The following is a 71283-nucleotide window of genomic DNA, read 5'->3' as shown; positions in this document are numbered from 1 at the left end:
CACCAAAGAGATTTCTGCTGATGTTGGCCATCAGACGTAAAAACTTAATTGGAGTCACACTGAAAAACAACGATCTACATTTACTAAGCACTTACTGTGTTTTAGGTTTTGTGCTAGACATTGGGATCCAAGTGACAAAATGGTCATGGTCCTTGCGTTGGGTAGAACCATAGGATGTTGCCCATTTTGTAAGTCAAATGGTCAAAGATTCGACATTTCATGTCTCAGTTTAATACCTGAGATACTCAGAGGTAGGTGGGAAAGATAGATCAATAAAGGGGCAATTGTTGTATATTGTGAGAAGCTTTGAGGGGACTTTGGTGGAACTAAGCCAGGAGTTACAAAAACCCTGAGGAGAGGAGTGAACCAGAGCCAGGGCTTCCCGGAGGAAGTGGCATTAGCAAGAGCTGAAAGATGGGTAGAGGCAGCTAGGTAGGGATGGGGAATGAGGAGACAAGGGAATTTCTAGGGAATAAAATGGTCTACCCAGAAAGGCTCAGAGATGCAAGAGAACATGGCGCATTTGAGGACCTGATGAAGCCAATGTCCCGAATTCAAAAAAGGGTCTGGTTTTGAGATGGAGCTTGAAATGTAAGCAGGGTAGGACAATAAAGGGCCTCCTAAGCCATTAAGAAGGTTGTGTTGGACTTTATTTTGAAGGTAATGGGGAGCCATTGAAAGTTCTAAATAGGAGAGTGATGTGCTCAGATTTGTGCTTTAGAAAGATCCTTCTAGTTTCCAGAGTGGAGGCAATAGATGAAAAAGGAAGATATTGGAGGTGGGGGGACAGTTGGGAGGCTCTCAGGGTAAGAGAGGGTGGTGGATTGGATGTGGGCAGTGATGGTCACTATGGAGAGAAAGAGAAAGAACATCTGAGCGTGAGAATGCCTGAAAGTCTTCCCTTATTTTGTGGCTGGAGGATAAGCCAATCCAGAGTAGAGGTCATGCTTTCTCTTCCAGCAGAGATCCTCAATGTAACTCCCACATTTTTCCATGTTCTGTAGTCTGTTTTCAGAGGGAAAGACATCAGAGATAATGGACTGTGTTGAGCTGGAGCTGGGAAGAAAAGCCCATACCACTAATTGATTGGGTCTTGGGTCAACAGAACTTAGCCCTCTAGGAAGCAGGATGTTAGTCATTCTCCTTGGCCTTGCCTTGTGACTTCATCATGGCTTGCCTTTTCTCATCTGAGTCGCCTTCTTGCCTACCAGCCTCGGAAGCTAGGGGTCCTTCTTTCTTCCAGTTGAATAAACCCAACCACACCCTATGCTTCTGCTGACTCAGTAGGGGACCTAGTTCATCCTGAACTTCCCCATGGTCCCTCTCATGTCACACTCCCACCTTTAACACAGCCCTGTCTTCTATGCTTCTGAGCATCTGTTGGCTCTGAAAGTCTTCTGTTTGAGAAGAGCTGATGGAGCTGATGTCTCCTGGTGGAGACAAAAGGGTTAAGTCATACCTTGTGCTTTTTTGACCTGGGAGTGAGTTGAGCTCTCCACCCCAGACAAACCCATCCCAGACCCGAGCTCTGAGAGAAAGTGTCAGGGCCCAGGCCTGACTCTGTACTCTCAAGGAGCTGGGTCTTAACCCTCAGCTGTTCCCAAGCACATACCCCAACAACCACAAAATTCCTTCTCCCATTCTGGGTCCAAAGTCAGAATAAACATTTCCCCTGAAATGTCTGACCGAACATTTATGAACACTAAATGAAAGAGGCATGCCAATGGCACAGAGCTTCTTTAGGTCTGAGGGTGGAGAGACAGGGCTCCACTCTTACAGCCAGGCCCCCTATCCCAACATTTTGCCCCCAAGGGTTAATTAAAGATGAGTGTAGATCTGGGGAGCATATGGCTTGTCAGGTTTCTTTTCAGATGAAGCCCTGAAATGAATATGAGGGGGGTTCTGGGTAGAGGAGAGGTGGCTGCCAATGAGTATCCAGTGCCTGGTCACCTCCTTATGAGTGGTGATCACCAGTGAGGACACTTTTGACTGTAAGGAAGAGAAAGCTCTGGCCCAACTAACTCAAACCACAGTAGCCCAGTATCTCACAAAACAGGTAGCCCAAGGATGGGGTGGGCTCCAGGGGCTCCAGGAGCATCTCTGACTCTGCTTTTCCACTATGGGCTTCACTCCATTATTCTGAGAGACATCAACTCTTCCTGTGTGTTTTAAAACATTTTTTATTACAAATTTTTTTTATGTTTATTTATTTTTGAGGACAGAGAGACAGAATGTGGGGGGGGGGAGGGGCAGAGAGCAAGAGAGAGACACAGGATCTGAAGCAGGATCCAGGCTCTGAGCTGTTAGCACAGAGTCCGACATGGGGCTTGAACCCATGAACTGTGAGATCATGACCTGAGCCAAAGTCAGATGCTCAACCGAGCCATCCAGGCGCCCCTCTTTAAAAATTTTTTGAATCGGGGGAGCCTGGGTGGCTCAGTCCGTTAAGCATACAACTTGGTTTCACCTCAGGTCATGATTTCACGGTTGTGAGATCAAGCCCCAATGTTGCGTTCCGTGCTGAGTGTGGAGACTGGTTAGGATCTTCTCCCTCTGCCCCTCTCCCCTCCTTGCATACACTCTCTCTTTTTATAAAAACGAAAAACAGGGCTCCTGGGTGGCTCAGTCAGTTAAGCGTCTGACTTTGGCTCATGTCATGATCTCACGGTTCGTGAGTTGAGCCCTGAGTCAGGCTCTGTGCTAACAGCTCAGAGCCTGGAGCCTGTTACAGGCTCTGTGTCTCCCTCTCTCTCTGCACCTCCCCCAGTCTCTCTCTCTCTCTCTCTCTCTCTCTCAAAAATAAACATTTAAAAATTTAAAAAATTTTAATCAACGTGAGCACATTATCCATACCTCTTTCTCTCACATCTCATTGGCCAAATATCAATTCCTAAAACAATTGGCAAAGGAAATGGGACAACTGTAACTGCCTTTGTGAAACCCACACCTTCTAGAGCAGGTCACCCCCTGAACACAGCCTAAGTGCTGTTACAGGAGAAATGACTGGTAAGTAGGAAGGATGTTGGGTGCATGACCAACGATGCCTGCTACAGGCAGTAAACTAGTTTTGACATTTCTCTGCATTGCTTGGAAAGGAAAGGCTTTCTTTCTTTCTCTTTTTTCTCTTTTTTTAACACTAAAAAAAGAAAAGGATGAGAGAGAATCATGGCAGGTCAGAGGCTGGACTTTTGGATGGAGTTTCTCCCATCCATACTTTCTGCTGCTCACAGCATTTTCCTGTCCACTGTCTCATCTGATAATCATAATGACCCTGTGAGCAAAGCCGGGATGTGATTATTATCTCCATTTGACAGGTGAGGAAGAGGAGACACCAAGAGCTAAAGTGACTTTCAGAGATCCCTTCCAGGCACTGCTTTCATTCACACCACCTAGATATACCAGCATGAAATTGTGGCTTATTTTTAGATCTTTTAGGAAAAAGATTCATTCTCACTGATTATATAGTCCTAGGGGTCGGCTTGTGGAGTTAAGCACCCAGGTTCTCAGGACACCTTTCGGGATATCCAGATCATTTTAAAATAAAAAAAAAATTTAATTTTAATTAATTTATTTATTTTTGCCTCTTCCACCTCAGGAAGGGCCCTGATCACAGGCCTTTTCTATGAACATGGAAACAGGATGCTTCCCAAACTAACCTTGCGGGCCAAGGAGTGGCGCTGTCTTTGGTACTGCCCACTGCTTCCCACCATTTGCTGCCCTTGAAGCCTCTTTTCAACTTCAAGGCTGGACTCTTAAACCAAGATTTAGAGGGGTTATGGGAATTTCAGTCCACCCTAGCATCACTCTTGCTACCCCACTGACGAATTCCTCTATGGCAAGCAAGTCAGGTATTAATTGAAGAATGATTTGCAAGTTGCAGACACATGCTGTCACGTGGCTCTGTCTACAGCACTAAATAGCCTACATTGTAGTTCAAGGGTCAGCAAACCATGACTCACAAACAAATATGGCCTGCTACCTTTTTTAGTAAATAAGTTTTATTGGAACATAGCTAATTTCATTTGTTTACTTATTGTCTATGACCGCTTTTGCTCTACAACAGCAGAGTTAAGTAACTGAGGCAAAGACTGTATGACCTGCAAAACCTAAATAATTACTAACTGGCCCTTTACAGGAAGTGAGTTGCCAACTGTCTTTCTAGTTTGCTTCCTTTGGGACAGAAGATTTTTGTTTTGAGCACAGTCCTGTATTATTGATAATTCCCTTTACGTCTACCTTTTCCCCCAACTCAAGATGGGGTCTTCCTCCAGTTTCCTCTGTTCTTGGATAAATACTTCCCTACTTGTGTGGGTCCTAGGTCCATCTCATCTCTTCAAATCCAAACCACTCTCCTCAGATACTAATTCAGTTGTGCTCTCTGGCCCCTTCCCACAGATGTGTCCCAAACCCAACATTTCAGGCACACAACATTCTGCTCATCTTCCTTGAGCCAAGCCTCTAATCCAGGCCAGCAACTAACCAACTACTCACCCCTACGAGTCTCAATACAACCTTTACAGCCTTTATCAGTGCGTTAGGACGTTTTCAGTTGTGAATAACAGAAACCTGATTCAAATTAGCTTAATTAAAAAAAATTCCGCTAGAAAGCCCAGAAGCTGATCTTACTGCTCTTAGCACTCAGAGCTCAGCCGCATGCCACCTCCAGGCTCTGGGCTCCTCAATACCAGCCTCATCCAGGCAGGCCTGAACCACGTGGTGAGCAGAGGGCTGCAGACAGCTCTGGCTTCTCAACACCCCAGTAGAAGAGGCATCCCCTTCTCTCTAACAAAAGAGCCCAGAACTGAGTGTCAGTGGCTTGGTGGGATCACATGATCATCTCTGAGCCAATCACTGGCCAGGGGAGTGGAACACTGTGATTGGCCAGGCCTGGGCTAGTGGCGGGGTGGGTGCAGGGCAGGTAACCTTCTGGATAAGCGAGAGGGCTGTTCCCCAGAGGAAAATACTCCTACTTGATAGGAAAAGATGCTGACCAAGCAAGAACTATAGATACACGTCTCACCCCAGCTGCGGGGTTTGTATTACTGCTCCCACAGGGATTCTCATTTTCTCCTTCTCCACTGTCTTCTCACTGTAGTAATGCCCGAGTCTCGCCAAGCTTACGTGATGAAGCCTGTGCTTCTTAGTTACAATTCACCCTCCCTCTTGCCTGCCCATGCAGACTTGCCTCCTTTGTCTCTTCTCCTTTGTCTCTTAAACTCTGGCGGTATCAAGCTTCCACCAGCAATTCCCCAAATGTCCCAGGTCTTCACTGTGTCTCTGTACATTTCATTTCCTCTACCTTTCTTTTTTCGCCCGCATGGCACACTTTGGACTCACTGCCCAGATCAAGAATCCCCTGCTCTGAGAAGACAGTCCCCAATCTTCAGGATGGAAGAAAGCATTTTCTCATCTGCGTGTGCTATCACTGGCCAGCACCAATGTCTTGCTGTCCCTCCCATCGTCACTTGCCCACCTACCATATGGTAGAGAAATGAAGATGTCTAAGCTGCTTGTCTTTTCATTGCTCTCTCTCCAATACCTAGCCTTGTGCCTCACACATAATCCATGTTTACTGAACAGTTGCTGAACACAGAAATGAGTACATGAGTAAGAGAAGAAATGAATGCTCCAGAAGGTCAATGTATGGCTCCGTATGAGTGTGGGATAAGAAAAGAGAGCCAGGGAGGTATCATTTCATTATCTCTTATTTGCTGAGGATGCCAGGCACTGCGCTGGTTGCTGGGGCTTCTCCCTGAAGGAAGAAGGGGCATTTGTACCCTGTGCTCAATGATCCCACAGCCCAGGGGCTGAGGCCATATAGGAAAATCAATGCTTACAAGACAGGGGTGTGAATTACTGAGCAGCGGCACACTGAGAGCTGTGATAAGACAATGTGGTGGAGGAGCACAGGGAGGGGAAGCCACTGAAGTAATTGATGGAGCAATCAGTGTCTTTCATCATGAGATCTGTATGTTCTCAGACCTTTCCTGGGTTTTCTGTGGGAGTGCCAAGAAAATCCTAATCCATTTCCTCAAGGAGATTATAATTGATAGGGGGAGGGGGAAAATCACTCATGGGACACTAATGAAAGAGTCAAAATACTGGATGGTGCCTAGTTATGTGCTAAACTCACAGAAAGACACAGAAAGTCAAAGTGGAGAACTTAGGTTCACAGGGAGCTCAGGTGGTTGGGAAGGGCTTCGTGGAGGAGGAACATTCTAGAAGGGAAGCTCTGGGGACAGGAGATCTCTGAGGGTCTCCAATGCCAGGCTGGGACCTTTTAAACTTTTGTAGTTCACTTTGTAGGCAGCATAGAGTATGGACCTGGGGGAGGGACATGATTAGATATGGATTTTAGAAAAATTACTCAGGGATTTAATATAGAGAATGGAGGATGGAGATGGGGATACCAGATGGAATACGGAGGGGGAGGAGTGAAGAGGCTTTGCCACAACACCAGTGAAAGGTCATGATGGCTCTCAGCAGTTGACTGGCCTTTCCCTCAGCTCATGGGCAACAGAAGGTTTCTTGGGGGTTCTAATTCACTCATTCATTCAACAAATATTTATTGTTCTAAACACAGATCTAGGCACTAAGGATAGAACTGTGATAAAAACAACAAAAGCCTCTGCCTTTGTGGGGTTTACATCCTACTAGTTAGTCAACTATTGCTGTAGATTGCTTCCAGGGAGAGAAAGAAGCGGGTCCAGAGTTGCCTTTCAGGGCAGTACATCTGGGAGGTTCTCCTGGCAAGCAGTCAGCTTCCCCCGCCCCAACTCTCTCCTACAGCCCCCTTGGCTAATAAGCCATGTGCTTCTTCCATTTTATTCCATTTAATCCTGATCCCCAGCAGAGCCTAATGAGGTGGATGGTGGTGCCCATTATGCAATGAGAATGTGCTGGCAAGGACTCCCTGGGACGCCGCAGGCGATGGCTTTCCTTAGAGGGTACTGAGGCAGGGGGCAGCTGTGGGAAGATGCTGTGGTGCATCAGGCAAGGAGTTTGTGGGGAGGCCCTGTCTCAGGCAGGGGGAGGCCTCATTGATGCCTGAGTTGGTCCATGGATACCTGGGGTGGGCCGCATATCTCACCACAAACAACACTGGTAGCCCAGAATTCTAATCAGACTCAGACATCAGGATCTAAGACGATAACTGTGTTGCAGAAAACATGCAAAATAACCAGGCAGCCTTTGTAATTAACTTCCGCTCCCTTCCAGCAGTCATTTGGAGTTAATGGTTTCTTAATTCAGTGCTCATTTGGTGACTTTAATTTCCAATTAATTTTGCCAATTTTCCTTCGAGGTGCTCATGGTGTGATAGAAATTCCTGCATGGTTAAGTCCCCACCACAGGGACCTGAGGGTGGGGGTAGGTGGGTCAAGCTGTCACCAGAAGGCTGGACCCTTCCTGAATGCCAGGAGCCAGAGCCTCCTGAGTTCAGGAGTCCTTAGGAGATCCCTCCCCTAGGAGGGGGCTGGTAAGAGCTGATAATGTGGTGCAGGGGTTGGGGATGCCCTTGAATTTCTCTAGCTCTTGAATAAGAATTTCGATTTATTGCAGGGGAGTGGGGTAGGGAAGGAAGCCCAGCCCTGCCGGAGATAGAAAGGAAGAGTCAAGACCAAGGACAATGCTCTCCCTTCTATCAAGCAAAGGGGGATTTGAGAGGCTTTAGTGCTCTGAGCCAGCGCCATTGGTGCCCCGCTCGGATCCCCTGTACTGGGCCAATGGGCCCACTGCCCAACTGCAGCTAGTGTCAGCTGCTAATGGCTCACAGCCTCTCTCTTCACTAGAATTGCCTTTGGCAAATGGAATTCACCTCTTCTGTGACGTTCCACTCTCCTGCTGCTCAGGGAAAACTATAGACAAGGACTGAATGGTATAAGCAAAAGGCTGCTCCCTGCTTCCTAACTCCTGCCCCTTGCCTTAGGATGAGACTGCCTCTGTGGTGCAGTTGGTATTCCTGAGTTGTACAGTCAGACCCCAGCTAAGACCACATCCTTAGCTAAGTTGTACTCATGTTCTGTCTTCCTTCCCTTTCTTCTTTCTTTTCTCCTTTAAGGATCCCTTAATAAATCTTGTGCACCCGAATCTGTCTTGGGTTTGGTTTCTAGGGAACCCAGACTACAACAGTGCTTTGTATATTAAACTTTTGTCTAGCTCTTACAGTGTGTCAGACACTGTTCTAAGTCCTTTACAAAAGAAGTTCATTTCATCCTCATAGCAACGCTACGAGGTAAGTATTGTTAGCATCCTTATTTTGAAATGAGAAAACAGAGACACAGAGAGGTTGAGAGACTTTCCCAAGATCACCATAGGTAGCAAGTGCAGAGCAGGAACACAAACTCAGCCAGTCTGGTTTCAGACTCTGTGGCCTTAACTATTATGCTGCCCAAGATGTGACCACTAACCCCAGTAATTGCTCTGAAGTCATGGGCAATATAATTTAAGAGCCTGACCATCCAGAGGGATGAGGGATAGCTTTTCCTGAAGTCCTTTTTCAGGGGATTAAAGAACAGGGAGATCTGAAACCCTAGAGTTCTGTTGCCATGATGTCAGGCCACTCTCATAGGGAAACACTTCCCCTTCCCCTCTGGGGATGGTACTGAAGACTCAGTGGAATAAGTGCCAATGTGAAATCAGGCAAGCCAGACTCTAATGCTGTGTCCCTGACTCCTTTCATAACTTGTGATGAGTAATTTCCCACCAGTGGGTCAATTTCTCCATCTCTACTATGTGGATGAGAGTTAGTTAAAAGTCTTGAAAAGTTCTGCCTCTAACATTTAGACTTTAGGAGTAGAAACATGGTGCTCCCTTGGGGATCCTCCATCAGAGGGTGAAACCAGATGTCTGTGGAAACCAAAGGAGATACATCCCATGATTTGCAAACATCAAACATCAATAGCTGTGTCCCAAAGCGGTTATGGGGAGGGATCCACAAGTCCACAAAAGGACCTGGGTCTCGATGACTACTCAATGCCCATTTATGAAACACTGTTCAGCTAGCATTTATCAAGTGCCTACATTATGCCAGGGACTGTGCACATGTAATTCATGGCTCTCCAACCTAGAGCACAATGGAAGGACTTTCCCATAAATTGCTGTCAATTATTGACCCTTATTCAACTCACCATCAAAGGACCAGCCCTATGTAAAGATCCCTCCTCCTCAACACACAGAGAGTCATATTTGGAGTCTCCATAGGGTATCTCCATTGTACTTAGAGATACATATTTTCTCCTATAAAATGGAGCCATGATCTTGCTTTCCTGCCAGAATCCCTCTCAGCAATTCCTACTACCTATGGATCCATAGGAGGGGACCCCACTGTTGCCTCCATGGCCAACGCCTTTTATGAGAAAGCCACATCTGGCTATACTCCCCAAACTGCCAATCTAAAGGGGCTGTGGAGCATGATGTTCTTTTTGATGCTCCTCAAAAGAAAAGGAGAGACTCCTTTCGTCCCCTGAGTCAGGGCTGGGGCAAGGTGAAGGTGGCAAGGGAAGGTGAACAGGAGTGGCATAAACATTCCTTCTTTCCTTCTCTCTCACTCCACAACCCCCATCCTCACCCCAGACTCCTTCTCCAGACCTTAACAAGACTATATCCTAGGGCATCCTCCTCCCCACAGGCCTGGGAGGAAGGGAAGTGGCAGGTCAAGATCCCATCTGCCATCATGCCCTCCATGGGTCCCAGTTCCCATACCACTCCCCCAAGCCAACCCCCATAAGTGTCCATGGCAATAGTTGCTCCTGGGAAACAGACCCAAGGCCTGTTGGAGGGTGCTGGAGCTGTTATAGTTATTGCTGTCACAGATCCCAAAATCCCCAGCTGGCAAGAGCTGCAAAATCTAACCGGCAGGGCTGGTTTTTCACTTTTTTAATGCTGTGGGTAAAAAAAAAATACACCTTTGCAGAGGACACCAATTCTACTCTTGGAGCCGCAAGGTAACATACTGTGCAACATGGAGCGAGGGCCTATCCTTGTGGCTGTTTGTGTCAGCCCTGATGGATGCCTCCTTCTGTACTCCCAACTTCTTTTCTCCCCATCTCCATCCTACAGAAGAACAGCTCTGACCATGTGCTTCTCCTGTCAAAAACCTTCAGAGCCCTTCAAAACACAAATGGATAAGATCTGAATGGGTCCCATGGCATCCAAAGGTAGCTGCGCTCTGGCTATAAACCATCTTGACTGAAACCACAGATTCCAGTTAAATCTGGAAATCCATTCTCTCCCAAACTTGCCCCTTACCACCTAGTCTCAGGGCCTTTCCATGTGGCATTTCCTCTGCTTCGAGTGCTCTGCTCTCCCCCATCCCACATGTGGAAATTCATGTTTTCCCTGGGGAGACTATGAGTACAAGGAGGGTCCCTGGCCATGAGGGCTTGATACCAAGTCAATATTATCCCCTCCTTTGGTACCCATGCTCTTTCCCTGACCCCGCTATCCCCTGTCTTCCTAGATCCTGGTGAATGCACTAGAATTATAATTGGGGATTAGAATTATAAGGATTAGAATTATGGTAGAATTAAATTACAATTATAGAATTGTAGCATAGAGATTGGAATTATAGTAGAATTATAGTATGGGAATTAGAATTATGGTAGAATTATAGATAGGGATTAGAATTATGGTAAAATTATACTATAGGCATTACAATTACTATAGTTACAGTATAAGGATCAGAATTATGGTAGAATTCTAGTACAGGATTGGAATTATGGTATAATTGTAGTATGGGATGGGAATTATGGTAGAATTATAGTATGGGGATTAGAAACATGTTAGAATTATAACCAACACCACACAAATACAAAGGAGGATAAGAGAATATTATGAAAAATTATATGCCAGCAAATTGGACAACCTAGAAGAAATGGATAAATTCCTGGAAACATATAACCTCCCAAAACTGAATCAGGAAGAAACAGAAAATTTGGACAGACTGATTACTAGCAATGAAATTGAATCAATAATAATAAAAAAAAATCCTAACAAACAAAAGTCTAAGACCAGATGGCTTCACCAGTGAATTCTACCAAACACTTATGAGTTCATACCTATTCTTCTCAAACTATCCAAAATATAGAAGAGGAAAGAAAGCTTCCAAATTCATTCTATGAGGCCAGCATTACCCTGATAACAAAACAAGATAAAGACACCACACACAAAAAAGGGAACTATAGGCCAATATCTCTGATGAATATATATGTAAAAATCCTCAACAAATTATTAGCAAACTGAATCCAACAATACATTAAAAAGTCATTCACCACAATCAAGTGGGATTTATTCCTGGGATGCAAGGGTGGTTCAATGTTCTTAAATCAATCAAAATGACACATCACTTCAATAAGATAAAAGATAAAAACCATATGAGCATTTCAACAGATGCAGAAAAAGCATTCAACAAAGTATAACATCAATCCATGGTAAAGACTCTCAACAAAGTAAGATTAGAAAGAACATACCTCAACATAATAAAGGCCACTTATGGAAAAACCCACAGCTCACATCATATTTAACGATGAAAAATTGAGAGCTTTTCCCTTAAGATCAGGAATAAGACAAAGATGTCCACTGTCACCACTTTTATTCAACATAGTACTGGAAGTCCTAGCCACAGCAGTCAGACAAGAAAAAGAAATAGAAGTCATCCCAAATGGTAAGGAAGAAGTAAAACTTTCACTATTTGCAGATGACATGATAGTTTATATAGAAAACCCAAAAGACCCCACCAAAAAACTACTGGAACTGATAAATGAATTCAGTAAGGTCACAGGATACAAAATCTATATATAGATTTGCATTTATATACACTAATAAGTAGCAGAAAGAGAAATTAAGGAAACAATCCTATTTACAATGGCACCAAAAACAATAAAATACCTAAGAATAAACTTAACCAAAGAGGTTAGATACCTGTACTCTGAAAACTATAAAACACTGATAAAAGAAACCAAAGACAACACAAGAAAATGTAAAGATATTCCGTGTTCATGGAGTGGAAAAACAAATATTGTTAAAATGTCCATACTCCCCAAAGCAAGCTACAGATTCAATATGATCCCTATCAAAATACCAACAGCATTTCTCTGAACAAATATTCCTATTTTGTATGGAACAAGAACTAGAACAAATATTCCTATTTTGTATGGAACACAGAAGACCCTGAATAGCCAAAGCAAGCTTGAAAAAGAAGAACAAAACTAGAGGTGTCACAATCTCAGATATCATGATATACTACAAAGCTATAATAATCAAAACAGTATGTTAATTGGCACAAAAATAGGCATAGTTTAATAGACCAGAATACAGAACCCAGAAAAGAAAATCCACAATTATATGGTCAATTAATCTTCAACAAAGGAGGCAAGAATATACAAAGAGAAAACCATTTGTCTTTAACAAATGGTGTTGTAGAAACTGGACAGCTACATACAAAAGAATGAAACTGATTCATGTTCTTATACCATACACAAAAATAAATTCAAAATGGATTAATAGTCTAAATGTGAGACCTGAAGCCATTAAAATCCTAGAAGAGAGCACAGGCAGTAATTTCTCTAACATTTGCCATAGGAACATTTTTCTAGATACGTCTCCTGAGGCAAGAGAAATAAAAGCAAACATAAACTGTTGGGACTACATCAAAATGAAAAGTTTCTGCATAGCAAAAGAAATAATCAACCAAACTAAAAGGTAACCTATTGAATGAGAAAAGATGTTTGCAAATGGTAAAGGGTTAGTATACAAAATATAAAGAAGTTATCCAACTCAACATCAAATACCCAAATAATATAATTAAAAATAGGCAGAAGACATGTACAGACATTTCTCCAAAGAAGGCATACAGATGACCAACAGACACATCAAAGGATGTTCATTACCAAGGAAATGCAAATCAAAACCACAATGAAATATCACCTCACATCTGTCAGAACGGCTAAAATCAAAAACACAAGAAACAACAAATGTTGACAAAGATGTGGAGAAAATGGAACCCTCATGCACTGTTGGTGGGAATGTAAACTGGTGCAGCCGCTGTGGAAAACCGTACCTCCAAAAGTTAAAAATCAAATTACCATATGATCCAGTAACTGCTCTACGGGGTATTTACCCAACAAATATGAAAGCCCTAATTTGAAAAGATACACGCACCCCTATGTTTATAGCAGTGCTATCAACAATAGCCAAACTATGGAAAGAGCCCAAATGTCCATTGACTGATGAGTGGATAAAGAAGATGTGGTGTATATATACAATGGAATATTACTCAGCCATAAAAAATGAAATCTCACCATTTGCAACAACATGGATGGAGCTAGAGAGTATAATGCTAAGTGAAGTCAGTCAGTCAGTCAAAGAAAGACAAATACCATAGGATTTCACTCATATGTGGGATTTAAGAAACAAAACAAATGAGCAAAGGGAAAAAGAGACAAAGCCAAAACCAGGCACTTAACTATAGAGAACAAAGTTATGATTGCCAGAGGGGAGGTGGGTGAGGGGATGGGTGAAATACGTAATGGGGATTAAAGAGTACACTTACCACAATGAGCACTGAGTAATAAATGGAAATGTTGAATCACTGTATCGTACACCTGAAACTAATGTAACACTGTATGCTAATTATACTGGAATTAAAATCAATACAAACATACAAACATACATACATACAAATACCCCTGGTGGGAGGGTAAATCGGAGAAAGAGAGGCCAGGGTATTTCCCCCCTGAGGGAAAAGGAATAAGTATGGTAGAATTACAGTATGGGGATTAGGATTATGGTAGCATTACGGTGCAGGGATTAGAACTATGGTACAATTACAGTATGAGGATTAAATTTGTGGTAGACTTATAATGTGGAGATTAGAGTTATGGTAGAATTATAGAACAGGGATGGAAGGTTCCTGAGAGCTCCAAGTCCTCTCACATCCACCTAGATCAGTATTCTCACATTTAGGGTGCGTTAAATCGCCCGTAAAATCCCTCAGACTTTCTGATTCAGGAGGTCTGGAGTGGAGTTCAAGAATTTGCATTTTTAACAGTCTTCCAGGTGATGCCAGTGCTTCTGGTCCAAGGTTCACACTCTGGAACCACTGACCTAGATTTTGACTCAGAAAATAATCTTCTATCTCTGTTTCCCCCAAAGGATCCGGTGCCAGCACACACACTCTGTCGGTTTGGTATTCATTGATGACTACGGTTACTGAGAGAGAGGCAGGGCTTTCAAGCACTTGCTATTCAGAGCCCTGGGGGAAGGTTTCGGGTATCAGTACTATAATGAAGTCCCTGACAAGAACATAACATTCTCTGCAGGAAAAATAATCACACTGATCCATAAAGTAGCATACTGTAACAATATCAATAGTGGCAATAATAATAGTAATAACATGATTATAATATAATGTCATTTGCCCTAATGTGCTACATCCAGATTGATCTGAGCAATAGAAAAGAATTACCGACATACACAAATGCTCACAAAGTGCAGCTTTGACATATTTGGGGCCATTTGGATGACGGCAAGGGTGATGATGACTATAATATCAAACCACATTTGTACACAGCTTTTACATTTCTAAAGCACTTTCACTGGGTTGCTTTTAGCAGCAACACTGAAAAGTAAGCAGGCAAGCTCCCTTGGTTTATAGAAGAGGCTCACATTCTCTTGTATTTTAAGCCTTCACACAGCAAACATAGATTTGAATATGTGTACAGGTCAAGTACTGAGCGGGACAGGGATCAGGTTGCAGATAAAATGCTGGACACCCAATTAAGTTCAAATTTCAGATAAACAAAGAATTGCTTTGTGCGTTACTATGCCCCAAATGTTGCATGGGACATCCTTATACTAAAACGATTATTCACTGTTTGTCTGAAATTCAAAGTTAACTGGTGTCCTGTATTTTTATTTGCCAAGTCTGGTAACCCTAGTGGAAAAGGAAGGAGGGGAGAAAAAGAATAAGAAATGTTTACGGCTCTCAGAACAAAGTCACAGTTTGGAAGGAGACCCCAGAGAGATGATCCCAACCCGTGTAATCAGCGGGTGGGAGAAGCACTTCTCAAACTTGAATGTGCGTGGGAATCACCCAGGGATGTTGTTAAACTGCATGTTCTGATTCAGGAGGTATGGGGTGGGGCCGGAGACTACATTTCCCACAAGCTCCCAGCAGATGCTGATGCCATTCATTGCTTCCTGGCCACACTCTGAGTAGTAATAGTGGAGAGGGAAGCTTAGAGGCTGTGAAGCTTAGAGGAGGCATTTGGTCCACCTTTAGGCATCAGGGAAAAGCTTCCTGGAGGAGGTGGAACCTGGTGGGTTTGGGCTGGTGAGAATCAGAGGAGAAAAGTGACAAAGACATGCCAGGAGAAGGAACATCCTTTGCAAAGTCCCAGAGGCGAGAGAAAGCACTGCAAATTTGGGAAGGGTAGGGTGTTGAACGTGGATGGTGGATAGGATTTGGGCAGGCAGTGCTGGGCCCTAGGAGTCCAGAAATGAATCAGACAAGGCCCCTGCTACCCCAGACCCCACCCCTGTCTGTGGGAGTGGCAGAGTCCTGGACAGACAGTAATGAGTGGGAGGTAAGCACTGGAATGGTGGGAAGTCAGGGAAGGCGAGGCTCACTCTACCTAAGGCTTGTTAAATGAATGAGTCAAGGTGACCTGAGTGTAGGGCAAAAAGGCAGGCCCAGCAGAAGGCCCAGTGGACACAGTAGCCCAGAGCCTGTGACCCCAGGCCTTCATTCATTCACTGCATCTCCACACTGTGGTCCAAACATGAGTGGCAGAGAAACTGGTTATATCAGTAGACTTGGGCTCATGGATGGAGCTCTGGAGTCTGTAGTCGTTATGTGGTCTTGGGGCCCTTTAAAGTTAACAGTGCTGGGTTAATAGCACTCATGAGGCCTGTCCTAGCTTCTTTGGGTTTATCATAGCAGCCGAGGCAGAGTGCTAGGTTTCCTCCACGTCCATTCTTTCTCTCTTCCTTCTGTAATAGGCCGCCTGCCTTGGAGCTGGCGACATGGCCCCCTAGGACAAAAGCTACACTTCCCAGCGTCCCTGGATGTGGTCTGGCCAGTAGGGTGTGGTGGACACAATCTGAAAATCTGTCTGGCTACAGTACAGGAAACAGAAACTGTTCTTGGGTTCTAAGCAAAATGGGGCTTAATGATGGAATTGGGGCTTACAAAGTCATTGGCAAGCTGGAAGCATGCAGGCTGTGGGGTGCTGCTAGGATTTGTGGTCACATCATGGCAGGCAGCTACAAAACAGAGGTCAGGAAGTTCCAGGAAACCGCTCTAGTGTCACAGCCACCCACAGACACAAGGTGACCAGACAGCAACTGGAGATCCAGCCACAGTCAAGACTCTCTTGGGCCAGAGGCATCCACTGCCTAAGGAAGAACGGTCACAGCCTTCTTTCCACCTTCCAAATCGCACGTGAATGAAGCTCATTGGTTGCAAATAGTCTTATCCAGAATCCTAGCAGCAAGGGAGTCTGAGAAATGTACTGGCGAGGCTTCCAGGCTGTGATTAAGTGAAAGGACAGCAGTGCAGGGGGAGAGAATGCTGAACACCACCGCACCCTTCCTGCCAACTAGGATAAGGGCATGTTGCTGCAGGTGACTTCTTAGGATCACTCCAGAGGCCTCAGAAATGCCAAGGGAACTGGGACCTTTGCATGGGTCAGAAATAAACTTCTATCTTGTTTTATTCACTGTTTCAGCCACAGAGCCGGTGTCCTGAACCAGCACCGTCAAGTGTCAGATGAGGCCTCAGCGGTATTCCTTCCAGAATGTGTAGTGTTGATGTTCCTGGGGTGTCAAATCAGCCTGATTATCAGGAGTGTGACAATACATACTTCATCTACAGACAAAGCACCCGGGACTGTGGCGGCTGGTGCCAAATGCAGTCTATTGAGTTTGAAGGAAGTTGGAGAGGGCTCAGAGGGGATGGGGTGTTGGGGAAGACTTCTTGGAGGAGACAGAGCTGGAGATGGAGAGAAAAAGAAAGGCTTTGCAGTGGAGGCCACTTTTCTCTCCCTTCCCCACAGTTGTGCCAACCAGGGAGCGGCCCTCTGAGCTCAAGGAGCAAGAGGAGAGAGGCGAGATGCCCACTCCGCCAGGAGAGCTGACTTTCATCCTGGAGCAGGATGGAGATCAGGAAGGAGGGAGGCCTCGGGGGTAGAGGGGCTATGCATTATTCCAAAGGGAGGGACTGGTGTCTCTAAGACCTTAGTTTCAAGACTCTAAGGACAGGGATGGGGACGGACACACTCAAGACATGGCCTCGAGGTCACGAAGTGGCACCTGGTTCTGGCCTGCCCTTCCCCGCTGCAGCTTCTCCCCGGGAAGGCACACTGCATTCAGCCTTCACACAGGGATGCCTATAGTCAGCCTACAGCCCAGGCACAAGGATGGATACAGGAACTTGCAAGCCCAGCACTGGGGTCGGGCCACTCCTGGTCAGCCATTCTCTCCTCACCCACCTTTGTGAAGAGTGTGTGTTTGGGGTGTGGGGACCGGCCAGGGTCAAGGCATCTTTAGAACCCAGGCCAGGACAGTTCAGGGTGGAGGAATAGTTCAGGGCCAGCATGAGAAATTAGACTGGGGAAGGGGCTGATCTGTGACAGGGGTTGGGCTCAGCCTGGAGCCAGCTCACAACTTAGTTTATGCCAAGGACCACAGCCCAGTCTTAGGCCGGTGGTAGGGCTCAGTCTGGGACTGGAGTCTAGACTCAGTTTTTGATGGGGAAAGAGTGTGGAGCTACCTGACCCCCTGCGTATGAGCTCAATTTCCTTAGTTCCCTGGAAAATAAACCATAATGAAAGGCTATCAGAATATAAGCATAATTTCTTCATTGATATCACACTTAGCCTTCAAAACCATTTCACTCCTGGGTCCTCTGTTTACTTTTCCTCCAAACTTGTATAGACTCTTTTATTCCCTCTGGGAGAAGAAGGTATACAGGTACGGGGGTAAAATGAGCTGCCTCGATTCCCGGCAAGTTCAGAAAGAGATGGAATCAGGCAACAGGCCAGTTGAGCAGGTGCCCAGCCCAGGGCATCCTGGTGGACTCTCAGCTTCCTGCGGTGCTTTGGAGACAAGCCCCAGGTCACCCTGAAACCCACGGGCAGGCGGCAGGCAGGCGAGCAGGCAGCTGGCTGGAGGAGTTGGCAGCAGGGACGTCCTGGATCAGAGCCTTGGGCCACAGCCAAGGCTGTTTAGTTGGGGTGGAGGGTGAGGGCAGCGATTTTATTCAGCCTGCTCTGCAGCGAGCCCCGGGGCAGGTGCCAGCAATTTGCCCGTCCTGAGTGACGGAGCCGGGAACTGCTGAGTGGCTGGGAAGGCAGGGACACCGCCCCCGCCCCCCCCCCCGACCCCTGCCAGGTCCTCGTGGGCACGCTCAGCCACTGAAGGAAATACGAAGTGACGGTAAGTGACAAAATCGAAAATGTAATTAAGACAGATGGAACCAACCGGCGGGGATGATAAAAGCCGTTCCCCAGGCCCTGAGATTTAAAGCGAGGTCACAGGATGACCCCATCCTGGCTGCACAGCCGGCAGAGAGGAAGTGAGGGAATGAGCTCAAGGATAGGAGCCAAGCTCTGTGGAGGACAGTGAGCAAACTGGGCTTCGGTTGCACTGAAAGAGATTTGGGTCAGATACAAGGATGAACTTCCTGGAGAGGAGGGTGCTTCAACACTGGCCTACATGTGACATCATCTCCTTGGCCCAAGGACACATGTATGCCTCCTGGGCAGGCTTGGATACACCTGACCTCCCTCTCCAAGATCTATAGGAATAAGAACGGCCTCATTATCACATGAGAAGTCTGTGAAGGTGGAGGGGAATGGCATTTGGGAAGAAGACAAAGGGAAGAGGGCTCAGGGTTTCCCACAGGCCAGAGCTGGGAGGGTGGAATCAGCCCACCTCCGTGGAAGTGCATGTCACAATGCTTGAACCTGACATCTCCAGGTGACCTCTTTTTCTCCTTCTGTGCTGTTGCCCCTTGGCCAAACCAGGAGTAGAGGGGGCATGGTGGCCACTCCTTGAAAGCCTACAGAGGAAGCAGCAGTCCACCTGGTCCCCAGCTCTGTGGATGCAGTGATAGAAGGAAGCCCAAAGGCCCTATGGGGAGAGCCTGTCTGAGCCTTTGTGGAAGGTGGGATGCTTGGGACCTATGGGGAGATTCACGTGAGAAGAATGAGGGGGGTCAGCACCAACATCTGGTGTAGGCTTGCTCTACAACCAGCCTTCGCTTGGAGGGGCTGAACTGACCAGCTTTATTGGCCTCCGTTCTCCGTACGTCTTACACCGGTACTCTGCGCTGGGCAACAGGGTGGTTAGAGAAGGTGGCTTCTTTATGCCTGATGAGCTACTAGATTGGAGAGAGAGAAGAGACTCATCCTCCAATTCAAGATAGTCAGTCATTCGGTTCCCATTTATTGAGCATCTACTCTGTGCTAGGTATCGGTGGGGCAGGGACCCACGGTGAAGTTAATAAAAGTATTTTATTGGGAATTGAAACATATGAAGCAATCAGATATAAGTGAAATTATTCAGGCATTAACTGGAGGTGATGGGTGGTTCATGTGGTAAGTGCACACGAGCAAGAGGAAGGAAGAATTTGGTGCAGGCCAGAGTTGTCAGCGCAGGCTTCTTAGATGAGTCAGAGCTTGAACCTGACCTTTGCAAGACGAGAAGGGATGGCTTGGAAGATTGGAGGAAGGGCTGCATCCTGGGTGGGCTCAGTGTGGTGGGAGAGGAGGCCTGTGCCCGGAGCACTCTCCGTCCTCCAGGAGCCAGACCATGATCTCCTCTGACTCCAAGGCAGACATGGCTGTACTCCATTGTCAGAAAAGATGTAATGGAGACAGGTTGGTCCTGTCATTCCTGGGCCATCTTTCATTCCAGGACACATCCTTGTTATTGGTACTGAGCATGAAACAGGGCCAGCATCATGGAAGGGATTGGAGAGAGGCTGGAGTGCTCCATCATTTCAAGCACACCATCCATCCCTCCGTCACATGCCCGGCATTTACGCCTGCAGCTAGAACACTGAAATATCAGGTCAGGATTTACTGGGGTGTTAACTCATCATTTATGCTACTCTTCTTCCCTTTTAGGGACAGTCTTCCTGAAACATCTCTATCTCCCTGACTTGCCAACCAAATGGCCCCAGACGAGTGTGTCTGCCCACCTGTAGCTCTTTCTAAGTGTTTTTTCCCCATTATCTCCCCCATCCCATGGGCCAGCCTCTCACTTTGGGGCAGCCCCTGTCTGTGACCTGAGAATAAAGACCCCCAGAGTCTAAACTGTTTGATGAGGAGGAGAAAGGTCTCCTTTCCTGATTTGCTGGCTGGATTCCTGGGGCTGTGAACATTCCAGGAAAGCCCCAGTCCTTCACCCCTGATTGTAATTCTAGGTCCCAGCTGTGTGGCCTTGGAGAAGTCACTCTCCATGCTTGGAACTTGGACCTTCTCCGTAAAATGAAGGGGCCAGACTGGATGAGCTCTATGCTTCTCCTCACTCTAAAACAGTGTGAGCACAGTCCTGGAGACCTCAGCTCATTCAAGGCAAAGCCTGGCAAAGGGTGGGCATTCTACCCAGAGTTCCAGAGAGAAGTTGGAGCCAAGGACAAAGCCTGGAGCCATGAAGATAATGCTCAGCCATCCCTCAATATGGGGGATCCCAAAGGGAGTCGTTCTTTCGGGGACAGGGTGCTGGGGACGTACTGCCATCCCCCCCTTCCCCAGTCTTGTCTTCAGATCACAAATTCTCTCTCCCTTTTCCTTCTCATCTGATGTGGTCTACTTCCCACAACCTACTTCTTTCAAACCACATCTTGCCAAACCAGTAATAGTCCCAAGTGTCGACCCAGACCCAAGGCAAGGTCAGAATCCGAAGCCTCCATTCCCAAACTCTGATTGGTCTTATGATATTTAATGGCATCGGAGCCTGTCTGAGTAAGAGATCCCCTTGGACAGGCAAAAATGATGGCAGAACATTCCTGAACCTGGACACTGAACATTAAATGCTCTTAGAATTGGGGGAGCATTTTCACTCTCCTTTGCTCAACCCATTTTCTACTCTTCTGAGGGTGTAGCCAGCTCTGTCCAAAGCTGTGAGTCCCAGGGACCCCTTCCCAGGGAAGCTGACCTGGGATGCTGTTGTGTGAGGTTCACAGAGGAAACTCTGTGGCTCCAAATGTCTGTCTTAATGAAACAGGTAACATGGTTGTGAGAGAGCAGTGTCTTTTGAGCAGAGATACATATAATTCAAATTTTTTGAATCTAAATATCTTCACATGGTTCAAAAAGGGAAAAATGTTAAAGCTATATAGTGAAAGGTTTCCTTTCATTCCTATCTAAGACCCCAGTTCCCACCAGCTCCTCTCTGCAACTGTTACTAATTTCTGACAAAGCCTTCCAGAGTCCCCTTACGTTTATATGAGCAAAACAAATATGCATTCATATTTCCCCCTATTGATCACAAAAGTTAGTATCCTAGGGGTGCCTGGGTGGCTAGGTCGGTTAAGCATCCGACTCTTGATTTCGGCTCAGGTCATGATCTCATGGTTTCGTGAGTTCAAGCCCTGAGTGCGACTCTGCTTTGACAGCACAGCACCTGCTTGAGATTCTCTCTCTCTCTCTCTCTCTCTCTCTCTCTCTCTCTGCCCTTCCCCTGCTCACACTCTCTCTGAAAATAAATAAACTTACAAAAAAAAGTTAGTATTCTATCCATGCTGTTGTGTTCCTTTCTTTTTTCACCTGATGGAATATCTTTTTATTTCTTAATAAGTTCCCTCATTCATTTTCATAGCTGCTTAGTATTCCAGGACAGGCTTTATTTATTATTCAAATTCCTCCCACATCCAAGAACATTTTGAGGTGGTTTTTGGGAGAGCCTGCCTTCAGTAGACAGTGTTTGAGATAAAGCTTAATAGGATTCATTGCAGTGGGTTTCCGTCTTTGGCTTCTCTAAGAACTGACTTGGGATGCATCAGACGTTCCTCCCAACCCTACCGCACCTGCCAGGACTCCGGTCCTGTGGGGCTGAACCTGCTAGGACTCCGGTCCTGTGGGGCTGAGATTGGGCTGTAAGGTGCACTTCAGCAAGCTGATTCTGTCCCAGGCATCTATAGATCTCCCCCTTGAGAAATTCTAGTGAATGGAAAAGGAAGCAAGAACTACATCCTACACTGAAAATATTGAGGTGTTGCAATTAATCATTAAATTTAGCTCTGAGGTTCCTGGCAGCTCAGACCAAAGTGGAACCACAAGGATATAGTGTTCTCCCTGCCAGAACAAAAGGCCAGTTTTTTCAGGAGACATAAACATGTCCCCGGCATTAAATTCGAAGTGGAATTTATCACAGGAGCCATTACTTTAGGGACATTGAGCTGCACAACAGGCAGCATCTTCCCCAACAGCCATGGAAAATGCGGGAGGCATGTTCTTCACTGTTGCCCTGCAGAAGTCAAGGTCTGGCACCAAGCCCGGCTCAGGACAGTGTTTCTGCAGGAGGCTCAGCCAACACGGCCATCTGAGAAAGTCCAGAACACCCATGACACCATCAGAAAATCTGAACCGAGGGGCTCAATGTAACGAAGGAAGAGAGAACAACGAAACACATCCACTTGGCTTCTGAACCCGTGGAGGAGGCCGATTCTCCCTCCCTGGGGCCATGCCCAGTATGAAGAAGGAGGCCTCTCACCTTACTCTAAGAAGCTCCCAGAACAATGTGCAGGGAGAGAGGGTAGAATGGACAGTTATTTCCCCATTTTTCCCACCTGAAGCTTTGAGTATTTCCTGAATCTTCAGCAGTTGATGCCACTTTCTCATTAAGCATACAGCTCAGGGAGCAGAACAAAGCGAATACTCAAAAAATGTTGGTGTTTGGGTGCCTGGGAGGCTCAGTTGGTTGGGCATCTAACTTCAGCTCAGGTCATGATCTCACGGCTTGTGAGTTTGAGCCCCTCTGCTGTCAGCTTGGAGCCCACTTCACATTCTCTGTCTCCCTCACTCTGTCCCTCTCCCACTCATGCTCTCTCTCTCTCTGTCTCTCAAAAATAAATAAACATTAAATAAAAATTTTTTAATGTTGGTGCTGATGATATTGATGGAGGGGGAGGGGTGGTAACAAGTGTGTTCTCCATCCTGCTGAACCTAGGATATCTTGAAAACCTCCAGCATTTTATGGGGCAGATCTGATATCCTAAACATGGCCTCTCCACTCCCACCTTTGCCTACTTAAGCTTAGGTAGGCCCAGGCTTTGTAGAGCCAGTCCTTCCCTTCTCCCACTCTCTTTCCAAATTGGAGAATGACCTTGGTCTCACAACCACCATCAGGATGCCTAGGAAACTGTGGCAATTGAGGCTAGAGCTGAGTTGAAATGTATGAGGACACCCCTCTGGGTGCATTCAGCTTCTCAGATGAGGCCTGTGATTTAGGACAGATGCAAGAAATCATTGTTCTTATGAAACAGAGGACCAAAATCTTTCCTCCTCCTCTTCCACAGTGGTAGAACTGTAGTTAGCCATGTGGCAGCTCAGCTAGAGCTTACATTTCTCAACACCCCCTTGCAACTAAGTTTGGTCATGGGACCAAATTCTCACCAATGGTGGATTTAAAGCCTGGCCCACAAAGCCTTAGGGGTGTGCTCCACCATGCTTCCTTCTCATGAACCCAAACTCAGACATGTCCGTGACCCAGCTGCACCCAAGCAGGTAAGTATAATTCTCTAGCACAGTGGTTCTTAATCTTCAGTGTGCATCAGAATTACCTATAGGTATTTTTGGATTGTGGATTGCTACCCACCTCCCAAGAGTTTCTGATTCACTAAGTCCGGGGATGGGAATTTGTATTTTTAAAGAGCTCCAAGGTAAATGCTGATGCTGTTGGTTCAATAAGCACACTTTGTTTTTGTTTGCTTTTTAAAAAAATTTTTTTTCAATGTTTATTTTTGCTTTTGAGGGAGAGGCAGGGGAGAGGCAGAGAGAGAGAGAGACACAGAATTTGAAGCAGACTCCAGACTCCGAGCTGTCAGCACAGAGCCAGACGCAGGACTCAAATCCACAGACCACGAGATCATGACCTGAGCTGGAGTCAGACGCTTAACCGACTGAGCCACCCAGGAGCCCCCAGAAGCACACTTTGAATATCAAGGCCCCAAGGCAAGACAGAGAAAGAATCCCAATCCCTAAATCACCACATGAAGCAGAGCCCTCATACACCTGGGATGTTCATCCTGGATTGATATATGTGGCTGTCTTTCTTAAAGCCACTGAAATACTGCTGGGTGTCTATGTTTCAGAGCCCAACTTTACAGTAGTTAGTACAGCCATCATATAGTTCATACTCCTTGAATATAGAAGGGTATACTGAGGCCTGAGAGGGGAAGGGCCTGTCCAAAGCCAAACACCAGGCAGTGGGCAAGCCAGAATGAGAACCCAGGTCTCCAGCTCCCAAAGGGATCCTGAGACCTCTCCACGTCCCTATGTGTACTACACTCTCTATAAATTGGTGTGATGGGCAGTATAATCCCATCAGCTCCCCCTGCCTCTCAAAGATGTGCATGTCTTAATCCCTGGAACCTGTGAATGTAGTATGTTAATATGGCAAAGGGGGATTAAATTTGCAGATGGAATTAAGGTTGCTAATCAGCTGATCTTAAAATAGAGAGAGTGTCCTGGATTCTCCAAGTTATCAGTGTCATCACAATGGTCCTTAACAGTGGAAGTGGGAGTCAGATGAGTCAATATACCAGCCAGATATATTAGAAACACACAACCAGCATTGCTGGCCTTGAAAATGGAGGCAAGGCCATGAGCCAAAGATAAGAGGCGGCCTCCAGAAATTGGATAAGGCAAGGAAACAGATACTCCCCTAAGGCCTCCAGAAGGGACTACAGCCCTGTCAACACTTTAATTTTAGCCCTGTGAGACTTCTGATCTCCAGAAATGTAAGAAAATAAATTTGTGTTGTTTTAAGCCACCAAACTCACCACAATTTGGTATGGCAGCCATAAGAAACTAATGTCCTTGGAAAGTGTTGCTGATGTGACACTGATCTCGTCCCCTGAGCCTGGAGCCCCTTGAGAGAGGGATCTTTGCCTCTTCTACCTCCCACTGCACTGGGCTGGGGACCGGGTCCCCAGGGAGTGTGGAGAAAGAGAAGCACTCACCATAAAGCCATGTGGATTTGGCTGTATGTCTTTTCCTGCTTTTCAAGACCAAAGAGACCAGATTTGTGTCACTGTTTGGGACACTCTCTAACCCCTAACTCCTATAACTAAGCCCTGACTCTGTCCAGAGATTGAATTTCATTTTAGGACTAGCCTGAGCCTTCACCCCATACACATTTTAGGAAAAATGTTGACCCCTAGGGGCAAGAACAGAGTGGTTGACACAAACTGACCCTGTTCTTGTCCAGCTTGTCATGTCTTATCAAGGCCCTTGGGGACTTTGAGAGTCTTTGGGGCAAGATGCTACTGTTAGAATGTGCTCCAGTACACAGGCAGGGCCTGAGTTGTGGTGCTGGGGAAGGGGGTCGGAGAATGTGAGGATGGGATCCAGGCTCCCTCTGGAGACCTGACTTTAGAAGTGGATGTGGGGGCAGCTGGTAGACCTGGCCTCTGGCGATAGAAGCACTGAGCTTGACTAGGGGCACTGGATGTCTGGAGGACTCTGTTGAGTGAGGGGCTATGGAATGGAAAGAGCAAATGTCTGCCAGAGGGGTAGACGGACATGGAATCCTTGCTGGCTCTCATAGGCCCCATCCCCAAGGAACCCATTGTCTCACTGACACTCCTCCGTGGGAGCTGGTCTCCATGCTCCAAGCCCCTTAAGACCTGCCTTGCTGCCTCTCCTTGCTCCCTCATGCACAGTCATGTCTGCCCACCCTAACGTGAGCTTCCTGAGAACAAAGCCCTGTATCTTCCTGAAAACAGACACCCATGTCCAAGCTGGAAGAACTGGAGGCAGAGAATAGGGCTGAGAAAGCCACTGCAGCTGGTGTTCACTGGCAGACTGTGGAGAGTTGGCAAGGGCAGGAACAGAAATTAGGAGCCCCGGGATTTACATTCAGTCTTGCCAACTGTCTCGCTGTGTGACCTTAGGCAAGTCACTTTACTATCACCTGCAATTTCCTCATCTTTAAAATGGAACCATTGGGTGCCTGGATGGCTCAGTTGGTTAAGCCTCTGACTCTTGATTTCAGCTCAGGTTTTGATCTCAGAGTTGTGAGTTCAAGCCCCACTTTGGGCTCTGCGCTGGGTGTGAAGCCTACTTAAAAACATTTTTTAATATGGGACTATTAATCCATACGTGTTCAACCACAGGGGAGGATTTATGGGAAGGGCCTTAAAAGTGTAAAGCATTCTTTTCAGCCTTGAAATTAGGAGTGAGCAGGGGCGGGGTGAAGCCTGTACAACTAGTTGAATTTCCCATCCCTGCTGGGCCAGGATGGGGGGGATTATGTCAAACCAAGGGCATGTGGATTAAATCCAATAGCCTATACTTAAGTGGACTCCTGGGGCTAGAAAGGGGGTGGGAAGTTGGAACCTAGGGGAGAGAGAGCATAAGGGATGTACTGCCCATCCACCTGATCAAACAGCTCTGGAGGCAAGAACTGCAGAACAACCTCTCAGAGGTCTGTATTTGGAGTCAGTAGGCCAGTCATTGTTCAGACAAGGAAGAACTTAGCTTGTCAATAATTTACACCTTAGTATGAACTCTGTGGCCAATTTACTCTTCTCCAAGGTTTTACCTATCAGCCTGAACTCTTCAAAATGCAAGATTTTATCCTAGGCATCAGCATGAAAACAATTGGCCATGGAACCTTCAGTTATGAAGCTACGACCTCACTGCTCTTTTGGCTTGACTCAGGCAAGCCTGGTTTCCAGAAGTGCTGGAATGGCCTGTTTTGCCCTTCCCAGCAGGACAAGCAGTGAATGATCATACCAGGGAAGTAGTAAGTCTCCTGTGCCCTGGGGAGGGGGGCGGCGGTTCAAGCCTTGGACCCGTCCTTACCTGGAGAGGAATCAGCCTTTTGAAGCTGTATTAATGACAGTCAGGGTTTCTCACATCCCTGACAGATTTGGATTCTAGGATTCTGCGTGAGGGATAGGCACACAGGGGCTATAAATCCCTATTGCCTTTTCTCCAAAGGTGGGTGTCCCACAGCCCTCCCTGGATCCCCTGACATCTTCATGTGAGGTTACTTTGTAGGAGAACAGTGGGGTTCCAGGCCCAGCCCTTAGAGTCCACTTTTTGACACCCTGAAAAAGGGTCCCTGAGTGGCCCCCGCCCAGGCTGCTGGTTTGCACAGTCTTCCCTCGGCCCTGCCTGGCCACAGGCCTGAGGATGAGTTCAGGGGCAGAGGGATCCCCATGCCTCCTGCCATGCTCAAACTCTGCAAATTGAAAAGGACACATTTTCTTTCCTTTGGAACCAGAAGGGACTGGCAGATTTTCCACTGTCCTGGCATTGTTCAGATGGCAATTCATGCCAGAAAAGCCTGGGCTGGAATGAAGAGGAAAGTAGGGAGGAACTAACATTTACAGAGTTCCATCCTGTGCTCAGAACTGAGAGGGCACTTTGCAAGCATTTGTTTATTCTTTCAACCATTAATTTGTTTATTGATTATTTCAACAAACACAAAGTGAATATCCCAGGCCTGGTCCTACCTTTGAGGAAGCTGCAGAATAGCAAACACTATGAAAGTTATTTCATTACCTCTCACAAAAGCTCTGTGATGATGGTATTATTCTTCCCATTTTACAGATGAGTAAACTGAAGATCAGAGAGGTTAAGCAACGGGCAAAGCTGGGAAACAGAACTATGTTTGCAATTCTGTTACTTATCTCTTGCTACTTATCTCTTGCTCATGTCTGTTCCCATGTGTAAAATGGGGGTGCAGCTCCCTGTTTGCAGGGTTGTAAAGATGTTAAGTGTTATTATCATGTGGATATTCACTAAGTGGTAGCCATGGTGCATGGCTCCCAATCTTCAAGTCCAATGTTCTCCCACTTCCTCACATGATTGTTGGAGACAGACTGCCACAGAGCTGGACTTAATAGGAGCTCCGGAATGAAGGAGGCAATTCAGGGCTTGAAAAAGTCTGGGTCCTGAGGGAAACAGATATTTATCAGTCCGTCACCAAGTAATAGTTGAGCACTGGTTGTGTATCCTTAGGATCCAAGAAGGAAGTAGAAGACCCAGAAGATAAAACCCTACCCTCAGAGAACTCTCAGTATCATTGGGGAGGCAAAAGAAATACATGAAACCATATAGGAGAGACACATGGCTATGTGTTCACATTGTAAGTGCTGTAGAAACCAAGAAGTGGGCATGGGTGTTCATGAAGCTTCCTGGGGAAGAAAAAACTTGAGTTGGGCCCCCAAAGGATATACATGGGGTAAAGAAGAGACAGCTGATAAGAGGTTTTTAAGCAGGACCAGCCACTAGGTACAATGTTTTTTTTTTTTTTAGTTAAAAATTTTTTGAAATAACTATAGGTTCCAAGAAATTGCAAAATTAGTACAAAAATGTCCCAAGTACTCATCACCCAGCTTCCCCCAGTGATATGAAGGAATGCGGGGATAACTATAGCAATTTCAAAACTAGGAACTTGACATTAGCACGTGTATTGTGGTAATTAACTAGACTACAGACTTTACTCAACTTTAATCAGTTTTGCATACACTCATTTTTGTATGCATATATGTATGGCTCTATATGTTTATCACATGTATAAATCAGTATTACCACCACTACAATCAAGACACAGACTGGTTCATTATCAAAAATGAGCTCCCTTGAAGGCCCACCTTTAAACTGCTCATATTATGCTCTGCTCATAAACATGAATCAAGTGGTAGCCCTTGGGCTCTATTTATGACAGGAAAGGTGGGTTTATCCTGTCCTGCTCTGCCCAGTGAAGCTAAGGTAGGGCCTGAGTGTCCAGGGGCAGATCTCCTGGCACTGGCTGAAGCCTCCGTGCATAAACCCTACATGACAAGGCTCATCTTGCCACTTTCTTGCAGAAGGAGAAACTGAAATTCTGCAGACTTAGTCCTCCCAAGGCGAGGCATGGAAAAGCACTCTGGGGTTCAGAACCATGGACAGATCCAGGGTGCCTGAGATGACAGAGTATTTACAAAGGGAAGAATAGAGAGACTGGGTGCTTCTCTGGGTCACCTCTTAATCTGGAGATAAACCAACCTTGGGTGGGTAATGACTCCCTTCCCCCATGGTCACAGAGCAGGGTAGTGAGAGGACATTTCAGAAGGGCAGATCCTTGTTTTGCCTGACTCCTCTCCATTATTCAAGGCTTATCCTAAGTCTCTTCTGTTCTGAGGATCTCTCTTTGACTTTCCCACCTTGCTGGCTTCCTTCTCTGAATTAATTTACCCTAAGAGCTGGCAGAACCATCCAAGACAGCCTGGGAGCACACCATGTGCTACTCTCTTCCTGCTCCCACATATGAAGCTGCACCCCCAGCCAGAACGTGAATGCCTTGAGACAGGTCCAACTTGTCCTTTACTTGTCCTTCCATTCTCTCCCTCTTTTCCTGCCACCCAGTGTAGCTCCACTCAGGGCTAGGCATGCAGGGTCTTTCTGGAGGACATGTTAGCCAAGGGGTGACTCTGTCCTCAGCTTTGATTTCCTGGGCACCTTTTCTGTCTGGCATTGTTGGCACAGGAGGCAGAGGCAAACTTCAAGGTGTTTTCCAGAACTCTTCAGCCCAGCTTCATTCCCTTTTTCTCAAGGGGACCCTTGCCCCTAGGGAATCCTCATCCCTGGTCTATATTATGTCTGATGTTTCTGTCTATCCTGGAGTTGGCCTTCCCCAGCCATGTGTCTTACTGTTGTCACAGAGAAACTTTGTCAGGAATGCTGTGCTGAACACCCAGATGGCCCCTACAGGTTATTCTCCCAGCTGCTGGGAAGTGGCTGTTTGACAGCTCTCATCTGTCCACTCTCTATGGGAATTGTCTGTACTGAAGCAAGCATCCTTGTCCAAGGTCAGACCCACTTCCCAGGGCAGTCAACACCCAATGGCCAATGATAGAGAGTGAAGGTCCAGCTTCCTCACCCCAACTCATGACAGCTCTGAAGGATCATCCCAGCTTCCAGGACCCTGCAGAATCAGCTAAGTCTTGGTCTTTGCTGAGACTGTACTGGCAGGTCACTGTCTCCCACTGCCTAATCCTGTCCCTTTCCTCCCCCACAAGCATCAGCCCTGAGACTGCTCCCCAGTAAATTTTCTGCAAACTAATCATCTCAGAGTCTGCTTCCAGGTGAACCCAACCTATGATAGCTCTAAAGTCTTGGCCCCTTGGGTTAGGCATCCTGATGACATCTGACCACCATCTGACTACATGGAAGAAGGCCAACCAAGAGTAGAGCTGCCTTGCATATCAATTTCCCTCAAGTCTCCTAAGAGACTACTCACTCTACTTTCTATAACAGTTCTCATAGTTCTCATCTAGAAGCAAGGCTTCCCTGAGGTCTTTGGGTCACCTGGCATAGTAAAATGGGCTTTAAAGGCAGGCAGATCAGGGTTTGGGCCCCAGCTCTTCCACTAACCAGCTAAGTGACCTTGGGCAAATTATCTAATCTCTTTCCATATCCAGAAGCGGAAATGATAATAAAAACATCCCAGGCCTCTTGTGAGGATTAAATGCCACAACATAAGGGAAACTATTTAGCACAGTGCCTGGCATGTAAATATTAATTCCCTTCCCTTCTTTTTTTGGGTCTGGGGGCACTTTCCAACTAATTGCCAATTAATATTTTTAAATTAACCCAGCACTGAGCGTCACGAGCACAGATGTGGTATTAATCTGTAGAAGAAGTTTCGAGTTTCCCATGTAATGGAGCAGGGACATGAGGTGGTGGTCATGCCACTCAGCTATCCTGTATGCTAGTCTTGATTTCATGCTGCTGGAAAATTCTTGACATCTAACAAAAATTCCTCATGGCATGGGGAATAGCAGGTGTGTTCATTTTATCCTAAGGGGAAATGGAGCCCGGCCAGACCTCCTTGTATAACTGGCTGGAGCAGAGGCTATGCTCCCTTAGGACACAGGACCAGCCCTTCTTCCAAAGCAATAGGGGAATGGGTTGGAGAGGAGGTGGTACCTTAAATTATGGCTGCTTGGGTCACACAACTGGGTGCTGGCATCTGGAAGAGAGGATGTGGGCAGACAAATCAGCCTGTTAAGAGAGTTATGTGAAAGTGTAACTTGGCCCTAAGATAACAGCACTAAGTATCCAACGGTCCAACCATCATCTCTTCCCCAAATGCAAGGATCATCCACTCCCCTCCACCCTCTCCTTGCTCCTTAGTCCAGTCCCTCTCCCTGCTTCCTGGCAGAGCAGGTGATACCCTGACCTCCCCAGAGCTGTCACCTCCCCTCAGAGCAGCATCTCTGGTCTGGGCCCGTGTACAGGATGGGAGTTAGAGGGGGTGTGGGGAGCCCAGGGCAGGAAGCCACACACTCGATACACATTCCAGCTCCAGCTGGGCCTTTTCTGACAACCTTGGCCCAGCACACACCGTCCTGTGACATCCGTGCTGGGCTCAGAGAATGCTGAATTCAGCCCCAATTAAGGGGCCATCTCAGGGCAGGCTGCCGGCACCAGCAGCTGCTATTTTGGGACTTGGTGAAGACACTATCTTCTCTCTCTCCTTCTCTGTCTCTGCTCAGTTTTGTTTTTCTCCTCTCTCTCCCTTCTCCATTTCCATTATCTCTAGGGTTTTATCCCTGAGTATGCATGTCTTTTCATCTCTTGGCTTCTCTATCACCCGTGTCTCTGTGACTGTATCTCACTCTAGATCTCTCTTATCAAATCAATTTGATCAACGCTCATTGCCACTGGGCCAGGCTCTGGCTGTGCTCTGGGAAAGAAGCGATGTCCAGGCCCCTGCCATTAGCAGTCCCAAGTGTGCTTTGCCTTTTTCTGGTTCTCCTCTCCCTGTATCTTGACCAGCCTTGCCCCCCAACTCCCAGCAATTCCAGGGCTTGCTTCTACAGATGAAGGAGAGGACTCACACTCCAGCCACCCCCTGGTCCACATGCAGTTTCTATGTCCCCAGGTTCCCAGGCCTGCCTTCCCTGAGGCTCCCAATTCCAGCAGCAAAAGAGCTGACATTTCCTGGATGGGTCTGTAGTAGCAGGGGCTCCAAGATGCCCAAGAGGCCCTCAGCCATGCTGTTCCACCATCCGGGGCCCACAGAGACCTGGGCCAGGTCCTGCAGTGTAGGACTGTTGGGTCTATCATGAGATTCAGTATTCATAAATCAAAGTCTCTTCTCCAAAGCAGAGGCTTCCCTGGAGGGCCCACGGCCAGCATCATGCTGGGACTATGAGGATACCTTACTCACTATCCTCTCAGCTGTCCAAACCTTACACCTGCTGGGCCCTGCTCACTTTCCTAATCACCAGTCCACACCACTGTCTCTCGCCCCAGCTCCCGGAGTCCTGGTTGCCTGTCTTGTGCCCTCAGCACTGAGCTCTCCCACCCTGGCACCTGCAGACCAGATTTAACCTGACCCATGTTCTTTGCTACAGGGTACGGAATAAGAATGTTTAGTAGGACCCACTTGTGAACTCTCTGAGGTCCTTCCTCCCTGAGCATTTTCCCTATTGGGGCTTCCCTGAGTACTAGGAATAGGGGTACATGGTAACTTCTTAAGAACATATTGAATTTTTAATTTTTGAAAAATTAGTACCTACTGGGGCGCCTGGGTGGCTCAGTCAGTTGAGTGTCTGACTTCGGCTCAGGTCATGATCACACAGTCCGTGAGTTCGAACCCCGCGTCGGGCTCTGTGCTGACAGCTCGGAGCCTGGAGCCTGCTTTGCATTCTGTGTCTCCCTCTTTCTCTGCTCCTCCCCTGCTCACACCCTATCTCTCTCTCAAAAATAAATAAAGATTAAAAAAAAGAAGAAGAAAAAAATTAGCACCTACTATGTGCTAGGCACTATTAAACATTTTCAGATGCATTACCTTATTCAATTCATAGACCAGCCTTTGTGGCCCCATTTTAGAGTTGAAGCCCAAAGAGGTTTCCCAAAGTCAAATTACAGGAATCCAGGTCTCCTGATTACACAGCCAGGCATTGCTCTGAAACTCAGCTCCTGCCTGTAAATAAAAGAAGGAAAGAAAAGACTTAGGGAGTCTTTTCCCACCAAGGAGTTCTTAATTTCAGATCCAGGGGCCTCTCTGCCTTCAGTAGCTGCTCTAAGAGGCAGGCCCAACTCTTCAGGAAAGAGAGGCTCGGTGGCTGGCATACTGAGCCAGACTCAAGGCTGACGAGGACCCGAGCGCTTGGCAGAGGGGAGAAGCCCTTGCTCTGGGACAGGGTGGGCATAGCTGGTGACAAGTTCTGACAAGGAGCCCAGGGTCAAGAGGACACCTTAGGGGAGGGGGTCAGGAATGTCAGTCAGCCAGAGGCTCAGAGGAGAGGGTGACAAAGGTTCCCAGATGGGACCGAGACCTCTTTCTTTGAAGCTCCCCAGGGGAGGGACAGGTGACTTGGGGCTTCCCTCGTGATCAGTCGGTGCCCCAGGCCTGTGATGTGAGTGGGGTGTCTGAAGCCGGCTTTGGAGCTGGGGAGAGAGGTCAGGTCTAGGAAGGCACTTTGATGCCTCCTTTCCTTGGTGGCTTGTTCAGATCGCTCTGCTCTCTGTCAGCACTGTCATGTCAGGATGTGCCAGATGAAGAAGCAGGCGGGGGCGCACAGGCTGTGCCAGGCTGCTGGGGAGGGAAGAGCAGTGCCACTCTGGAACTGGGGGCCTCAGGCAAGTGCCATGCGGAGTCAGGGCCCTGAAGCCTGTGTGCGGCCCAAGCCCAGCCCAGGAATGCATAACCCTGACCTCTGGGGACACTGGCTCCCAAGCTGTCCTGGCCCATGTCTTGTTGCCTTCTAACCAGCAGATGGTCTCCCAGTGCCAGCACTGCTCACCCTCAGGCTTCAGGCGATGCCCCTGCCCTAAGCCCCAGCCCCTGAACCCTGGGCCCAGGTCATCTTTGCCTTGGGGGTCCCATTTCGTGGTCACTACCTCCCACAGATTCTAAATCACTTCTCTTAGTTCCACTCCCTCTGCCTGATTCAGACCTTCCTCATCTCCCCCCACCTTGTCGCACACTGTCTTCTGACCTCTGGTGTGACCTGTGCACTCCTGCTTTCTAACTCGGCTTCCCTGCATCCCTCATTCCAACGTGTGGTGACAAGTCTCTGTCGACCTCTCCAGGCTTGTCCCCGTTCTCTCCAACGTACACGCTCAGCCCCAGCCATTCCTTAAATGTGTGCATCGGCTCTCACCACTAGGCCTTTGCCATGCTATTCCCTCCACAGGGGACGGATTCCCCCATCCCTTCCAAGATGCACTGGTCTGTTCTTACTCCTCTGCTCAGTTTCTAGACTCCACTCAAGCTTCACTTTCTTTGGAAAGCCTCTCCTGGCTGCCAGGCTGGGCCCAGGGCTGCCCTGGTCTCTCTTTGTGTCCTGTGCTCTTGTGTCCTGGTCTTTGCCATGTTGGGTTGTCACTGCTGGCGGGAATGTCTTCCACAGAAAACTGGGTCTCCTGGAGGCCCTGGGACCTGTCTGATTCACTTCTGTGCTCCGCGGCCCAGCACAGCGGAGATGATAAAGAAACAGGCAGCCGCTGTTCCCTTCCCACCATCTGGTTTGAGCAGCAACACACACAAACGCACCCACACATGCATGCACACCTACAACTTCTACTCCTGCATTCACACGACCACACAGTCCCATATACACACACAGACACACACCAACAGACGCTCACACAATACATCCCGTTCTCCACACACACGCACACACGTGCAACCACCTTCACAGTTGAGCTAGTCTGAGGGTCAGGCCATCAAGGAGGGTTCCCCTGAGAAGGCAGGATCTGACCCAGGTCCTGGAGGCTTGTGCTGTACCTCTGCAGGGCGGTGGGTGCGGATGACTGTGCTAAGGCTGGGCGGAAATGACTGCAGCGGTCACATCCATGGGTCGGTGTTCTTTACCTTGCAACTTTGTACTGCCCTTTCCCACCCGCCCCGCCCCTCAACGCTGGGCCCACCCACGTGACTTGCCTTGGCCAATGGGATGTTAGCAGACATGTTTGAGCAGAAGCTTAAAATGGGCTTGCACACTGGAACCGGCCTTCTGGTGTTCCGCCGTGAGGGTGAGACCACGCCCAAGCTAGCCTGCTGGAGGATAAGCGACATTTGGAGCGCCCTCCAGCCAAGGCTAGCCTAGGTAGCCAAGAGCCAGTTCACCTCCAGGGATGTGAGCAAGCCCCACTGAGGACCGAAGAACCACCTAGCAGAGCCCAGCTGAAATAGCTGACCCACAGAACAGTAAGTTCCATGCTCATTATTTCAAGCCACTGAATTCTGAGGTTTGTTAACAGAAGCATCATGAGAACACAGTGAGCCAGGCCAAAGAGATCAGCCTCTGGAGGGGCAGACTTCCCTACAAAGGCGCCCTCAGCAGACCAGCTAGCAAACAGGGAGTCTCAAGAGAGTCCACCTTCCCTGTGCATCACCCACCACCCTCCATTCCAGCCACCTTGGCTTTTGCCAGGCCCCACACGTGTCCTGTATCTTTGCACAACCTGCTCCCTCCTTCTGTAATGCCTGTTCCCATATTGTCCTCCCCTGGATCCTGTTCACTCTTCAAGGGCAAGTCCATACCCTGGAAACCTTGGGGGACTCACAGCCTCACGGCCACCGTAAACCTTTTGGAAATGAGGTAAGGTGAAAGTAAGGAAAATCCCATTTGTCTGTCCCTCCTCCCCCATATCCCACTGTGCTCTGCCTGTAGCTTTATTGAGGCACATTCTCCCTATAGTCATCAACCCAGACTGTGATGTCTGCAGAACAGCAAGTAGGTCCTGCCCGGCCACGAGGGAGCAGGGCCCATAGAACCCTAGATCTCCGATAGCCTCAGCACATGGCCCAGTACCCAGAAAACACCTGGAGAGTGGGCAAGGCATAGAGATTAATAAATTTACTAGCTATCGATTTCGGAACAACCTGGCAAGATGCTTTGTATTAAATAAACAACAAACAAACAAACAAAAAAACACAAAAAAACCTAAGTTGAAATCCAAACATCGATTTTCAGTCCCTGGTCTTGCTTTGGAACATTTGGCAGGGCCCTGTCCCCCTCTGAGCCTCAATTTCCCCATCTGCATAATAAGGGATGGCGCTAACTCATCACCCTGCCCCCTGTCAATGCTGAGTATCTGAGAAGTTTGCCTATGTGTCCAGCACTCTGGCTCCTGCTCTGGCCTGGTTCCTCCCACCACACTTCACTGGCTCCGAGTGGCATGTCAGAGCTTCCCGCCTGCTAGCAGCTCTGGCCAAGCCTTTGGATGGTCGTGGCTAATGGCCTGGCTTCCTTTGACTGCAACATCGTCTGCTTCCTGAACTTGCCAGTGCGACTGATGAGGCCTTGATGTTAGGAGTCCTCACTCTTAAAAGATCTGTTGGGCAAGGCTGGTCCCTGCCTGTCTGATAGGGGAGGACTGGCCTGTCTTCAAGAAATTCTCTCAACAACTCTCCCTCCTTATCCCCCTCTCCCTCCCTCTCTTTCTCTGTCTCTGTCTCTCTCTGTCCCTTTGGCTCTCTCTATCCCTTTTTCTCTCTCTCTTGTGCACACGCGCACACATCCACTCAAGGTTCCTCTCTCGGCAACTTCTTCTGGGCCAGTAAGAAGGAATGCTGACTGGCCATATTTCCCTGCTAGAGTTAGGTGAGAAGAGAGAGGAGGAAAATGGACCAGTGCAGTTATCCAGAGACAGGAAGACCTTTTCACTCCAGCTTACCAAAAACTAGGATGAGAGATTTTGGAAGCCAGAGAGCCAGCCTGGTGTGTGCTTAGAGAGCAACCTGGGATACGGTACAGGAAGGGAGGCAAGGGACTTGGAGACCATAGGCTCTAGCCAATGTCACTACTTGCTCCAACCTTTCTTCTAGGCTCTTTTTTGGAGGTGGAGAAGGTCCAGAGATGCTCAGATCATGTGTCTCCTTGGGATACCAGGAAGGAGCATGGGATGGGAGTTCATGGGGTGTCTGAGGCCAGGGCTGGGTCTGCAGGGTAGAGGAACACCAGGCCTGCCCTCATATCTGCCCAGCCCCCCAGATCTTCCAGGTACAGGCGATGAGAGTGGACCCGATGCAGTCTCCAGCTTTGCTTCTCCGCTCTGCCTCCTTCCTTGTTTGCCCCTCCCTCTAGCAGAGAAGTCTTTGAAGTAAGCACAGAGAGGCTGGGGGTGGGTGTTCACTCACTGCTCTGTTCCCACCCCACCTCCCACCCCACCTCTGTGAAAGTCAGAGACAGAGATTAAGAAGCTGGAAGTTGGAACTGGAGCTTCTAGTCGGGGTGTTACATTAGGTACTTCTGTGCCTTTGGGAATTCCTCTTTTGAACATCTGGATACCTGTCTATCTCTTCTGCAGGTAAGAAGTAGTCAGGTCTGTTTTGTCAAATAGCTGCAAGGGTGGGGGAGATCTTCTAAATCCATGAGGCCCTCTACACATAGGAGACGTTTGCATTATTGAGACCAAAGAGTGGTCCCAACATGCTTTGGGCCTCTCTGTGGGGCATGCCCCTCCTTTGCAGCTTCTTTGCTGCCTGGGTTCTGAGGAGCACAGCCAGGACCTGCTCTCTGCCCCTCCCCCCACTCTCCACTTCATGTCCCAGCAGTCTTAGAGGTCCCCTGGGCCATCCCAGAACACGGCTGTCAGCAAGGTAGAGAAGGAGGTGTTCTGGCTCCTCCCTTCCGAAGCCCTCCACCTGGGATATTGATAAGTGACAGAACCACTCAGAGAATAGTAAGGGTCCAAGGCAGGACAGAGTATGAGCAGGAGCTGGCTTGGACTCTCTGGGAAGGTAGGGGTGGTGTGAGTTGGAGGAGCTGGGAGGGCTTCCTGGAGGAAGCAGGGGGCTTGATGTGACCTCATAGGATCCAGTTGTTGCTGCAGTAAGCATTAGCATGGCTGATGGAGGTCACGATGCCCAGAGACAAGTGAACCAAACGCCAGGGGATGTTCTCACTGCCCATCTCAGATCTCGGGAACAGACCTCATGCATAGAAGCCCAGCAGCAAGGGAGCCAATGGTGGCTACATGGGGTTTGAGCAGAGACAGGGTGGCACAGATGCCCCAAGAGTGCCCCTTCTCATCCAGCCGTAGCAATTTCTGCTTTGAAGGAGGCTGATGTACAAGTGACCCAGAACTCAAGCTTACCAGTGGCTGCCTGCTACCAACCTCCAGCTTGGCCAGAATGGAAGCCAATTATCAGCCCTCAGAAGCACAGGGCATCCAACTTCCTGCCAGGGTAAGAAGAGACCAAGAATTATGCTCTGTCATAGATCTCCTAAGTTTGTCAAGGCAAATCACCCCTCAGAACTAAGCCCTCTGCATCCACAGGACCTCTAAGCCACATGAGTCCAGTGGGGGCAGAATGGAGACTGTCATACCCAATCTAAAGATGAGAAAACTGAGTCCCAAGAAGGAGAAGGGTTTGACCTAAGTGTCAAGGCCCAAGACGAGAACATGGGCTTCCTCCTCCTCAGCTGAGTCAATGTAGACAAGCTAATCAGATAATCCAGGTCAGCGTAGACAAATAGCTTGCCTGCAGCCAAAGAATCCACTTTGGAATAAAACTTACATGGTGAAGATGAAAGCTAAGCACCATGTGTGTATACAAGCTTCCCACATGCTGGGCATCATGCTGGACACAGCACAGGAACCCATTTAAGACCTAAATCCACCCTATGAGTTCATGATCCTCAGCTCTGCACCACGGAAGGGTGAAGGAACAGAGCCTTGGAGAGTCTGGGCAGCTTTTCCAAACCAATCAGGAGGATAGGCAGAGCTGGGATCTGAACACAGGACTTCCTGAGGCCAAAGCTCTGCATTTTTTAACCACTCCCTGGTACCTCAGACAACTGTCTGCGTCATCAAGAATGACTTCTGGAGCTTTCTGTGCAGAGCACTTCACATACAGATACACATGTACTTTGCCTACATCATCTTACTTCACCTCCAAAACAAACCTTTGAAGGAGGTTCTTTTTCATTCTCATTTTGCAGATAAGGAAACTGAGTCCCAGAGGAGTAAATTAACTCATCAGTCTGTCTTCAAAGGCTTGTACTCTCTATGCTGCCCACGGATTTCAGGTAGAAAGACGGACATTGTTCCAACAGCGGGAGTTGCCTGAGAGTGACACAGCTGTCTCTGGAGGAGGTGAGCCCCCATCAGTGAAGCTTTCTTGGTGTGCATGTTGCAGGGGCGGGGGGGGGGGAGATGGGGAGTATATAAAATACTATCTATAGTTACATTTTTAAAATTAATATTCAATTTACTAAGGACACACTTTTAAAAACGGAGCTTTTCTTAAGGATTAAGTTCCACTTACCAATCTTATTGTTCTATTTATAAATGTAATAAAATAAGAACAAGACCTTCACTTTTTCTTCAATTAAGGTTTGATTAACTCAAGTTGAAACACTAACTCTCTTAAACAGCCAGTGCCATTTACAACTTAATTAAATTTGCTTAAACAATTCCAACTACATTTGGACATTTCATATTTTTAACTTTCCTAAGTAACTTAAATGTCTAATTACACAAGCAAAACCTTTGCATCATGTACTTGAAAACCTGTTGTAATTCTAATAAATTAAATTTACAAATATACTGACTTTGAATTTCTCTTAAATATTGCCATATTGTTGACAAAATTAGTCAAATTATCCCTTAAAATGACTTGTCTACAGGCCTCTGGTTACTGCTAAGACAGAGTAACCACACTTTACCCTCTCTCTCCCACTGAGTGCAAACAAAAACCCTGCAATAGATACATACAGCACTGTCAACGGACTCTGAAAAACAAAAGCAGGTAGATTGGGGGAATAAATAATCACTAAAGATTGACCAATATGGCAATGTGATTGCTGAGTTTCTTCCCTCCCATACCTCCCAGATTGGACTCTAGAGGGCCTAAATCCCAGATCTGTGCAGTGGGCACAAACAGAAAAAGCTCAAAGAGAACCCTTCTCTTTCCAGCCAGAGGAATGGGGACAGGGACCCGCAGGATAGAGAGTGGGGTGGAGAGAATAATCTCAGTTGCTTCTCTTTTACTCTCCAGGGTGTGCCCCAAGGAAAGCCCCAATCTTGAAGCTATACTCTGGCAATGTTTGGGATGCAAAACCTAAAATTCCGAGAACAAATCATTCTTTCTGACTGGAAAAACTGAGAAACAGGGCCCCTGTGGGGAGTGTAGGGAAGTTCTGTTCCCTTTTTTTCTCTTTTATCTTACTGCTTCACCCTGAAGGTGGATGCAGTCAAAGGAAATGTATGACAGTATGGAGAGGCCCAAATCCCAGATTCTAGCCTAGAGACCAGGAGGTGGGAGTCAGGGAGTATGAAGGCACTTATGGAGAGCTGGAGAATCTATGTATGAAGTCCTACACCCACCCTTGAGCTGTGAATGTGTAGAATTGACTCAAAGCAAAAGGCAGGTGAGGACTTGTGGTCTGAAAAAAAAAATGAGGCTGATTACATAATACTCAAATGCCCTAAATTACAAACAAAGAACCAGGAAGATCATAATTACTCTCAAAGGAAGAGACAATTAATAAATGCTGGCCTCAAGATGACCAGATGATGGCATTATCACAGACAGACTTTAAAGTAGCTATTATAACTATAATCCACGAAGTAAGGAAGAATGATCTTGAAATGAATGGAAAGATGGAAACTGTCAGGAACAAAATAAAAACTACCAAAAAGAACCAAAGGGAAATCTTGTAACTTATTTTATATAATTAAATTTTATAACATAAAAATTCAATAACTGATATAAAAAATTCACTCTATAGGCTCAATAGCAAAATGGAGATAACAGAGGGAAGAGTCAGTGAGCTTGAAAATAGATTCATAGAAATTATTGAATCTGAACAGCAGAGGCTAAAAAAGTTGGAAAAATAATGAATATAATTTGAGGGACTTATGGGACAACATTAGAAAGTCTAACATTCATGTCATTGGAGTTTCAGGTAGAAATGAAAAAAAAAATCGGTGTAGAAAAAAAAAATTGAAGAAACCATGGCTGAAAACCTTCCAAATTTGGTGAAGAGACATAAATTTGTAGATTCAGGACTCTCAGTAAACCCCCCCAAAAGGATAAATTCAAAGAAAACCTGACCCAAATACATCTTTTTTTTTCTTTTTGAGACAGAGAGAGACAGAGCATGAGCAGGGGAGGGGCAGAGAGAGAGAGGGAGATACAGAATCCGAAGCAGGCTCCAAACTCTGAGCTGTCAGCACAGAGCCCGACACAGGGCTCGAACTCACAGACTGTGAGATCATGACCTGGGCTGAAGTCGGACGCCCAACCAACTGAGCCCAACCAACTGAGCCACCCAGGTGCCCCTGACCCAAATACATCTTAATCAAACTAACGAAAATCAAGGATAAAGAAAAAAATTTTTTTGAAAACAAGCAGAGGAAAGTCATACATTATATACAAGGGAACAACAATTAAGAAGACTGCAGATTTCCTATGAGAAACCATGGAGGCCAGAGGACAGTGGAACAGAATCTCTAAAGTGCTGAAGGGAAAGAAATGTCAACCCAGAATTCTATATCCAGTGAAAATATCTTTTTTTAAGCTCCTTCCCCCAAACAGATATTATCAGAGGAAGGAAAACTAAGGGAATTCATTGACAGCATTTCAGCTCTAAAAGAAATGTTAGAAGAAATTCATGAAGAAGAGAAGTAGGGTTGGGGTGCCTGGGTGGCTCAATCGGTTAAGTGTCTGACTTCGGCTCAGGTCACAATCTCACAGTTTGTGAGTTTGAGCCCCATGTTGGGCTCTGTGCTGACAGCTCAGAGCCTGGAGCCTGCTTCGGATTTTGTCTCTGTCTCTCTGCCCCTCCCCTACTCGCTCTCTGTCTCTCTCTCAAATATAAAACGTAAGAAAAAAATTAAAAAAAAAAAAATAAGTGGGGTGCCTGACTGGCTCAATTGGAAAAGTGTGCAAATCTTGGTCTCGGGGTCATGAGTTTGAGCCCTACATTGGGTGTAGAGATTATTTAAATAAATAAAAACTTAGAAAAGAAAAGAAAAAGATAAGTGCTACCAGAAAGAAACTTGGGACTTTAGAATAAAAGAAGAGAAAAAAGAGGCACCTGGGTGGCTCAGGCAGTTAAGTGTCCAACTTCAGCTCAGGTCATGATCTCACGGTTCATCAGTTCAAGCCCCACATCGGGCTCTGTGCTGACAGCTCGGAGCCTGGAGCCTGCTTCAGATTCTGTGTCTCCCTCTCTCTCTGCCCCACCCCCACTTGTGCTCTGTCTTTCTCTGTCTCTCAAAAATGAATAAATGTCAAAAAATTTTTTAATAAAAATAAATTAAAAATAGAAATAAAAATGAAAATAGTTGGGTAAATATAATAGACTATTTTCCTGCATACAGCAGCTACAGTGATGGGAGGAGGGGAGCTTACATGGGTGCAGGAGTCATATATACCACATGAAGTGGTAAAATATTAACCCTAAATAGATCACGATGCTGAATTAGGTACATGTATCATAATCCCTAGAACAACCACATAAACAAAAAGATATAGTCAAATAGCCAACAGAAAAATAAAAATGGAACAATAAGACAATATTCAAATAATTCAAGAGGAAGCAGAAAAAGGGAAACCAGGGAATGAAAAATAGGACAAACCAAAACCAAATAATAAAATGGGACACCTAAATCCAACCTTATCAATAAATATATCACATGTAAATGGTTTGAACATACCAATTAAAAGACAGAGATTGTCAGACTGGATTTTTAAAAAGCAAGACCTACTATATGCTGTCTGTAAGAAACTCACTTTAAATATAATGACATAGATAGGTTAAAAGCAAAAGGATGAAAGAAATATAGCATGGAACATTAATTTTTTTAAAAAAAAGCTGGAATGACTATCTTAATATCAGACAAAGCAGACTCCTGAAGAAGAAAACTTAGAGATAAAGAGGAATATTCCATAATGATAAAAAGATCAATTCATTCGGAAGACGTAACAATCCAAAATGTGTATGCCCCAAACAACAGACCTTCAAAATACACAAAGCAAAAAACCGATACAACTAAAAGGAGAAATGGGACAAATCCAGTTTTGCTTAGGGACTCATTGCTCAGTAACTGGTAGAAAATAGAAAATCAGCAAGGATATAGAAGACCTGAACAACACTCTTAGTCAACTTGAACTAATTGACATTTATAGAACACTCCACCAACAATAGCAGAATGTACCTCCTTTTCAAGTTGCTCGTGGATCATCCACTATAGACCATATTCTGGTTAATAAAAGAAACCTTAACAGATGGTTAAAAATTGAAGTCATACAAACAAAATGTGTTCTCTGACCATAATGGAATTAAATTCAAAATGAATAACAGAATGATATCTGGAAAATCTTCCAATTACTGGAAATTAAGCAACACACTTCTAAACAATCCATGAGTCAAAATCTAGGAGGTGGAGAAGCTGGGGTGCTAGCCTGGGAGGTTTGGTCCAGGAGCCCGCACTCTTAACCACTAGGCCATGTGGCCTCTCAAGGGTTTTTTAGAGCCTTGAATGCCAGGCTAAGGAATTTGGAATTTGCACTGTATTAATAAATAAACATTTAAGGATTTTTATACATAAGGCAGAACACTATTTGCAGATAGATGGCGTTGGGTAGTGTTGTGGGGGATGGGGGATGCAGAGGATGGGAAAGGGTGGGAAAAATCTGCCTTCTGTCCCACCAGAGAGACAAAGTGAAATTTAAAAATTTGAATTTTCCAGATGTTTGAAATGAGATATTTTAGAAGCATCCTTCCTTTTTCACAGAGAATATTTTCAGTCTTTCTGGGATCTACACGTGCTAGATGAACTGGCAGCTCCAGAGGGAGGAGCCCACTCCTGCCATCAGACAGGGGACTTTCTGAGGACGTAATTCTATAAGAATGGGGGTTTCCCAACAGTTAACTAGCTCATGGCTCTGCACAAGTTACTTAACCTCTCTATGCCTCGATTTCTCATCTGTGCAATGCGGATAGTATTACTTCCCACGGATCTGACCTTGGGCTGAGCTGTCTGGAGAAAAGGCTGGTGGAGCATTTGAACACCTGGCTCCTGGTGGCTGCTGTGGGATCCCAGGCTGGAAGGTTGGGGGTCTCTCTGGTTTGCAGCGAGGCTTGGAGGAAGGCCTCAGCATAAGGACTGGGGGCCCTGCCTCCACAGGCCTGGGATGGGGGCAGGGTAGGGCACATAAAACATCCTCTGCAGAGCCTTTGATCAACAGCCATGGCAGGGCTGGCTTGTTTTCTCTTTGAAGCAGCAGAAAGATCAATCCCCCTTCTTATCTCAGCCTCTCTGCGCAGTGGCATCACGTGCCCCTGCAGCGGCTGCTGCTACTCTAGAAGACTGGAACCGAGGAGGCAATGCCCACCCCAGGCCTGTGCCCCCACCCCCGCATCCCCGTCCACCAGGGTGAGGGTGATGAGCAGAACCCACCCCTTTCTGGCCATCGCCTGGCCCAACCACAGAGTGAGGAGAGGACAAAAGTTGCCCATGCCCCAGGAAGTAACAGCTTCCAGGACTCCTTCATTAAACTTTCGCAAGAGCCCCTCTCATCTGGGAGTTTCTCCTCTTTTCTTCAAAGCCTGGCTTTAAAACATCACCTTTTACTGAGATCTAAAGATACTATGCCAGGAGGCAAGAGACTAGATTCTAGTAATAGGTCTGTCTTTGCTTTGCTGTGTGACCTTGAGCAAGTTACTGCCCCTCTCTGAAGCTTAATTTCTCTATCTGTGAAGTAGAGTTTCTGTAAATGTTTTTTAGGCCTCGATTTAAGATTCTGTGGTCAAGACCAGTCTTGGCCAAGGTCAGGGTCAATGTGGGTTCAGGTTATAAAATTGTCTTTCTCAGATTCCGTCTCAGAAAATTGCCCCCATAACACTGACTGGCTTCATGTTCTTGGCCAAATGTTTTTCTGCAACAATCCCATTCATGGAAAGAAATGCTTTGCCAGCAGAGCAGCATCCCGAGTCTGTGGGATCTGCCCATGAGGGGCAGGAACAATTCCCATGACAGCACTGTCCCCAGCTTGGTCAAAGACTTCAAAGAGAAGCTTGCAGGGCCACTCTGGCCTGAAAGGCTGAAGGAAGGAAGGGTATGGGGCTTGGAGCAGGGTGGAGAGTGGGGTAGGAGTAGGGACAGGATGGGAAGGAGAAACGTCCTAGAACCTTCTGCCTCCAGGTGTTGCGTGCTTATGATGACACCAGATTGGTGAGTTTGGGTCAGGGTCAAACTGAATGCTGTGCCCTGAATGCTGGCTTACTCCAGGCAGGTGCAGCCCCTCCCCAGCTGGGTGAGTGAAAGACTTTGAGACACAAAGGAAGTAAGATCTGCCCTTCACATCCTGCCTTGCAAGAACGTCCCCCACACAGAGGGCAGAGGCCACGGGAGTCCTGCTCCTCCTGTTCCTTTTGAGAATCCCAGCAATAAGCTCCCTGCATCTGGTCTCCGGAACACTCACAGACCTACTCAGCAGGCCAGATGTGGGGATCTCCCAGAGTCTCCTAGAGTCTGGGGGATAGTATAGTTCCAGAAACGGGAAAAAACAGGGAATGAGGTGGGAAAGAAATATTGCCCGCCTCCTTCTGCCAGGTGTTGGCGTGTGTGAGTCTGGATCCAGAACCTTCTCTGCCCCCAGGACTGGAGGGTGTTGGTGCTGATCTTCAGTACCCTTCTTTACTTCCTCAGTCCCCAGCTCAGTGTGTCCCCTTCTGTCACTCTGGGCACCTGGGGCCCTCCTGCTCTGCCCTGTCCCTCATGAACTCTGACCTCCAAGGGAGTCCCCCAGGGCCAGGCTCCCTGCCTTCCTTGGCCCCCTCAGCTTGGGCTTGCTCTGGGTTGGGAACCACTGTGAACACTGCCAATACTGATGCGGGCCCAAGGTGCCATCCCTGGCCCCCTCCCACGCATTCCCCCCGGGGGCGGGGGCATGTTTCTGTGCACGCACTTCAGAGGGACAGTCTTGCATAGAAGTGAGGTGCTCTGGATAGGTTTTGTGCTGTGTTTGGGGAAGCATGTAAGTGCACACACGCTATAGTATATGTGTGTGTTTGTATGCACATCTTGTGGGGCAGTTTGTGTTTCCGTGGGTCTGAATATGTTGAAGAGTGGATATTGAAGCACGTGGTCCTGCATTTTAGGGGTGCTGGTGTACTCCCGGATATGAGGGGTGTTGCGTATAATTTTGGAACTTTCACGTAGGAGAATGAGTGGCCGAGAGTGTGAACCCACAAAGGGTTGACCACGTGGCCATGGACGCTGTCGCTGCCTGCCTGAGGGCAGTGTGGGTGGAGTAGCTGTGAGATCTGGAGTATCTTGGTCACCGCTTTGCCTGGAGGAGCCTCCTGCTGGCTCCCGCCCTGCTGCCTTTTCCAAGTTGGAGGGTGAGCTGGGCCCTTGACCAGACAGCCCAGCTGAGGTCAAGGGTCAGCAGCAACCTCAGTGATCACAGCTGTCCCTGTGGTCCTTGCTGGCTTGCCCAGGAGGCAAGCGGAGCTGACTGAGGCTGGGAGTTCTCAGAACAGAGTTTCTTGGGTGTGTGTGTTGAGGGGCAGAGGGGAGGGGGGTGAGGTTCAAGGTTAGCTTGGGTGTGCTCTGGGGCAAATAATAACAACGCGAACCACTGCTTGGACCATGCCAGACACTGTGCTGGGCACTTTACAGACACTATTCAACCTTCACAGCAGTACTATGGAGCAGATATTGTTACCCCATTTTACAGGTAAGGAAACTAAGCCCTGAAAAGTAAATCACTTGCCCTGGGTCACACCACAAATAAGTTTCAAGCCTGGGATCTGAACCCAGGTCTGGTTGACTCTAAAACTCATGCTTCTCTTTTCCATTCTGATCTATAGATTACCCCCAGAAAGAGGGGAGAATGGGGCTCATTTCCTGCCAAACCCACGTGTAGCAAACAGATGCATTTGGAACGTTAGAGGCAAGGGTTTCATTTCACATGAGGAGCTTTACACCCCTGGATTTAAGATCCATGACTCCCTGGTGGGGAGAGGGGGAAAGGGGAGTGGGCAGAGGAATACCTCGGGAAGCCCTTTGGGGGCTGCATGAGGGAAACCCGGAGCTTTGAGGCTGTGAGGACAGTTACTGGCCTTTGTCCACACTGGTGTTCCTGGAGCCTAGGGCACGTGAGGGGCACCCGGCTTGCACTGTGGCGTCATGGGCACCCTAGGGATGAGGGCTCTGGGAAGAGACACGGGTGAAGGGGGAGGCGCTGGCATGCACAGCTGCTCTGGCCTGCACTGGGAGACCGCTCAGTCCCTTCCCTCCCTGATTCAAGCAGCAGGGGAAATGCATTATTTTTGCACTAAAAATTCATCTTGGAACGGATGGCCTTCAGAGATGTAATTAGCCACATTATTTCTCTCCATTAGCAGTCCCTGGAGTTTGCTGGAATTTCTTGTCCTTTTTCCTCTCCATCTCACTCTTTCCATCACCTTTATAAGCTACATTGTAACACTTCCGCATTCCGTCCCCCGACCATCACGGTGCATTGTTTTGGGGCTGAATGACTAGTTTAGAATCTGGAAGAAGGAGCCATGGCAAACCGCCTCCTCCCCGCTGGGTTGTGGGATCACAGTCCCCTGAGCCAGCAAGGGGCGCAGAGATGCCCACTTCTGCCAAAGTGACACAGAGACGGTCCGGTTAGTGGCAAAGCTGGGTGGAGCTAGGAGGTGGCTGACTCCCTCACTTCTCGCTGGGTGATCCCAAGCAAGTAACTTAACCTCTCTGGGCTTCTGTTGCCCTCACAGGACGGTCAAGGCCAGCACTGACATTCATAAAATTCTTTCCCAGAGGTAGAGAGCAAACGCCCTGTGGTCTAGATGTCTGCGGACAACAGGGGACTTGTGGGGACCAAATGATCAGTGGACATGACAGCATAAAAGACCCAGCCATGGCTTGGCGAGAGTCAGAGCTAAGTACTTGATGGTGCCCCAGGAGACCGGGCTGGAGGTCAGGAGTCAGGGAGAATGAGGGTGAGGACCCCTAGGGGGCAAAGCTCCTTCAGAGCAGGAGGGAGTACACTGGGACTCAGCCTTACTGCCCAGGGCTGAGTTTCCCTCTTTGGCTGACTATGGTGGCTTCTGGCCAGAGTTGCTCCTGTAGGTTATTTCCGGTGTGCATGACAGCTGGATGGGAGGTAATAGAGGTGTCATCTTCAACTGACTGGGGAGCCAGTGAGGGCTCCCCAAGACCTTGAAAACGACCCAACGTGCAGGGGAACCTGGGTGGCTCAGTCAGTTAAGCGTCTGACTTCAGCTCAGGTCATGATCTCTCGGTCTGTGGGTTCAAGCCCTGCATCGGGCTCCATGCTGACAGCTCAGAGCCTGGAGCCTGCTTCGGATTCTGTGTCTCCCTCTCTCTCTGTGCCTCCCCTGCTTGCTGTCTCTCTCTCTCTCTCAGACATAAATAAACATTAAACATTTTTTAAAAAATGACCCAACATGCAGCAGATAACCCTTAAGCCCTCCAAAAGCTCAGGGGACTTCGGGGTGGCTGGCTATTTCTCTGGGGGATTCCAGCTTACCACAGTGCTCGGAAGACAGCCATCTGCGTCCCCGGCTCCCCGTTCCCCGCTTCCCTCATATTAGTGACACGTGATGTGCAGCTGTCTCCGGCATTGTCAGAAATACCGTGCTCCATGGGGGCGAGGGCAGGAAACCTGCTGTGGGAAATCTAAACTTATCCTGGTTCCTCACAACGAGGGGCAAAGAGAAAAATACCGCTTTAGCATAAAAGATCGCTGGCACTTTGGAATGAAATAAAATCAAAATGTGTGTGATTTATTCCAAGAACTAGCGTGTCCCAGACTTCGACAGTCATGGGTAGGTGTCCTTTGAAGGGGCGAACGGGTAGTTGTTGCAGGGACACTGTCACACTGCATGTCATTGAGTTGTGTTGTATTGCACTGACCTAAGGAGCTTAAGGGAACTTCATTTCTAATACTGGCCTCAACCCACTTTTATGGTAATCCTGGTCCTTGGGCTCCCGGAGAAAGGCAGAGAAACAGAAACTGTCTGGCTCACGGGATCTTTGAACTTTCACACTGATATTACTACAAGTCTCACGGAAGCAGGCAGCACTTGATTCAAGTCTAGTCCATAGAGATTTGTATGGACACGTCCTGGGCATCAGTAATGAAAATGGTGATGCTGAGGTTAACAATAACTGCCATGCACTAAGTGGCCCTGTGCTCCAGGCCCAGGCCAGGCTCTTCATGCACATCGCTTCACCTACCCTTCAGTTCCGTGAGGTATTATCACACCTCGCCCCCCCCGGCCCTCCCCCCACTCAGACGGGTAAGAGATGGTGTCTAACTTTGGGGGAGGAGTCCCGCCGCATGGAGGAGAGCCAGTAGCCCAGCAGTGCCTGCCTCCAGGCGCAGCATCTCGACATGTCAACCCACTCATGGCTTGCAGGGGTCAGCATCACCAGGAAAGACACTACTCACACAGGAGCTGGAGGGAACAAGGCTTTGCTCACATAAAGAGATAGATCAGGATCAACTTCAGCAGTGGGCGTTGGTCCGCCGTGGCCAGCGGGTCTCGTCCCACAAGCGGACTCAGGGCTCTGATCTATGCGCACCCCTCTCATGCCGCAAAGGACCCCATTCCCTCCCGGATGGGAAGAGATACGGCAGTGGGATTGGCCAGGCGCCATGTGACGCACACACTTAAGCAGAACAGAAGCGCGCACGTTGAATCTGGAAGCGAAGCAGGCGTCCCCGCAGGAGGCGATAAATCCAGCACGGGCTGTGAGGACTTCCTATCTCTTGGTAAGGAAGTGTCCCAGGCCCAGAGCCCCCTCCTGAGTGGCCAGGCGGAAGTGGAAAGACTTCATGGCTTTCCCTAGGTGGGACCAAGATCACGTGGTTGGTTGGGCGGCATGGTCAGGAATTGAACCTGGGTTTTTCTGGCACCAAAGCCCATGGGCTTTCTTACTGCATGAGCCCTGCACTTCTGAGGATGAGAGGGTCTTCCCCCGGCACCTTCCAGGCCTCACCACCACCCTCCTGCCTCACCGCTACACCCATCAGCCAGTGGACAACCAGATCCTCTGGAGAAAAGATGGGCTGCAAGGTTTGCTCCCTCCCAGGACTACTTTAATGCAAATTCTAGCTCTCTCCATCCTTGGCCCATACTCCAGTACCAAGAATAATATTTGAAAAGCCTGGGATTCTTGTACCCTGAAGAACCCCCAAGTACAGAAATGTAAAGCAGAAAAACTGGGCTCCCATCAAGGAGGGGGGAAATGCATAAGAGAAAAAGTGATACAGGGGAATCTAAAGACTTTGGGGGATTATGTGAATAAATGGACACGGAAAGGAACCGTTCAGCCTGGAGAAAAGAGATTGACACTTGTAAATCCCTTGTAAGTATCAGCAAAAAGAGTCCAAGGGATCAAAAACCCTTCCTGCTTCAGCTCAGTGTCCTGCAGTTCCATTTGAATATTAAGCCTCCACGTGGTTGTTCTGAGGCTTTTGTAATATGACCAAACTATGCGGGCTAATTTGGGCAAGGGTTATTACCTACAATTTACAGATGGGGAGCCAGAGGTGAAGGGAAGTTCAGTAGATGATCTATGGCCATCGCGTTCGTTTTAGAAACCACGTCGGATTTAGCGCACAGCTTTTCCAACCCCCTGCCAGATCCCGAGCTTCGGGGAAAACGGCAGTTGCTTCTCAGTTGTCGACATCATTAATGTGGAGCAGCAAAGGCATAGATGATCCCAAATGGTGAGTAATGCTCACGCCATGCCTCCTGCTCTGGACGTTTGCTTTGGAAGCTTCTTGCAGGCGTCAGAATGGAGGCACTGGGCCGTGGGAGGCTGCCTCACCCTCATTCCACGCCTTGCCTGCTCAAAGCCGCCCACCCCCTCCTCCATGAAGACCTGGGGGCAGCAGACTAAGGGGAAGAGGCTATAATGCTTTGCTGGGCTGGCATGGCGTGGTGGAGGGAGGCAGAGAATAAGGTGTTTGATTTCAAAGGACCCCCGCGGTGCCACAAGCTAGCAGAACAGTAACCGTAAATGAGACAGCGAATTGTGTCCACTCGAAGACTCCTGCGTGGCTGGCTGCCGATTCATTATGCTAATAAGGATGTGAGAGCCAGAGGTTGACTGTGTTCTGATTTCGTGGCTGGGGGACCCATGGCTCAGGAGCAGGGGAGGGACATCCAAATTTAAGGTCAGAGTCCGAATTCCATCTCCCAGCTCCCGATTCCAATTTAGTTGGTCTAATTACTGCTACCTCCGAATGACTATGGATGCTTTAGGACCAGATGCCTTTAATGGTCTGGACCTGGGTAGACATGCAAGCCATGCTTAAGGTCGAGAAATAGTGATGCTGGAGCCGAGAGGAGCCAACTCCTCAGATTCATTCAAATACGGAGAACCTGCCAAGTGCCAGGCAGCAGAGATTGGCACTGGGAGGAAAGCACAAAGGAAATCCGACATTGACCCTGGCCTGAGGAACCCAGGGTTGGAAGGGAGAGAAGACATGGAACAGAAACCTCTGCGATGCCTTCAGAGAGGACAAGGAGATGAGATCTAAGAGAGATCCATTCGTTCTTCCATTCAATTAAATCCTTCATTCAGTCGCGCAGGCCCCTGTCTGAAGTGCGCTGGGTATAACGATAGGAAAAACCGGTCTCTATCCCCAGAAGCTACCATTCAAATGCTGACTCTGAGTCACCAGGGAGTTTTTCAAAACACAGTATGCCAGGTCCCCCACCCAGACCGCTGATTCTGAATCTCTGGAATTGACACGCAAGAAACCTGAAGCTCAGATTCTGGGTGTTATCCGGGTTTGGGTACTGATCTGTGGGATAACAAGGGAAGGGAACCCAGAGGAGGGACAGCCAGAGACAGGGAGAAAGGCTTCCTGGCCCACCTCTCCTAGGAAGCCTTCCCTGACCTGCCCAGCACATTGGTCTGTGCGTCCTGTGACCCCAACCTCCACACATCCTGTGTGTCCTGTGATTTCTCGGGCTGACTGGTCATCTTAGTTCCTGGATGTGCCTTACTTCTGAGGCTGAGTGCTCCCAGGTTCCAAGGTCACTGTGATGAGGGTTCCAGGGGCCTTGTGACACATGCTGGCTGGTTCTGTTCAGGCGTCAAGGAGGGGCCCAGTTCCCTCTGGGAATGCAACTCATTCCCCCCAAAAGAAGACCGCCTTCCCCTGCATCAGTTAGGGCTCCAAGTGAGCTCTGGTCAAAAGCTGCTTTGAAGCCGGACCGCAGGGGCCATGACCACCCTCTCTCCTGAAAACAGCCTCTCTGCCAGGTGGTCAGCCTCCTTCATCCTCGTGCGTATTCTTCATCAACTCCAAGTCCCTCCCTCCCCAACTTCTGGTTTGCATTAGGGCCACTTTCCCCTGCTGGGTGGGTAGGACTAGAACCCTGAGCTGGCCTGGAAGGTTGAGCAGGGTAGGCTGTACCTTGATCTCACATCAGCACTAACCACAGGACTGAAAAACACAGGTCGTCTTTCTCCCTTTCACCCTTCTCTCTAAGCCAGTTACCTTTCCCTGTATGTGATATTCTAACTTTAATGAGTTTTGGGTTTGCAAGTACAAACTGGTAGATGCTGATAAATTTTCCTTGGCGCTTTTGCCAACAATTTTGGTATGCTGCCACCAGGTGGCAGTAATGCTTTTGTTAGTAGGCCGTTTCAAGTCCACTTAATAAAATGTATCTATTCATTAAAAGGCAGCCTCAGTCATAAAAATTTTCCACACAGTGTATTTTTTAAAATCATAATAACTGATTATAATGACCTTAACCAATCTTGAGTTTCATTAATCATACGGATTAAGAAAATGACACATTAAAAAAAGCAGAACTGCAAAATGGGCACCTTTCTCCCTGAGTTGTATTTTATTTTTTTATATTCCTTTTTTTGTTCCAAGTTTTTGTTTTAAATTCTAGTTAGCTAACACATAGAGTAATATCGGTCTCTCCCTGAGTTTTATTATTTTTTTTAATTTTTTTTCAACGTTTATTTATTTATTTTTGGGACAGAGAGAGACAGAGCATGAACGGGGGAGGGGCAGAGAGAGAGGGAGACACAGAATCGGAAACAGGCTCCAGGCTCTGAGCCATCAGCCCAGAGCCTGACGCGGGGCTCGAACTCACGGACCGTGAGATCGTGACCTGGCTGAAGTCGGACGCTTAACCGACTGCGCCACCCAGGCGCCCCTCTCCCTGAGTTTTGAATGTTATTGCTTTATTGCAGATTACTACCAGGTCTTGATTTGGATTTTCTTTATATCTCTATTCATTGCTCTGAATGTAGAGAGTGATAATAATAAAATAACAAACTGTCACATAGCCTTTATTATGTACAATGGCTGTTCTAAATGCTTTACTTAGAGTCCCTTATTCTCACCATAACCATATATGAGGTGTAGGATGCTATTGTCTTCATTTTATGAAAAAGTTGCAGCACAGAGACTAAGTAACTTGCCTAAAGTCACACTGTTGTGTAAAGTCACACTGTTAAGTGGCAGAGGTGGCATTCTACATCGGTGACTCTCCAAATGTGGTGCCCAGAACTTCAGCATCAGCATCAATGGGGAACTTGTAAGAAATGCAGACTCTTGATCCCCAGGTGACCTGAACCAAAAACTCTGGAGGTGAGGGCCAATGATCTGTGTTTTGACAAGCACTCCGGGGGAGTATGATCCGGAGCTAACTTTGAGAACCACTATTTTAAAACGTTCATTTAATCGCTCTGCTATATGGATGATACACCCCCACACCTGGGTTGCTAATAATCACCCAGGTAACTTTCAAGTTGCATATATGCTTCCCCCCACCCCAATTTTAACATTCCTTCCCTCCTTGGGCCACCCTGCTCTCCCCTGGGTGAGAATCACTGACATGATGAGCCACTCTTACTGGTGAGAGCGTGTCTTGTCCCTCAAGGGAACTGGAGTGGAAGCGGCTGGGAACCATAAGTAGCCTGTGACCCTTCCGAGGCCTACTGGGGGCTCTGTCCCTATGAGTTTTCAGAGCAACATGGCCTCAGGAACCCTCCTGAAAAGTTCGCTTTATCCTCCAGTAGCTTTCCTATTTTGTAAGAATGCTAGAGAAAATCTTCAACCCAATGAAGCAGAATAGAAGGAGGGTGGGGAGATGTATGCCTACAGCCCAGGCCTCCGGCAGGAGGAGGATGTTAGAGAAACTGAGCCACTTAGGACTCCTACTTCCGGCCCCCCTCTCTAGAGGAAATGTGGCCAAGGTGTCCCCAGGTTTGCTGGTGGGGAGTTTTAACCTACTTAAGTACACCATGGAGGTGGGAGATTTTCACAACGGCTCCGTCTAGCAGTCCTCTTCCTAAGAGACCAGGAAAAAAAGCTACTGCAGAGCTAAGGGGTATCCAGCACCTCGTGGACTATGTATCTCCCCTCCTGGATCACCAGGTAATTGTACCCAGATGGTGGTGCGGGGCGTTACTAGTAAGCGGAGCCGGGAATGGGCGAATGTGGGAGTAGGAAGATGGATTTGAGAGATTATTGAGTTGACAGTCTCTATTACTTCGAAGGACCCCAGATACAGATTCTGGTCTCTGATTTCCGGCATAGACAGGTGGTGTGAATATACTGGAGAAGAGAGGGAGGGGCCCTCTGTGTGGAAATTTTCCCTTTAGGCCTCTGCAGGTCAACAAGCTTCTTGTGTTTGTCCTTGGCTTGCTAGCAAATGTCTTAGATGTTCTTGTGGTTGGCCTGTAGTTTGTTTAAGTTTTGCCCACAGAAGTGGTGGACATAGAGAAATTGAGCTTCCTGGAAGAAGTCAGTGACTTTTTCTTTTCTTTTTTCTTTTTTTAATGAGAGAGTGAGGGCAGGGGAGAGGGGCTAGAGAGAGAGAGAGAGAGAGAGAGAGAGAGAATCTTAAGCAGGCTCCGTGCTCAGCGTGGAGACCTACGCAGGGCTCAATCCCACAACCCTAGGATCATGGCCTGAGCCAAAATCAAGAGTTGGACACTCAGCTGACCGAGTCGCCCAGGCACCCCACAAGTCAGTGGCTTTTTGTAAGCAAATTCAGCCATGGCAAAGTAGGAGGATGGCCAATTGTTGCAGGTAGAGGTTTAGTAATATAAATTCACTGAGCACTCGGCAAACACCTTCTTGTGACATTTCTAATTATCTCTGCCTTATTGTGCTGATGCCATACCTCTTATTATGGTTTCTGTGCACATTACTTACTTTGCCACCCTTTCATCGCATTTGACCCTTTTTTCATATCTTTGTTCATCATTTATTTTTTAATCTTTCTACGACATTAGATTTTAAGGTATGCCTTTTGTTAACAGCTTGTATCAGGTATCAGGTATGTATTTTCCATTCAAATGGAAAATCCTTGCTTTTTACTCTCCCTGGTAGCATGGGATTGGGGTTAAACTCCCTGATTCTTGCACCAAACAGCTCTGGGTTCAAATTTCAGCCCTAATATTTACTGTATGACTTCAGATATACTAACCAACCCTCCTCCAGCCTCAATTCCCTGATCTGTAAAACAGTGTAATAACCACACCTACCTCACGGGTGGTTGCAAAGATTAAGTGATAAATATAAAATGCTTAGAACAGTGCCTGGCACCTCATCAATGCTTCGTAGACGGTTACAACTAACCAGAGAATTTAATGCATTTATTTTCATAATTGATTTCTTTGGGTTTGTATCATTTTTTACGTTTATGCTTTTCTTAATTCCTTGTTGTTTCCTGTATTATTTACTTTTATTTTTAAAGGGGATTAGAAGGGAAATGCCCTGTTCCTATAAATCTCTAATTTTTTAAGTAAAAAATAAAACAAACTCTTCTGACTCTATCCTTCAATCTAATAAAAAAAATTACATTTATAGTTAAAAATCTTCCTACAAAAAAATACCCTAGGCCTAGATGGCTTCATGGATAAGTTATACCAAATATTGAAGAAATAAATAATAGCAATTCTATCCAAACTATTCTAAAAAGTTTTTAAGTGAGAATACATCCCTGCTCATTCTATGAACCCAACATCACCCTGGTACCAAAATCAACGAAATTATAAGAGAAGAAACTTGTCTATATCAGGGCTGGTAAACTTTTTCTGCAGAGGTCTAGATAGTAAGTATGTTAGTCTTTGTGTATCAAATGTTTCTGTCACAACTACTTAACTCTGCTATTTTAGCATGAAAGCAGCCACAGACAATACATGAATGAATGGGCATGACTGTGTGCCAATAAAGCTTTATTTAAAAAAAAAAAAAACAGGTTGCAGGCCAGATTTGGTCCATGGGTTGTAGTTTACTGATTGTTGACCTCTATAATAAATCCCATGGAATCCCACAAAAGCCACTAGGACTAATAAGGGGGCAGAATACAAGATCAATATACAAAAATCCATTGTATTTCTATATACAGCAATGAATAGTTGGGAAGTTTAAAAACACCAACTTTTAAAATAACATCCCCCCCAAACCAAAATAGTTAGGGATAAATCTGACAAAATATATGAATAGCCTATATACCGAAAATTACAAAACAATGCTTAGAGACATTAAAGAAGATCTTAATAGAAGAAGAAATATACCATGTTCATGGATCAGAAAGCTCAATATTATTATCATTGCTCCCCAAATTGACCTTTAAATTCAGCACAATCCCCATCAAAATCATAGCTGTCTTTACCGTAGAAATTGACAAGTTGACTAAGATTTATATGGAAATGCATTGCTAAAGTCCATGCATTCCTTTTTATAATTAAGGATCCCAGGACACAGCCCAACTTTGCCTATTCCCTCCTGCTTCCTGCCACAGTTCATGCTGAGTGTTGCAGTCTGAGTACAGGTTTGGAGAACATGATGGCAGTTGGAGGGATGGAACCCTGGCTTTGGTCTGCCCAGACAACAGTGTCTGTGCACTTGGGACATGACATCAGGACAGACCCCAATCCCCAAGGTTAGGCCATCTCCAATGAGGGTGGGATTTTTCTGATATCTTCTTGGGCCCACATGTCCTATTTTGGTTCAGAAGACAGAGCATGTTTGAGTTAAAAAGGTGCTCAATCCATCCCTATCGAATGTGGAGTCGGTAGAAATTATCCCAAATCTGGACCTGTGGCCAGTGCTAAAGGGATTTCGAATAGCTTGCCTCTCTCTCGTGATCAGAGGACCAGTAGCATCAGAAATCTCCTGGGGGCGGGGCGCCTGGGTGGCTCAGTCGGTTAAGCTTCCGACTTTGGCTCAGGTCATGATCTCGCGGTCCGTGAGTTCGAGCCCCGCGTTGGGCTCTGTGCTGACAGCTCGGAGCCTGGATCCTGTTTTGGATTCTGTGTCTCCCTCTCTCTGACCCTCCCCCGTTCATGCTCTGTCTCTGTCTCAAAAATAAATAAATGTTAAAAAAAAAAAAAGAAAAAAAAAAAGAAATCTCCTGGGGGCTTGTTAGAAATGCATCACCCTGGGCCCCAACACCCGACTTTCTGAGTCAGAATCTGCATATTATGAAGATCCTCAGGTGACTCATATGCAAATTTGAATTTGAGTCACACATGTGCATATTCAGGTGTACTCAGGAAGTTGGGAATGTATGTATCAGGCAAGTCTAGTCACCTGCCAAGCTCTGTCCATTAGCATGTCTTCATGTCTGCAGTGTGGCATTTCAAGACACGCTTCTCTCCAATAGAAGATTCCTGACAGGAGCTCTTACCTCCTGGTTACTGTCTTATGATCATTTTTAATTACTTTGCATGCAGCACACTCTTTTCCCCCCATATCACACACACACGCGCGCGTGCACACACACACACACACATGCACACACACACACACACGCACATGCACACACACACACACACACACACATCTCTTATGTAAACCAGAAACCACTCCTTATGATGAATTGTTTTACTCTTCCAAGAAAGGCAAAATGGAGCCCATGGGTGTGTTTAATTTGTGCTTATTTTATATTTTTCCATTATCAAAGCAGTAGACATTATTGCAGAAAAGTTCAAAAATACAAGAAAAAGGAAAAAAAATTATGTAGAATCCTATTTCTCGAAGACAAGCACTCTTGCTTTTAGTGGGGATTTTTGGTATTGGTGGGGGCTTTCTTTTCAGTTTTTTTTTCTGCCAGAATCTTAATCATGTTAATTCACTCTAAATTAGAGTATATGAGGTGTAGTTTTTATAATATATGACACAGGTATACAAGGAGGATAGCACATAGAGAAGATAGAGGATAGATCCGGAATGTGTAATTTTGTATTCTGCTTTTTCTGTTAACATTTAAATTTTTCTAGATTATTATTCATTCCCTGTCAGCATCATTTTTTTATGCCTCGCAATATTCCATTGAGTATATAAACTATAGTTTATTTAACTATTCCCTTATTGCATAATGTTTAGAGCACGTGCGTTTTTCATTTTGGTAAGTAATGTGCAATGAAAATTATTGTGCTTTCAGCATTTTTGTATAACTTTGCAGTAATTTCTTCAGGATAGATTTCCAGAAGTGAGTCAGAGACTGGGAACTTGACTCATATTACAAACTCCAGAGTATAACATTGAAAAAAGCACACTTAGGGGCACTTGGCTGACTCAGTTGTTTGAGCATCCGACTTCGGCTCGGGTCATGATCTCATGGTTCGTGAGTTTGAACCCCACCTTGGGCTCGCTGCTGTTAGTACAGAGCCCGCTTCAGATCCTCTGTCCCCCTCTCTTTGCCCCTTCCCTGCTTACACGCTCTCAGAAATAAATAAAACATTAAAAGAAAGGGAAAAAAGCACACTTAAAAGAAAAGCCAAAGCTTCTTAACTAAGGCTGAAGTGATTGTCCTTGCCAGGTGAAGAGAAAACCACCCATTGACAAGACGGAATGGGATGCCTTCTTTGATGAGAACGGTCTGTTGGCCAAATCACGAGACTCCATTTGTGTTAACATCCTGGAAAGGGTACAATCCCCAAGGCCTTGCCCTGGCACTGGGGGGCATGGGTGGGCAAGAGGGCAGGCAGGTGTTTGGAGAGGCCCTTTCAGCAGGCACCCCAAGGACCTGTGACCTCTCACCTCTCTCCCACACCTCAGGGTCTGCACCCCTTCGTGAGGACAGAAGCCTGGAAGTTCCTCACGGGCTACTACTCATGGCAGAGTTCCCAGGATGAGCGGCTCACGGTGGACAGCACAAGGAGGTAGAACATTCCAGATCCTCTCAGGGGAGGGTGGATAGCAGTGCAGGTGGGATGGAGTGCCCACCCCAGCCTGGCAAGTTCAGTCTTCTTCCCTCCGATGGTGGATTTCTTATTCTGAGAGACAAAACTCCCACGTGCTCCCGACCCAGGGCCTGAACACGGGAGGTGCCAGCACATTCCCACCCAGCTCCATTTAGCAGCCCACACACTGCCCTGCATGGGCTTCATTCCAGCAGCTCCTCTGGCCCGCCACCATCCCCTCCCATCCTTCCCTAGAGCCTGTGTGCCTCTCTGAGCTGAAGATTCATGCACAAGAGGCCAGTGGAGAATGATCCAGGGCCGTAGGGGAACTGAGGGTCCGCCTGGAATGTTCGATTCCTGAGAGCCCTGACAAGGCCCGTATTAGTTTCCTGAGGCTGCTGAAACAAGGCACCACAAACCAGGGGCTTTGCAACAGCAGAAATGTATTTTCTCGGTTCCAGAGGTCGGAGGCCCAAAAGCAAGGTGCCAGCACGGCCACGTTCCCTGATGTCTCCAGGGGACAACCCTTCCATGCCTCCTCCTGCTGACTCTGGGTGTTCTTCCAGTCTCTGCCTCCATGGTCGCATGGCCTACTCGCCTTCTCTCTGTCTCTCCTTTGTGTGTTTCTGTGTGTCCTTGGAAGGACGCTCGTCATTGGATTTAGGGTCCACCTGGATAATCTAGATTGATCTCATCTCGAGATCCTTAATTACATCTGCAAAGGCCCTTTTAAAAATAAGTTCACAAGCACAAGTTTCGGTGGCTAAGGCGTAGACATATCTTTTGGAGGGCCACCATTCAGCCTCCTACGTGCCCTAAGCACGTTCTGGTAATGGACACTAGACACTGCCTCATCCAATCCTTCCGACTCTAAGGCGGAAGTGCCAGTATTCTCCCCATTCTACAGAGGAGGAGACTGAGGCTTAGGTATAGTGATGTCCACAAGGCCTGACCCTAGTTGCAAACACCCAGTTATTAATTTGTGGAGCCAGGATTCAGGAGCAGCCATGGGACCCCAGAGCCACAAGATTGAACCTGCCTCCATGCTGCCCTCCAGGACCACATTAGATAGAGTGTGGTTAGGGCTGGCACTGGTGGGGATGAGAGGGGGCATCACAGCGAGAGGGTGCAGCCTCCTGGAGAGTGCTCCGCAGAGTTCCCTTGATTTGCCAGGAGGGGGAGGCTGCCTCTTTCAGCCTCAGTTCTGTCTTCACAGGAAGAACTACGAGGCCTTATGCGAGATGTATGAAAAGATTCAGCCCCTTCTGGAAAACCTGCACCGGAACTTTATGGAGACTCGGAATAACATTGGTGAGCGGAGTTGGGTGGGCAGGGTGGGGTGGAGGGGAGGGCTTGAAGCCATGCCTGCCTCCTCCTCAGTCATGTCCAGGGGCCGATGGGTCCCCTGGTTCCTGGGAGCTGCCTCCACAGGGGCCTGGAATTTTGCTGGCTAAACCTTGGTTAGCCCATCCCACATCTCTGCTGGGGGCCCCTAGATGCCCAGCACCATTTTCCCCCCGGGGTGATTCCTATTCCTGCCACTTCGCCTTCATCTCTCCCCTTTGGGCCTTGAACTAGGCTAGATTTCAGTTGGACAGAACCAGTGGGGTGGGATGGGGGACATTCCTGGCAGAGGGTACAGCCTCGTCAAAGATTTGGAGGTGGGGACACGGCCAAACAGCTCAGGGTATGGTGAGGGGTAGAGCCTCATGGGCAGATGTAGGCTGATGTACTTTTCACAGCCCCCTCCCCAGGGTGCCTTGGGTCTTACCCTTTGGGGGAATGAACTCATTCATGGCCCCCCTGCTGGAGGTGATCTGGTGCCCTCTACCTGTCTCTTTTCCGCAACTTAGCATATGACATTCAGAAACTCTACGACAAAGACCACCTAGGCAACGTCCTTATCGACAAGAAGAGACTGGAGAAAATCCTGCTCCTGAGTTATGTCTGCAATACCCAGGCAGGTGGGCCACGGGGCCGGGCCTCCCCGCAGCCCCCTTTTCTCAGTTCCTTCCTGGAATCCCTTCCCTGCCCCCACCCAGCCCCTCCTCACTGCCCTCCCCCTCCGCCCCAGAGTATCAGCAGGGTTTCCACGAGATGGTGATGCTTTTCCAGCTGATGGTGGAATATGACCATGAGACCTTCTGGCTTTTCCAGTTCTTCCTGCAGAAAACGGTGAGGGCTGGGCCTGAGTTCAGGGACAACCTCCCTACCACTCCCCAAATAACCCCTTGAGGTCAGGCAGGCATTGGCAGCCCGGCCGTTTCCTTCAGCCCTGAAACAGCCCTCAGGGTCCCAGAGGAGCCTGGACAGGCAACACTAACACCAGTGAGGTTTTGGGGGACAGTGCTGTGGGTGTTGTAGGCATTGGAGTTGAGGAGATGGCTAGAAAGGTGCTCTGGGTCCAGCTCTCCCCAAACTTTGAAAGAGTGTAACTGGCCAGTCCAAGTGAAGGCTTCCTCTCCTGGCATTTCCCTCCCCAAACATGGCTCTGCTCCCACAAATCCTCCATGGCTCCCCATCGCCTCCAGAATAAAGTCCAATAACCTTGGCCAGGCAGTCAAGGACGATCTTTGGTCTTGTCCCTCGCTGCCCCCTTCATACGCCCTGCACTTCAGGCACAGCAGGGGACTCGGTACTCCCCAGATGTACCCCATAATGACCACGTTGAGGGCTTTTAAAGTTGCTGCTCCCTGGAACATCCTCCCTGGAAAACCTTTCCTTATGATCTGTGAGAGGCTGTTCAGCATCTACCCTCACCCCTCTCTCCATCCCTGCAGCAAGGTGCTCACTGCTCTTTCCTTGTCCCAATTGGTTCTGACCCACAGCATGTGTGTAGAGGCAGAACTGGATGCGTTGCACGTGAGCCACATCTGGAACATCCCTGCATCCCCACCACACACACACACACACAGGTGCATCCACATGTGCAAACAAACACCCCTACAGACACAGATCACATAGACACTCCCAGACCCAGGCATCCAGGCTCATCCAGAGGCATGAGCCCAGCCTGGAGCCAGCCCCGCGCGGGGCCTCCAGAACCAAGATGCTGTGAAGCAGGGCTGGCTCTTCCGGTGCCCCCACACGGAGAGAGGTGCCATTTCCCTCCCTCCCACCCATCTTTCTCAGGAGCACAGCTGTGTCATCAACATCGGAGTGGGCAAGAACCTAGACATGCTCAACAACCTGATAGACTTCTTGGACCCCGTGTTCGCTGAGCACCTAAGTGAGTGGACCCTCCGCCTCCTGCAACAGTACGTCGCACCCCCACCACCACCACCAGGGCAGGCATGAGGGGGCACCAGGACCCAGCCCCAGGCAGCCGGGCCCACTCATGGTGGGCGGGAGCGGATCATTTGGTCTTCCCTCCAGGCCCTGGGAGCACGGTTCACCCGGATGGCGTTGGCATCCGGACAGTTGAAAATTCACCCCAAACAGGCTCCAAAGGCAGTTGGAATAGTGAGGGCCAGGCATTTCGTACTTCCCCAGTGTGTTGGCGTGCTGTCGTTTCGCCCTCTGTGTGCCTTTGCTCTGTCACGTGAGCTGTCCCTGTGTTCTCCGACCACGGCCTCTGGGCTGACGCCCCTGTCTCTTCTGCGCAGGAGGGAAGGGTGCCGGGACCGTGCGGTCCCTCTTCCCCTGGTTCTGCTTCTGCTTCCAGCGTGCCTTCAAGTCCTTCGAAGATGTCTGGAGGCTGTGGGAGGTGAGGCCTCCTTGGACTGAAGGGCTAGGCCCCACCCCTCCAGCATGCAGTGGGCAGCCCTTTCCCTTGCCTCCCCTTTATTGCTGGCCCGGGATGGACTTCGGCAGCTTGGGGTTTACTGGGCCAGCGACCCAGCTCCCGCCTCGTGGGAGGAGGCTAGGACATCAGCTGGTCCATCTGTTCATCCAGGCCCACAAGCACCTCCTGGAGGGCAATCAGGGTGGAAGGAGGGGCCTCTGGCCCATGTTGGGGGCGGGGGGAGCCTGGCCTGCTTTCCCACCACCTGCCCAGGTGGGCCGCCCTCTGCTCTGCTTCCCCGGCTGCCCCTTCCTCTGCCTTCCCCTCCATCTGAGTGCTGTTTCCCTACTGGCCCCTCACTCCTGGAGAAGGAGGGCCCCCCCACCAAAGGGCAGGTCAAAGGTGCAGTTCTTTGCTCCCAGGCCCTTGGGCCATCAGCAGATGAAGCTCCCTGGGAACGGACCCACCACCCACTTTCTGCCCTGCCCAGCCCAGTCCTCAGCCTGGCATTCAGTGCTCCCCAAGTCAACTTCCACCTGCCTTATCCCTCCCTCACGGCCTGCTGGTCTCCATGCCCAAGTCCATGGCCACCCCCAGACCTCTGCTGACACCCCTGGATCATTGACTTCTCATCAACTGTTGCTTTGCCAAAGCTCCACTCAAATGCTACAGTCACTGGATCATTCCCTCACCCTCTCCTCCCTCCCCTCCCTCTCTCCCTCCCTCCCTCCCTTCCTCCCTTCCTCTCTCCCTTCCTCTTCCCCTCCTTCCCTCTCTCATTCTCTCCTCCTCCTCTTCCTTCCCCCTAGCTAATGAATTCCCTGAAGCCTTTTTCTCCAAGCCTGCAGTAGCCTCAGGACCCCTGAGGTAGCACTTGAGCGAATGAGGGAGTCAGTAGTGGGGCCCAGGAACGGCTGACCCTGGGCGGGTGCCTAGTCAGCGGGTGGGTCACCATCCTCGGGTCCACTGCAGTCTTCGGCTGCGGGGCCCAGGCTGACACTCACCGGCCACCTGCAGGTTCTGCTGACGGGGAAGCCCTGCAGGAACTTCCAGGTGCTGGTGGCCTACAGCATGCTGCAGATGGTGCGCGAGCAGGTGCTACAGGAGAGCATGACCAGGGATGACATCATCCTGGTGAGCGCACCCGCTCTGGGGCCAGGCCAGCCCTTCGCCCCTGGAGGGAATCTGTGATGTCCTGAGCACTGCGCTGGTGCTTCTGTAGAGCAGCTCATTTAAGCCTCACGACAAGCCTGATGCAGTGGGACATAACCATCCCCAGCACCCTTGTTTAGCACAGGAAGAACCCGAGGCCTTGAATGCCTCTTACTGTCCGTGCTCGCTGCCTCACAGTTAATCCCTTAGCCCTAGGGTCCTCTTGCGGCAAAAGACAGAGAGTTTTCTGGCATTTCAAAAAAGCAGCTGAGGTCTACGTTCAACACGCTCTAGGGTAGCAGCCCGATTATAAAACAGGCCCTCCTTAGAAGCCTCTGCATCACTCAGTGGAACCCTGGTACTCCCTAGAGCCCAGCAGGAAAGCTACATTTACCATCTCTCCCATATATCAAGTTCCAGTGGTGAAATATCAGGCACTGTGCTGGGCTGGTTGGAGAGAGATCAGGTGGCCCCAGTGACTGCCATGGACAGCCGCCTTGTCCCTTGAAGCAGGAGACAACCGCCTGTGCCCAAGGAGACCTGCTTTGTCCCAGCTTCCTCTCTCTGCACAGGCCTGCAACAACCTCATTGACCTTGATGCTGATGTGCTGATCTCTGCTGCCTGCTTGATTTACGCTGAGCTCATCCAAAGAGATGTAAGTTGCCCTGATTATTTGTCTTCCTCCTCTTCCTCCTCCAAGAAGCCTTCTCTGATTTCCCAAGCCCAGCCCAAGCACACGGCAGGCATATTCGGCTTCAGAGACACAGTTTGTGTCTGGTTCTTTGCTGCTTTCCATCTGCAGCTCCTGCCTCCCCAAGGAGACTGCACTGCCCGAGGACACGGCCCTCGCCCCTGGTTCCCTGTGTCCCTCCCAGTGGATCAGGCACAGGACTGAGCACCCAGGGGTTCTGTAGAATGTCACTAGCTGGACAAACGTGAAGAATGAGCTCAACAAAACAATGCCTGTCCACCTCAATCTGCCAGAACCCTCCTCTTCCCCAGGCTCCTCAGCTGTTAAAGGATTTCTTTCTCTGAAGACTCTCACGATGGACAGATGCCCTCAAAGGACAGAAGGAAGGTGATGCTTCAGCCATGAAGTTTGACAGGGCGTTAGGGTGAGAGTGTAGGTAATACAACTACAATAGAAACAGGCTTTGGACTCACAGTTTGTGGTGGGCAGTGTATCGCCTGGCGACACGTGACGGCAGAGGGGATTGTCTGATAAGAAGAGAGGCCTGGGGGGCGAGAAGGGCCATCACGAGCTGGAGAGAGGGCAGGCCCATTACGGAGACCTTGCGGGTCACAACTCTTCCACAGCTGAGGGCTTTCCAAGGCTACGGTGGTTCCACACTCGGATGCAAATGGGTAAGGATGTAAGTGACTTTGAGAGCCTCCCTGCCTCCTGTGGAAGACAAACTGAACGTGTCTAATAGGCCTGATCAATCCCCGGGACCAGGTCCCGAGAGGAGGGCCTGACCACACAGCTCTGCACACATGACCCGCGTCTTCCCCCTTCCTCCCAACACGGCGGCCACACATTAAGGTGTTTTTCCAGGGCTTTCCCGGGCTGTCTGAGGAAGGACACAGCCCAAGTCTCTGGCTAGCAAGCCATTCCCCAGGACAGGCCATTCCCCTCCTGGGTTCAAAGCCTCCCGGTCACGCGGTCCCTTCTCAGCCTGGAATGCATCCGCAAACCAAACTCTTTTCTTCAGCCTCACTCAGTTTCTCCAGAGAACCGTCCCCTGGCCCAGGCATATCGATTGCCCCCTGGGGCAGAGTCTCATGCTGGGTGCCCTCCCCGGACCGTGCCACAGCCCTGAGCCCCCTGCCCAGCCTGCTGTGCCCTGGGGGCAGACGTGAAGATTGGCCAGAAGGGGCTGAACCTGCAGAGGGGCTGGGGCTGGCCTGGTGCCCCCATATCTGCTCTGCAAGCGTGTTCATCTGCTCGCCTGTGCGCACATGCACGCACACACACACCCCTGCCCAGGGGTTACACCTTTTCAGAGGGGCTGACGGATGGGCAGGAAGGATCCACCCGTTTTGCTGTGACCTTGGCCCTCAGGAGGAGGCATAACTATCCTCCTCACTCTTCCCCAGCTTCCCCCTTCTTTCCCATCCTGTCATTCTCAGTGACCGTCACTCAAAAGGCACTACGTCCCCAACTAATGTCTGGTCTCCTTCCCCTCAAGTGACAATCCCCATCCATGGCTGGCTCTGAGTCTCTTGGCTGCTGTATGTCTTCTGGGGGTGGTGGGGGGTGTTGCTGAAGAGTGCAACCCTGTTCCCCCACCAGCGTCTCTTCTGCATGGCCAAAGAGCCAGTGCTTGCCGGGCAAGAAGGCATGTGGGTAAGTTCATGTGCTACGCTTCTTGGGTTTATGTTCCCAAGACAGCTTATTTAAGTAAGGGTTCCTGCATGGAATACAGTTCTCCAGAAACAAAACTGTGTTTTCATTTTAGCAAAGAACCAGAGTAAGAGACATTTCAGTGCGCGAACCGTGACCTTGGGGAGAGTCCATAAACACAGGAGATGTGCTGTTCCTAACGCGTCCTTTGGCCTGGTAGCATTAGTTGGCCTATGATTGTTGGCTCAGACGTATACACAATGCCAGACATCTATTCCAAAACCAAAATACTCAAGAAGTCACTCTCTAGGCTGATGGTTTTCAAACCTGTTTTTAAAAGCATGTGTTTTGGGGCGCCTGGGTGGCTCAGTCGGTTGAGCGTCCTACTGCAGCTCAGGTCACGATCTCACGGTCCGTGAGTTCGAGCCCCACGTCAGGCTCTGGGCTGACAGCTCAGAGCCTGGAGCCTGTTTCCGATTCTGTGTCACCCTCTCTCTCTGACCCTCCCCCATTCATGCTCTGTCTCAAAAATAAATAAACATTAAAAAAAAAATTAAAAAAAAATAAAAGCATGTGTTTTTAAGACACCGTTACACAATTTTCTTCAGGAGCCCAGTGTTTGAGGTTTGGGTGGGGAGCCCAGGGCCCTTCTCCCTGTGATCTCCCTCAGGCCCCTCCTCGACCCTCGCGTCATTCCCTGTGGAACCTCTGGCCTACTGGGAGCATGTTTGAAACCTCTGTTGGTGTTACACATGACCTGGATTAAGTCCCGACCCTGAATTGACCCAGGGTCAGATAAATTCCAGGCTATGTAGCGATGGGAGTAAAGATCTTAGAAGAGCGGACTTTTCTCGGCTCATCTGCAGCACCCCTGGCCGGTGGGGTGTGGATTAGAATCGGCCCACTGTGCTGCTATGCATGTCATAGAGACGGCCCAGGCTTCTCCTCACTTCGTTTATCACTTTATCATACAGTGTTATGTTTTTCTTAGTAAGGTCCAGACCAGAGATAGACCTATGGGAAGCTCTGGAACCCTAGAGCCTGGGGCATCTGGCTGGCTCAGTCAGTTGAATGCCTGACTCTGGATTTTGGCTCAGGTCATAATCCCAGGGTTGTGGGATTGTGCCCTCATTGGGCTCCGCGCTGAGTATGGAACCTGCTTGAGATTCTCTCTCTCTCTCTCTCTCTCTCTCTCTCTCTCTCTCCAGAGGTGGTTTATTCTCCCCTCTCTGCCCACCTTGAGTGACCCCAAGCCCACTCTTTGTTCCAGGAGCCAGGATAGTGGCTCTTTACCCACTAAGAGCTTTGCAGAGGCAGCATGTATAAAGATCCAAGTTCTCGGGCCGCAGAGCCTGTGTTTCAGACTCAGAGGGGGAAAGGAGGTGGAGGAGGCCCACAGAGCCTGGACCTGGGCTGCAGCTACAGACCCGTGTCCAGCGAGGGGGAAGGGCTCCCCCTAGCTGCAGGAGGAAGCACGTAGCTAGAGAGGTGGGGGGGTGCAGGGACGGAGGCTCCACTCCCCAGGACCCAGCCCCAGTGAGCAGACTGGAGGCTGGAGCACTGGCCTGTGAAGAGGACAGTGAGAAAGAAGGAAAAGAAGGAAAAAGAGAAGTTTTAGCAAATGGAGGGAGGGAGTGAAATGGGAGGGAATATGAAGTCTCTCCTTCAGCTAACTAACGCCTGCCACTCACGTCACGGACCATCCACAGAGCCAGCAATGTAGGTGGAACATGGCAAGGTGACAAATGGCACCTGTGTAGTGATCCTCAAGGCCACTGCTGCTCACTGATGTGTTTCCCAGACCATTCCCCCCACCCTTCCCCCTCCCCCCCCAGACCCAATCATACACTCACACTGCAGCCTCCAGGTACCCCTGGAGATTTTGTTGTTTAACCGGATTGGGATGTGACTACGTCTGGTTTGGAAACGTCTTCTTTTTGTCTGCTTTTCAGAAAAAGGCCGTTTGGATCCATCTAGACCAAAGGAGTTCTCCTCCTCCCTGACTGCAGGCACTCGCCACCCCCCAACACACACACTTCATTCAATTCCTCACCTGAGTCCTGCCTATTCGCCCCTACGCCCCTACGTGGACCAGCCGGTTCTGGAACTGCTGGGGGAGGATAGGTGACGACCTGCCCTCTGACCCTCTTCCTTCTGGGCGAATACAGGCCAGGGTCTGCAAGGCCAGAGCTCATCAGTGCCGAGGCCTGAGCCATGGTCAGAGGCCATGCCTCGGTGCCATGGCCAGAACCCCACCAAGTAGCCTGGCCCTCGAATCTGGAGCTGCAGCCCCCACCCCAGAGGACAAGGGAGCATGTCTTCCCAGATCCCACCTTCCCACTGATCCCCGAGGAGCCTGAAGCCCCAGAAGGAGGGGACCATGACAGTGAGGAGTGGGCTGGAGCTCCCGGAGGTCAATAACGGAGGGTGCTGTGGCCCTAACCCTCACAGTTGTCACAGCTGCACTTGCTGAGTGATTACTATGTCCCAAGCCCCATGCTAAGCGCATCATAAGCCTTCTCTCCCATGGCCTCATTCAGAAGACAGACACCATCACTACCCCCTTTTTCCTGGTGAGGAACCAGAGGTGCTGGGGTGTATGGCCCACGATAGCAGAGTCAGAATATGAATGCTGGCAGGCAAACCCGGGAGCTTACACTATTAACACCACAGTACTGGCTCTGGGGCGGTGCCCTGTGTTCACCTCCTTGCCTGCTCCCAGCCTCACTCAGGTGTGCCGTCTACCCCATGGCCCACACCCGTCTCCCATCCAGTCCTCTGCCAGACCCCCCACCTCACAGGCCACCCCTGCCCTTGGCAACTGAGGACCCACGGAGGGTAGGGGGGGGTGGGGAGATGATGTAGGGCTGGACAACTGGGGAACATGTAGAAGACTCTGTGCCACTTCCCTCAGCCTGGCCATGCCTGCTATGACCCCCGGAAGTTTGGAGAAGGCCAGACCAGAGCCATGTTTCCCACATCTTGTTTTGCAGCCAAGTTCAGGTTACTCCGGTCATTCCTTCTATGGGGCAAGGGCTGAGCTGGGGCTCTGGGGCTATAAGGATGTCGGTGCACAAGGGTGAATGTGAGGACCCAAGAGGGGCTGCCGAGCCTCTTTGCCAGGTGCAAAACAGTGGCGGCAAAGCCTGTGAGGCCAGAATGAGCCAGACATGTGAGTGTGGGAGAGGAGGGGTAGAGGAGAGCCGCACAAGATTAGCCCACCCCACCCCAGCCCCTGCCACCCCGCTCTGGACCAGCCCTGGGCCCGAGGTGGAATGGAACGAGACCAAAGTGGAGAGCGGGGAAGTTCCAGTCATTGCCAAGTACAATGCCACATTACCCAGCTTCCTTACCCAGGAGGGGAAAGGAGTTATTTCTGAGACCTGAAACAAAAGCACTAACAGCCACACTGTCTTGCCAGACCCTGGGGCTAGTGAGCCTATAGTGGGGAAAAGATTAGCAGCAACCAGAAATGAGGGAGGTGGGTCAAAGGGAGGCAGCAGGAGGCTGGGGGCAGGGTGGGAAGGTAAAGTCACAAGCAGTAGCTTTTAATCTTGGTGACCCAATGGAATCACCAGGAAGCTTTTAAAAACAACCCATGCCCAAGGCCCACAGATGAAATCGGAATTTCTGGGGGTGGGGCCAGGACACTGGTATTGTTTAGAAATCCCCCCCCCCCATGATAACAATGTGCAGCCAGGAATGAGAACCCCGGTGCTCGGAGCAGGTGTCGGATGGAGTGGGATTCGTGGTTTAACGCCCTCCTTCCACTCAGGATGGGAAGAGACTTGCCCAAGGTCACACAGCAAGTGAATCATGGCCTGGAGAGGACAGGAGTGGCGACACAGGGCACTATCCTGAACTGACACCAATACCATGGGGCAGAGCCCATAAGGTCACTGCAGCCGAGCCCCCCACCACTGGTCCAACCCTGGACCACACCAAAGCCTCCGGCTGCCCCTGCCTCGCCAGCTCTTTCCCGAACTGCCCCACCTCCCCACCTTAGAGCCCTGAAGCTGAACGACTCTAGAATTAAGCATCCCACCTTTTCTGCACCAGTACATTAAAAAAAAAAAAAAAAAAGATCTCTTTAGGGAATTAATAAGTGCCCAAGTCTCAAAGGTCTGACCCTCACTTGCAGTGATATGCAAATGGCACCTGAACACCCACAGTGCGGCACTCAGAAGCTGGGAGCAAATGGGATGCAAATGTATGCAATCATTATGCAAACAAGGGCAGCCCCGGATTAATGGCCTCCATCCTTCAACCAGACAGCAGCTGTCTCTTCAGGTACAGGCATGGCCGACAGGGAGGCCTGTCAGAAGCATCCCGAGGAAGGGTCAAGAGAAGCGACTGTTCTGACACCGGCCTGTTGATGATCTTCTCTGAGAAATCTGGGGGGCGGAGAGGGGGGCGGTCCGCCAGGCAGGGGGATGTTCTTTGACTGGGCTCCTTGCCCAAGTCCCAGGTTCAAGGCCAGGCAGAGCTGTGGAGGAGACAGGTGGTGACACGGATGGCGGAGGTGGCTGAGGCAAAAGGAGAGGTGATAGTGGGAAGGGATGGGGTGGAAATAATTGAGGATAAGGCAGAGGTGAGGGGGGTGGTGTTTCTGGCGATGGTGCTGATGACGGGGTGGTGAACATGGGCTGGGAGGGGATGGTAGCGGCAGTGGTGGTGACGATAACGGCATTGGCAATAT

The 71283-nt window shown here is 48.6% G+C and overlaps 1 protein-coding gene across 5 annotated transcripts; it reads left to right on the top strand.

The window, feature by feature from the left end:
* The first annotated feature begins 52274 nt into the window (after positions 1–52274).
* On the top strand, positions 52275–65392 carry TBC1D21 (TBC1 domain family member 21). 5 transcript variants are annotated; one of them, XM_045449130.1, is made up of 11 exons: positions 52276–52482; positions 59000–59107; positions 59239–59342; positions 60580–60674; positions 61217–61323; positions 61479–61538; positions 62496–62592; positions 62969–63069; positions 64105–64221; positions 64812–64895; positions 65043–65392. In XM_045449130.1, exons 1-11 carry the CDS (start codon positions 52423–52425, stop codon positions 65133–65135), a joined length of 1026 nt encoding a protein of 341 aa, XP_045305086.1. In that variant the 5' UTR covers positions 52276–52422; the 3' UTR covers positions 65136–65392. The 5 variants fall into 5 exon arrangements, with proteins under 5 accessions (XP_045305088.1, XP_045305086.1, XP_045305089.1 ...); XM_045449131.1 differs by having other exon boundaries at positions 52278–52482; positions 61217–61327; positions 61438–61538; positions 65243–65392; XM_045449129.1 differs by having other exon boundaries at positions 52278–52482; positions 61217–61327; positions 61438–61538.
* Positions 65393–71283: the final 5891 nt, after the last annotated feature.

This window comes from Leopardus geoffroyi, chromosome B3 (genome assembly GCF_018350155.1).
Source record: "Leopardus geoffroyi isolate Oge1 chromosome B3, O.geoffroyi_Oge1_pat1.0, whole genome shotgun sequence".
In the NCBI taxonomy this organism is placed as follows: domain Eukaryota; kingdom Metazoa; phylum Chordata; class Mammalia; order Carnivora; family Felidae; genus Leopardus; species Leopardus geoffroyi.
The sequence above is the reverse complement of the archived record's forward strand: the minus strand, read 5'-3'. Positions and strand labels throughout refer to the sequence as shown.

Bases quoted from the DNA above. Each gene is read 5' to 3' on its own strand.
- TBC1D21 (XM_045449129.1), top strand. From the start codon at position 52,423: ATGACCACCCTCTCTCCTGAAAACAGCCTCTCTGCCAGGTGGTCAGCC. The intron at 52,483-58,999 runs GTGCGTATTCTT...TGTCCTTGCCAG, and splicing joins GGTCAGCCTCCTTCATCCTC to GTGAAGAGAAAACCACCCAT. The intron at 61,539-62,495 runs GTGAGGGCTGGG...CATCTTTCTCAG, and splicing joins AGTTCTTCCTGCAGAAAACG to GAGCACAGCTGTGTCATCAA.